Source organism: Tenebrio molitor, chromosome 7 (genome assembly GCF_963966145.1).
Source record: "Tenebrio molitor chromosome 7, icTenMoli1.1, whole genome shotgun sequence".
NCBI classification, from domain to species: Eukaryota; Metazoa; Arthropoda; class Insecta; order Coleoptera; family Tenebrionidae; genus Tenebrio; species Tenebrio molitor.
The window spans coordinates 21,145,162-21,198,294 of NC_091052.1; the positions used below are offsets into that span (position 1 = coordinate 21,145,162).

General features: G+C 35.5%; 2 protein-coding genes and 2 long non-coding RNA genes across 6 annotated transcripts; 2 read left to right on the plus strand and 2 right to left on the minus strand.

The window, feature by feature from the left end:
• The first annotated feature begins 5,744 nt into the window (after window positions 1-5,744).
• Window positions 5,745-23,090, plus strand: LOC138134939 (serine protease snake-like). Of its 2 annotated transcripts, none has more exons than XM_069053543.1 (5): window positions 5,745-6,017; window positions 20,141-20,295; window positions 20,347-20,462; window positions 22,413-22,666; window positions 22,720-23,090. In XM_069053543.1, exons 1-5 carry the CDS (start codon window positions 5,897-5,899, stop codon window positions 23,034-23,036), a joined length of 963 nt encoding a protein of 320 aa, XP_068909644.1. In that variant the 5' UTR covers window positions 5,745-5,896; the 3' UTR covers window positions 23,037-23,090. The 2 variants fall into 2 exon arrangements, with proteins under 2 accessions (XP_068909644.1, XP_068909645.1); XM_069053544.1 differs by lacking the exon at window positions 5,745-6,017 and adding an exon at window positions 19,401-20,083.
• On the minus strand, window positions 6,248-12,290 carry LOC138134940 (serine protease snake-like). The gene is made up of 5 exons (XM_069053545.1): window positions 12,140-12,290; window positions 11,087-11,184; window positions 8,057-8,166; window positions 7,542-7,968; window positions 6,248-7,484 (listed from the first exon to the last, which is right to left on the minus strand). The coding sequence occupies exons 1-5, from the start codon at window positions 12,222-12,224 to the stop codon at window positions 7,326-7,328; spliced, it is 879 nt and encodes a 292-aa protein (XP_068909646.1). The 5' UTR covers window positions 12,225-12,290; the 3' UTR covers window positions 6,248-7,325.
• A 9,139-nt stretch (window positions 23,091-32,229) lies between the features above and the next one.
• On the minus strand, window positions 32,230-38,475 carry LOC138135347 (uncharacterized). 2 transcript variants are annotated; one of them, XR_011160938.1, is made up of 2 exons: window positions 38,211-38,475; window positions 32,230-34,588 (listed from the first exon to the last, which is right to left on the minus strand). It is a non-coding gene; the product is annotated as an uncharacterized lncRNA (long non-coding RNA). The 2 variants fall into 2 exon arrangements; XR_011160939.1 differs by lacking the exon at window positions 38,211-38,475 and adding an exon at window positions 36,344-38,204.
• A 2,424-nt stretch (window positions 38,476-40,899) lies between these two features.
• LOC138135574 (uncharacterized) lies at window positions 40,900-41,667 on the plus strand. Its single transcript, XR_011161019.1, has 3 exons — window positions 40,900-41,034; window positions 41,090-41,473; window positions 41,531-41,667. It is a non-coding gene; the product is annotated as an uncharacterized lncRNA (long non-coding RNA).
• Window positions 41,668-53,133: the final 11,466 nt, after the last annotated feature.

Here is a 53,133-nt window from a genome sequence, read left to right on the forward strand (position 1 = left end):
GGCTCATTCCAACAAGATAACGTTTTGACAATTGTTTATTAAAAAAATTCAACTATAAGTCCGTATCCGTTGGCCAATTTCAATTATTATGTTATGTACAGTCGCGGCCGTTGAAATCTCAGACAAGAAAGATTTAAACACTCTGTATAAAGTCCGAAATTTTATTAGCGTAAACAGGATTTTCATCAAGGATTATAAAGTCAGTGTCAGTTTTTGACATATTAGGTCAGAATACAGCGTAACTTTTGAAATGCCGCAATTATCTGATTTGCAAAAATTTGTTAGACTGAGGGAGGGTGTGAGTATAAGAGCCATTCCGAAAGAAATTAATGTGGATAATGTTTGAGTGACATTTTGAGAAACGTCACTTTCCACACCATTTACAAAGCCAAAAGTTTCGCGTTGTCAAAGTGTCTGAGTTTTCAACGGCCGCGACTGTACCATGAAAGTTAAGGAATTTTAATATTTTTCCATAGAAACGGTTACGTGTAGGTATGCTGTCAATAAATTCATTTTAAAAACATTATTGAAAAGGTGGAAAATATAAAGGAAATTCTAATCGTACAGTGTTTTGAAAGGTTCAAAGCTCTATACGATAAGTCTTCCAAAGACTTTGAGGACGGTGTGAAGAAGGAAATGATTTGGAGAAGCTGATTTATCCGTGTTTTTGTAACTCGTTTTTTTCGTGGCTTCTTCCTTTTTTCTTTATTACGACCTATGTATCTCGTGTAAGACCACAGCACAAGCAGCAGCTTCTAAAACCTCGTCTTCACAAAACGTATATTGGACAATTGTTTGACACTTAAAAAATCAACAATCCTATCACGTTTTGTTATGAACTATAAATTGAATTTAAAAAGTTATGTTATGTTTATGATTTTTGACTGTTATGCATATGCTATATCTATACGGAACTATAAATCGTGTTTATATTCGATTGTGAAGTTAAGTTTTTTTATTTCATCCTGTGTCAAATTTCAATACTTTACGTCATCAGTTTGAATCCGGGAAAACGCAAAAAACGGCCGGACGCCGGTTAAGTGTTGCTATTGGAAACACAAAAGTAACAATAACAATTATTCAGGTTTAAGAAATGTTTTATTCAAAACTACATCTAAATACAAATTAACAATTTAACTATTTCGGCCACAAAGAAGTTGCACTTACTTTCTCAGACTAAAAACGTTAGCTCACAAATAAAATAATACAACCATTTAAACCAAATCTAAAAATGAGGCCAGCCAGCATAACCTCTTCCGTTATTTTCTTCACATTATTTTCTGATTTTCATTTACAAAAATGGCTGAATTGTTTTTGATACCTTTCACCTGACTTGCTAGGTATTAATTCAGCACAGGCTTCTGCAGATTTTCTTACAATTTCTGGAGGATTTGCTTTACAAGTCATTTTGACGCACCAAATTATTTCAACAAAATAAACAATTGCCAAACAGCCGTTGCTAATCATGTTCCAAAAATATGACTAGATGGGGAGCATTTGTTGAATTATTTTGAAATTAATTTCAATGTTTCTTTCAAACGAAATTTGAGGCAGGATGAAATAAAATACATAACGACATTCGTCCGTGAACTCTTTTTACAGTACTCGTTTCGAGTTTCAAGACTCGGCTCCTTCGTCGCCTCGTCCTTAAACGTCTAACTCGTACTGTAAACTATGAGTTCCCGGACTTATAACGTTAATTACTATTTAGATACAAAATTAATAGATTCTAAAAATTCCGATAATTCCGAAGTGAACTGTTTTTGTTGCTGTGGTTACGACGAAGTTGTGTTTGAAATACGAGCTGAAATCGTCTTTATTTCTGGTTATAATAATGAGCAAAGTAAGTGAAATTGCAGCAAAAGTCAAAGAATCTTTACTGTAAAGTTTTCCATTAATTCTATTCTTTCTTGATTTAAATAAAATTATGAAATTTAGTTATATACTCCATTCTTTATCTTGGTCTTTGGGAAATTTTCAGCCGTCAAGTTGAATTTAGGGATTTTTGAAAGTTCCAATGGAAAAGAGCGTTGGTAGTTGTTGAAAAGTATTCAAATATTACAATAATGTACTTACAGAGACGCTGCAAAGTCTTTCTATTTATTATTTTCCTGGGTAATCTTGTAGTTTACGTCGCCCAAACTGCGCATCTCATACGCGCAGCCCCATAGACTCTGCATTGTTGCCAGATGTCAATTAGAAATGAGGGCGTCTTTTAGTTGGATGTGTACGACTCCTATACGTTTATTAATTAATGTGTTTTCCTCGTTTAGTGTGCTTTTTTTAACTTTGTTTCGAAACAATGGGTGGTAGAGGGGCTCCTGCACAGAGTATAATTGTATAATTAAAATCACCGTCACGTGATCTTCATTGTGAATTTTCTCTTATTCGATACAAATAAATAAGTCTGGCAACGCTGTACACATTTAGCATGGTGCGCGAAGCGATGCACAGTTTGGGCGACGTAAACTACAAGATTACCTTTTCCTGGTTAAATTGCTCATAATTCATATGGACCGAGACCACCGACACATAACCTCAAACGTGTCATCTTCATATCGCATCGTTTTCTAAAATTTTAATAACTTGCTTGAGAATTTCAAAATGTTCCAGACCGCCCACACACTTTCCGGTCAAATTTGGTCCGGTTTATGGTTTAAGAATTCGGTTAATTTCTCACACCCAAACTTCTTTGCAATATTGCCCGGCACGGGACGGGAATAATGTTCGGTCGACGGTCGGATTGACCGACGACGGACGCCGATAATTTTCATATCTGGAACGGTTAAATTTAAGAATCGATGTGTACGGCTTATACAGGCTGGTCCCGATATAACCTGCCAGAAGAAATCCAGTAATTGGTGACGATGAGTAGAACTCATACACAAAAAAAGTTTCTAATAAAAGTCTTTTCGTTTCCGAGATAAAAATAATTGAAAATTTGGTCAAAATTTGCTGTACGCTAATGAGTTAATCGGTTTTAAAAAGGTAATTCTGGTTACTTGGCTGCGATTTCTTTAGCAACGGTACCTGCAACACCTATGACATTTGTCAAGTTTAATTTTAAATTTGCGAATCCTTCAAAAAGTTATGAAATTCACGAAACAAGAATACGCCGATTTGCATTTACTCTATGGCGAAACACGTGGTAATTTAAGACCGGCAAGGCTACCATACGGAGTGCGTTTTCCTGAAGGAGTCCTTCCGTCTCGTTGTACTTTTGTGGAGCTACATCTGCATTTATGTGAGGTTGGTTCTGACTGATTCCAATACGATGGCGTCCCCGATCCTCCATTTAACCCCTCTGGATTTTAATTTTTGGGGCCACACGAAAGATTTGGTATACGAAGTTGAAATAAATACAAAAAGCCAACTCCAGAAACGCGTAACAGACGCCGCGAACCAGATTCGTAAAAACTCAGAAATGCTGAATTCTGTTTATGAAAATTGGTACCAGCGTACTCAATGTGCTTAAATGCCAACGGAAGGCACACAGAACATTTATTATTAAATAATGTTTCTAGTCTAGTTTACCTTTCATTAGTTAGTAGATATTCTTAATTAAAAGTTGAAAGTACGAATATGTAAAGTGTAAATAAATTTATTCAATACATTATTTTGGCTATTTAACCACAATTAAGACGATACTCTTATTACACAGTTCTTCCACAATTTTGCACACACTACCTCTACATTTATTTACACATTGAGGAACACCACTTTATTATTTTATTACTCATTCATCTCAGTCTACAAAATCAGCTTTTGTACCTAAATATGCTGGTGAATTAACGCACGCAGTGTACAGCGTTTTCAATAAATGTCATTAATTTGATTTAGTTTGTCAGATTTGAGATTTGTCATAAACGATACAGGTACCTATGTTGCTTAGATACTGTCATCCTTACGAACACCAACAATTAATTCCTGAGTAGGTACGTACATATTTTTGTGGTCAGCAGCGTCGAATGGGTGTGGATAGGGGTTAATTTATCCCCATTATTTTGGACCTAACGAAGAGGGGTTTTTTGGACTTGTTAGATCCTTCTAATGGCCCAGAATTTTTTTGGCAGGTTATATCGGGACCACCCTGTATATTTACATTTCGCGACATAAGATTGTCGGATTTGGCGATGAATGCTTGGCGAAGATTCTGAATTCGCATGACAGCGATGACAGTTAATATTTGATTTACACGACACACAAATTTGGTGGAAAAAGTAAAACTTACAAAGCTACCCATGGCTTGCTTGATCGCATCGACCACTCACCAAGATAAAGAATGGAGTATATTGACGTTCATTTTGAAGTACAAGATGATCAAAAAGAACTGTTTGAGTTGGCAGTACCTAGGAATACTGATTTTTACTTTTAAATGGTATAACTGGAGTAATTTCCAGTTGTTGATGACTTCACAGTGACATCCCTCGTGTGACATTTGACATTCAAATTCAAAGTAAAACGCTGGAAATTTCAAATTTATTTATTTAACATGGTTTTCACATTGCAACACAACATTTTTATTGGAATGGCTTATTTTCGAAATGGGATTTATAATCCAATTACAGGTTCTGTATTTCAAGTTGTTTCTTTGTTTGATTTTTATACATACTATTGGGGACACGGAAAACTGGGCAGATGTGTCATTCAGTTGTCAAAATTTCTAAACCATACCTTAGCTACTCATAAACAAGCTTAAATTAATTTGACAGTTTTTTTGAAAATATCAATCATAACGACAGTAAAGGTGCATTTACATTGACACTTTTTGAAATGACAATAGCAGACTGCCCAGGATTCCATGTCCCTCATTGTACATAATCTACAATTTTGTCGCTGTTGGTTTCACGTCAAATATCTATCAAAAGATCAAATATCTATCAAAAGACGTATCCGGTTGCAGTATTGCAAACTGCCGAATAACAAAATGCTATTAATTGTATTGCCAACTTAAACAGTCCTTTTTGATCACCCGGTATTACCCAAAATTGACATGCGTCTGTTTTACTTTGCATTATGGACGCTGTCCGGAAAGAGCTAGTTTATGGACGATAAACGATATTATAAATGTATAAATCATGAATTATAATACAATCGAACATAATAGTGTTTATTTGTGGCAAGTTGGTCAAGTTTGAAATGACATCTTTATAAATAAATTGCAAATGTATTGGCATTGGCCTATCAAAAATTATCTTGGTCAAAGGTAGTCATGGATTGGAAAACGTCCGTCTCAACTTATTCGTGTGACGATTTCTTCGGTACGAACGATTGGCCTACCATCACCTTTTTTATGAGTCACAGTGCCAGTTTCGCGAAACACACCAACACAATTTATAAGGCATGCATAAAAATGCTTCGGCATTACTGCAAAGTGTGGGAAGTACTCTCGAAAATTAATTTTGACATTCAAAAAATTATTGACACAAATGCTTCGACAATTATTTGAAAATCCATGACCACCTTTGACCAAGATAATTTTTGATATGCCGATATTTCGAGATCAAGAGAAATACATATACAGGGTTATTCACCGTTCCCGCGAAAATTTAATGCTATGCAACACAAAATTCCAAAAGCTCAAATTGCTAGATCCCATGTTTAACGTTTTACAAATAAAGAATCAAAGTATTTATAGTCAAAATAATGTAATAAGAAGTCCCGCGGCAAAAATGCGAACTAATGAATGTTTCTATGGTAATTATCAAAAATAATAAATCTACGTTTAAGACGTTGTCATTCATTTGAACAATTCAAACAAATTCAATGGCCCGGTTTTATAAAGCGATGTCATGTCGTTGTTAAAGTTAACATAATGTCAAGCGATCTAATTAGAGGATATTTTAACATTGGATTTCAATCAGCTAAGCTTTATACAACCGGGCCATAGAACATCATGAGTTTGAAGTTATTCAGTTCAATGGTAAGTTGTAAATCCAACAAAGTGCGACCTCGCGGTAGGCAGATAACGCTGGAAGTTGTGATAAAACGTTATTCACAGTCTATTTTTCAAGTAGGTAGGTAACCAATTAATTATGCAATTAAATAACAGGTCTTGTATCATTATTTAATTTGACCTTGTGGAGTAGGATTTGTTGGATCCGGAACAATGGAACACTTCGATGTGGTTTTTTGTTTGTTTATTTTAACAACCTTATCTACCATTGTATTTTATTTATACATTTTTCAGCATTCTAATTTTGTGTCAAACGCCTTTTTATAGAACTAATGATTTAAGACAGTGAAGTATCTAATATTAACATTTATTATAATATATTACATATTAAAATTTAACATGTTTAAAATGTACTTGTACTTTACGTTGTCTTATTTTTGATAAATAATAAATCAATACAAATCTCCTCGTAGGTACACTTCTGTGCAATAAAATTAAGCACAGCAATTATTTTATAGTTTAAACCGGACAACGAAATTCCTAGTAAATAGTAGTTTGTTTAACGAGTTTGTGTGTAATTTGGGCTTTTTTTGGCATGAGTGGGCCAGTTTAAAACTCGAGTGAGACGAGAGTTTTAAAGGTCCACGAGTGCCAAAAAAAGCCCAAATTACACAAGAACAAGTTGAATACAACGTTTTTTTGTTCGACGAGCCCCCCAAAGGCTTCAAATCGCTGAAAACCTTTAAATTTAGCTTGACGTTTCGTTTTGACAAGTTGTCAAATTTATCAAAATCCGTTCACACAGGAGAAAATTCTGAAATTCTGACAGTGTCGAACAAAAAAAACTATTTTTCTATAATTGATTCAAAAAATTGAAATTCACGCATAGTTATCTGTGCCTGAAGTGGGTCATTTTCTGACGTGTATTTTTTTTTGCATTGTTTGCATTGTTTTTCATTTCACGCACTGTTTTTTATTAGTTACCTAGCAACATGGTCACTGAATTGAAACTTCAGAGTTCCTTCAAAAATTTGAATTTTTAATTTCAATTTTTTGAATCAATTATAGAAAAAATATTGTTTATATTTCGTGGGCGAAGATGTTTTTGTGCATTCAAAGGCTTATACTGCCTCGACCTTCGTCTCGGCGTAAAAGACCTTTTCATGCACAAAAAACACTCTCTTCGGGCACTTAATATAAAAATAACTATTATGTAAATCAGTAAATTTTTTTTGGAATATCGTGTCATTTAGACAACAATTCAAAAATGTTTTCAAATGTTAAATGTATTATATGTACAACTAAAATATTGTGAAAATTAGTTATAAGACTTGTGCTTAATTTTATTGCACAGAAGTAGGTACATAAGAAAAGTAAAATTTTGTAGAGTCAAACTGTAAATTGTATTCCTGAAATCTCACTGTTTTCATCATGCCCAAACATTTTTTTCTATCCAAGAAATATACGGTGAAACTCTTGTGTAAACCCCTGGGACGTTGGCAATCCCACAAGCTTTACCGAAAGCAGTAATTCCAACGACAGTATGTAAGACACCCGTTTTCATTGCCAATGGTCCACCAGAATCACCCTACATATAACATTATAATATAGTGACCACATTTGTTCAAAGGTATCTAAATAATACCTGGCACGTATCTTTTTCTTCTTTACCTCTTCCACCTGCGCAGATTTGTGTAGAATCGTCAATACCTTTCAATAATTTTCTTTTGGACACGTTACGATAGTGTGATCGACACTGTCGGTTTGGATATAAACTTAAGTCGACTTTCATTAGGTTATCTGAAGAAGATCCAGCAAAAGCCAAAAGTCCCCAACCAGTAGCTGTTAATTTACTTGTCCTCGGTTTAACATCAAATACGGTGTTGAGACACGCTGGCAACATTGATTTAGAAAACTGGATGTTACTTTTTAGTTTTAGTAAGGCTATGTCGTTGTACTGGGAAGGAGGTTTGTAGTTTGGATGTTTTATAATTTTGGATACTCCAATGTCAGTTGCGCTTCTATCATCCTTTAAATTTCTTACACCCATGCGGATCATTTTCACAGTACCGCTACAAAATAATATCTAATTAATAAATATGGCAATATTTTTATTTAGTTTATCTATTCTAAATTGTGAAAATAAAAAAGAAAACGTACTACTCCTGATGACTAGTGCAATGAGCGGCTGTAAGAATATAATTTTCACTTATTATCGTCCCTCCACACAACCATTTAAAATTAGGGTTTGATCCATATCCCAAGGCTACCTGAAATTAAATGAATTATTTGCAGTTATACAAAAAACTAAAAACCCAAATAAAATTTTATTTACTCAATTATTTACACATTAGTGAAATATCTTTTTTCCGAGGTGTTTGAGGTTATAAATAGCGTCAATGTGTAGTGCATTGTTTCGGTTTTACTAGTTTGGAATAGAAGAATAACTATTTAGATATCACGGGAAATTTAGCAACATATTATATTCATTTTGATAGGTCCGCATGTCAGGCACTCAGTCACGGAAATCAAACAGCGTGTCCAACATTAGAAAAAATAATTATGGCCTCCTATTATGCCAAAATAACGTAAACGGTGTTTAAACATAAAATTCGAAACTGATAAACATCAATTGACAAGTGACAACTAACTTGATTTTGAGTGTCACATGATTTTTGCAATTAAAAAACTAGAGCTAATTTTAGCCCGTGACTAAAAACCCCGTTGCTGACTTCATCTTGTGACTGAAGCGCACAAAGTCAGAGGCTGTCAAGGTGTATTTAAAAGATCACTTTGCGTCATAGAAACATATGCGATAAATGGCGTTTTAAACATTGCAGTAGAAAACATGTTTTTTTGTTCGACACTGTCAGAATTTGAGAATTTTCTTATGTGTGAACGGATTTTGATAAATGTCACAACATGTCAAAATGAAAGTCAAGCTAATTTTAAAAATTTTAAGCGATTTGGAGCCTTTAAAGGGTTCGCCGAACAAAAAAACTTTATTAATATTTTTCGAAACGTTTATTTTAAATTTTCACGGTGATAGTGGTGAAATGAAAGCTTAACAATAAGTAGGTAGTTGATATTTTTTAGGTTAACGGGTTTGTTAATGTTTTCTGCATTAAAGTGATGTGACATAGGTAGAAATGAATTGCGTAGATAATTTCAGTAATGCCTTGTTTGGTAAATAATCGCCTAAAAATATATCCTCAAAAATAATATCTACTTTTTGATACATTGTTAAGGGAAACAAAAGGAAACGAGTTAAGTGAACAGTAAACAATTAAGAATAATAAGTTATTGAATTTGAATAAGAAAGAGAATTTGATAAAAAAAAACAATAAACCTGATTTAATATTATTTTGATATGGGAATAGTTTCATAATTTTGAATTGAATTAAATGCATTAGATAATAATTATAACTTGAAGTTTTGAACTATTATTTAACAATTTAAGATTATTTATAACGGGTGACTATTAAAATTTTCACTTAGGGTTGGCTATGGATCATTCTTTGTTTTCCGTTGCACCTTAGACACTGACAAGTTTGACATTTCAATAAATGTTTTTCTCTTAATTTGGTTATGTTTCAATTGTACTGACTGACATTTGTCGTTCGTTCTTCCGTGTGTCTAAAGTAACAGAAAAAATAAAAACTCGTTCAAAGCCAACTCCAAGTGAAAATTTTAATAGTCACCCGTTATATTATTTATTCACATAAGATGACGAGCTTGACCAGGTGAAAATGCAACCCAAAATACACTTTACAAAACATTCATCGTGTTTTGGTATTTAAAAATTAAATGAGGAATCCAAGTAGGTACCTATTCTATTAATGTGAAAGGTATATCTGTCATTGCATTTTTCGTTCATATTTAGTATTTGAAAAGGTTTTCGAACGGTGACAGAACCGATATGATTCTACTTACCCATCACTTTTGTGATTTTAATTGCTTATTATTCCTTATTAAATCATATTTTGTTGAGAGAGGTATTTTTCTGTCAGAACTTGACATTCATTTGGCTGACGTTAAAAACTGTCTATGTTTTATGTGCATTATGATAACCACTGGAACGGCCCGTGCTTACGCACTAAAATCAATAAAATATTAAAATTTTACGCTCATTTTCGATATCTCTTTCTTCTTGGATTCTGTGTTCCCGCCTACGTCTTTGTCGTTCTCTATTTTCTGCTCTTTGTTGCTCAAGTTCGTCTAAATTAACTATTATTGTAATATTTTTCTTATAAAATTAATGACAGGTTTTGCTGTCAAAAGGGAGGTGTCATAGCAATACAGTTTCGTGGATACCGCCATATTGTGACACGAAACGGACACCTATTTGCTTTATATCATTATAAATGATTGTCCCATCGCAGTTGGCGTTGAAAACCCACACAAATTTGGGATGTGCCGCTAGTTTCGCAACGTTAGACAAACTAGTAGACAAATTTACGCTGCCGCCAGCAGCGCTACCTATTGGCGATGCTGGTCTCACTCATGTTATAAAGCTTGCGGCACATTCAACTACGTCACTAACGCCTACTGCGATGAGACAATCATTTATAAAGTCATTATAAATGGACCCCGTAGTATTAAAGATGCTGGATAATGTAATAGGGATCGATATTGCTTTGTGAATTGCCTTTTGGGTTACATTTTTACCTGGTCAGGCTCGTCATCTTACGTGAATAACTCTGTATATCAGTACAAAAGATCATTTGCAGCGTATTCCAAACGCTTCAACACATTTCGCTTCATAAATGAAATCAAAAAGACAGATTTTGACAGATTTGACAGATTTTCGACCGTATTCACCAACGCCAGTTAACGTTAACTGTAGGTTAAAATACTTCGTTACTTTAGTTACCTATTGTTATAACAATGTTTTCGTATATTTTAACCTACAGTTAACTTTAACTGGCGTTGGTGAATACGAGCCTAACGGCCGTATTCACCAACGCGAGTTAACGTTAACTGTAGGTTAAAATACTTCGTTACTTTAGTTACCTATTGTTATAACAATGTTTTCGTATATTTTAACCTACAGTTAACTTTAACTGGCGTTGGTGAATACGGGCCTAAGGCCCAAGCAATTTTTAGTAAAGTCGAATAATTAAGAGCCGTTTATTTTCAGTGTAACCCATTTTTCGCAATCTATTTTATTTTAATTAAAACACTACTTACCATATGCGGAAATTCATTGTTAAAACTTAAAGAACCTCCAATGATACCTAATCCAATTTTCTGGAAATTGTTAGGAATCTTGAGGTACTCGGCACATTCTGAAAATATATAAAAAAAATCAATTTATTTTACAAATCTTGTGTCCTCACTTTAAACTCGGTACAGGTTGCAAAGACACACTTGTCATTTGCAACAGCATTTTTTTCATATTTCTGAACCAAATGAAGGCAGAAAGAGACAAGAAAATCATAGTTTGGGTTGAATATTTTCCATATAAGTACAGTTTTAAAGTAATTTCAAATGACTAATGCCATAAAAGTGCTGTTGCAAATGACAAGTGTGTCTTTGCAACCTGTACCGAGTTTACATAAAATTAAGTTTGTACGCCCTTCGATTTTTTACTAAATCAATGTTATTTTGTTGAAGTCTGATTCTGAAATGTATTTATTTATAATGTACCGGGATATCAAAAATTATCTTGGTCAAAGGTGGTCATGGATTTTCAAATAATTTTTGCTATCCCGGTATAAGGTAAATTCAGTTTTGTCCTTTTCTAGTTAGTTGTCAGTTTGTGAATTAGTGTAATGTCCCATTTGAACGAAACAGGTACGACCAGAGTAGCCACCTACCTTGAATGTGGTGGTAGTAAAGTTTTTTGGACCCTGGTAAATCGACAACCTCATTTTAACACTAATCTCTTTACAAATAAGCTACCGTAAGAGCAAAAAAAATGCCATCAAGTATAGCTATGAAAAGAAAATGCCATGTCTTTGATTAAGAAATTTGTCATGCATTTGTGGAATCCTGAAATGGGTTATTTAATTTTAAATAAACTAACTAAAACTAACTAACTAACTAACTAGTAACTAACTAAACTAAAATTTAAATAAACAAACAACTTACAGTGCACAAGCGCATTATGGATTGTGTCATAGCTATCCTTGACGGCATTTTTTTGCTCATGGTATATTTAAACTATAAAAATATGTCATTTTTTTCTGACAGTTCCCTTAGCTTACGTTAATTAGGATATAAAGAATAAAGGTCACTTACTTTTATTAGCTTTTTGTTGAGCTAAACTCGAACAAATAACGAAAGACAGCAACAAACTAAAAATAATTCTATTATGGGAACTCATTTTTGACAAACTGGTGGTTTCGAGCTACAGGAATATTTATTTATAAGAGACAACCGCTGACTCAGTTAACATTTCACAAGAAATATACCAATCGGCTCAGGGTAAATCCCGTAAAAGTACATAACCGTTCTCTATTTTATGTAAATAAAATACCTTTTCCCGACAGGAAAAATAATATTTTCCCAGAATCAACAGACAAATCCGCGTATACAAATATAACACAAAAAGCGAGAATGACGTCATTGTTGTTATAATAGGAATTAACGCTTCTTTTATTTTAACAAGTTCAGTGCATGTAAAATTCAGTTATTTTTTTATTCGACACTGTCAGAATTTGAGAATTTTCTCCTGTGTGAACGGATTTTGATAAATGTCACAACTTGTCAAAACGAAACGTCAAGCTAATTTTAAAGATTTTAAACGATTTGGAGCGTTTAAGGGGCTCGTCGAACAAAAAAACGTTGTATTCAACTCGTTCGTGTGTAAATTGGGCCTTTTTAGGCACTCGTGGGCCTTTAAAACGCGAGTGAAACGAGGTAAGGTATATACAGGTTGAGTCAATTGTGGTTTATCTCTGAAATTTTCTTAGATGCAACCAAAAATACTAATTCCACTTACCACTTGATACTGCGTTTAATTTAAATAATAAATTGAATCAAAATTGCGTTTTTGGCTACAAACGTCAAAATGACAATGTAGGAAATTTAATCAGCAACATGACAACGTAAAAAGAAAACTATCGGTTGTAATTCCACGAGAGCTCTGAAATAGTTCAGTCAATATAAACATAAAAAAGGGTCCGACCTTGCAAAAGGTCATGTAGTTCTGATTTTTTAATATGTTGTTTGGACCTCAGCCAAGAGTGAAAAACCAAATTTGCAACTTCGAAAGACTTGTGCGCGTTGCGTGGTAGCCAAAGAACAGCAAAATTTTCTCACTATTTTCAGTTTTTGCTCAATAGCTCCTAAGATATGAGTCTCATACAAAACATTGAAGTTACCTTTTTTAAACTAGATTAAATTCACTACAGTTTGAGGCCTAAGCGAACTTTGTGAATCCCGCAGTTTCCGAGAGAGAGCTTTTCAAAAATTGGGTATTTTTTCCAAGAAATGAAAAAAATTTGTTTATGTCTCTTATTTTATTAAATATCGTCAAAAATACTCGCCCCATGAGAAAAGTCATGGGCAATGAACTTGAAGTATATTTATTTAGCTTTAAATTGAGATGTGACGGGTAGCTGCAGGTCCAATGCTTCTCTCAAAAGTGAATATAACCGAAAAAAGTTTTCAGCGCATCAAACATCACGTATAGGGTGTAAACCGATCAAATAAGTTATTTTATTTTTTACTTTAGTATAATTGCATGATAACTCCTAGGATACGAAATACGTAAACATGTCCATAACAACCGGGGCATAATACAGGGCGTAATGAATTCATAACGCCCTCATCAATTCATAATTGCAAAGATGCCCATTTTTTTTTAAGAACACGTATAGTGAAAAATAAAATCTTGTATGCACCACGGCGTCACCGAATGATTACGCCCATCGAACGATATCCATCTCTCGGGCTAAAGCCCTCGAGCTGGATTCATCGTTCTCCGGGCGTAATCATCGTTGTAACGCCCTTGGTGCATAAATAGCTATTAACGTAATTTAGTATGTGTGGTTAACAACTTAAAGGGAGTCTGTGAAGTTGGTGGAGAAATACTGCCGTCAGCACCAGACTTGTTGGGTCCATCCGCTGTTCTGGAGCCACCATATCTGGCAAATATAAGTGGGCACTCTTTGCGTAAAAATAGTGACCAGCTGAATGAAAAAAAGGTAGCACTTTATCGATAGTACACAGGTGAAGGTTCTAATCACCCTGACGCTCTGCCTGGATGAATAGTTTTACGGGAGTACACGTGTGAAAATATTGGACCCACAGCTTTGATGTGGGACCATTACCTTCCAAATTATTTTATGTAGTTTTGAATTTGGCTCTTAAGATTTGGTAAGAGTTATTTTCCTTTACAAATAAGATGAGAGACCTTTCGCTCTCACGTAGCTTATTCTCCGTTTCGGCTCTTTCCTTCCCAGTCAAGTCTACCTCATCCAAAATAATGCCAGCCAATATCAGATTAGTCAAAATGTGTTCTCGTAGAGCCAGTGAATAGGCATGACCATTCAGCATTTTGTCCACGCCTGAAATCTGTATAAATAGTCATAAGTAGCGCCTTCAAGTCACTCCCTGCCATTATTGCACTGATACAACCCAGGAATGACATGAGGAGATGGAACCCTCCAAGCCTCACAACCACGCAGCTTAACTCAGAATGTTGACCACCCTCAACAATATCTCTGACTTTAAGGAACAGTGGTTGATCAAAAGTAAATGACCTTTACTTCTCTCACTGGCTTCAAAATGTGATATGAACATTATATCGTAATCGGTAGGTGGGGCGCGGATGAATGAGAGGAAAATAATTCTTGAGCGAAAAAAATCAAGACCATTTGTCACCTGCTCCATGAACCCGTTCCAAAGGAGCATACTTAGAGTGTTCGAGGAACACACATACTAAATTAAGTTAAAATAAGTTATTTGATTGGTATAGGCCTCATACGTGATGTTTGATGCCCTGAAATATTGTACTCAATAATTTTTCCCAAATTCCATTTTCGAGGTTTTCGGTTATATGCCACTTTTGAGAGAAGCATTGGACCTGCAGCTGCCCCTCAAATCTCAATTTAAAGCTAAATATATATACTTCAAGTTCATTATCAATGACTTTTCTCGTGGGAGGAGTATTTTTGACGATATTTAATAAAATAAGAGACGTAAACAAATTGTTTTCACTTCTTGGAAAAAATTCCCAATTTTTTAAAAGCTCAAACTATACTGAATTTAATCTAGTCTAAGAAACGTAACTTCAACTTTTTCTGTGAGACTCATATCTTAAGAGATATTGAGCAAAAACTGAAAATAGTGCGAACATTTTGCTGTTCTTTGGCTACCACGCAGCGCGCACAAGTCTTTCGAAGTTGCAAATTTGGTTTTTTACTCTTGGCTGAGGTCCAAACAACATATTAAAAAATCATTACTACATGACCTTTTACAAGGTTAATGTTTATATTGACTGGACTAAAATGATCGATTTTTAACATGAAAGCTCACCTAGATAACAACGAGTGACACTTTGACAGTCTTAAATTATGTCAAAGTGACACGAGTGGTTACCTTTTGAGAGTTTGAGTATTAAAACAGACCATTTCAAGAGCTAGAGCGTATTTCGGTTGATGATTTCATGAATTAAATAGTACCATTTGACAACAGTATTTATTTTATTACTTTAGCAATAGGATTGAAAACATCTGAGAAACCTACTTGACGAATTATCGAATTATCACTATAATCCAAAAAATAAAGCCTTACGATTGGTCGAAAACGATGATGAATGAAATAATCGTAAAAATTGTTCAACATGCATTCCATTTTCGAGTAAACACGCGCCAACCCTGTTTAAAAAGGACATTTGAACGTGTCGTAATGTCTCTGGCGATATGGCGATATACGGCAGTGGCGGCTCGTGGGTTTTATTGTTGAGGAGGCAAACTTGAACAAACATAGTAATAATAAATACACCATAATAATAATTTTTTTAAATACACTATACCGGGTGCCCCAAAATGCTTACCAGTACGTTGTTAAGTAAAAATATCAGGTAAAAATATTCAATCTTCTTTTTTGTAGAAGATATGAACCTACTGTCGCGAGCAATAAATTTTGGTCGTCAATGTCATTTCAAAATTTGGTTAGATTATCACAAATTTAAAAAAATTCCCTGCCTGATTATGCCCATGTCAAAAAAATGAGAACAAAATGACAATTAATGTCATACAACATGATGATAGGTTATGACATTTACGACTGTTTTACAATTGAGCATTTTCAATTGCGTCAAAAAATGACCTTGGCGACCAAAATTTATTGCGCGCGACTGTACATAATATTTGTTTTATTTTGATTTTTGGTGTCGTTCGATACAAAGGGCAATATTTTTAAGATCATTAAATCTTAAACGCGACTAAACCGTGTTTTCTGTTTCAACAGCAAATAGCATGCAAGGCTAACAAAACAACAAATTTTTGTTCACACTTCGGACTAGTCGTGTGCATTTCTGATACCACGTAACCATGTAGTGTTAAATTACCGTTTCTGATTTCAACTTACGCATATAAGGCAGGTTAAATTTAGTTGTGGCTGATCTTGACTTTTTACAATTTGTCGTAAGACAATGAATTAAATGGATGATTTAATAATTAATCAATAACATCTTCGCAATTTCTTTAATTTCCATATCTTTCTTCCTTTTATTAAACAATATAAAAATAAATTCTAAAACACGGACTTTTGACCAGGGACCAATAATACCACTCCAAATCCAAAACAAAAACAAACGAGCACCTACAATCTACACTTGTAAACGACCACCGGTGCGTGGTCAAGAGTCAAGACTCGTAAGAGCTCGGATACAGTTCGAGACCCAACAGCGTTCGTTCCCGCGATGGTCATATGTACATGAATCGTGACGTCTGTAAACAAGGCAAGCCTCCGGCCGAAGTCATTTCTCGGGCACAAAACGATTTATTCCGAGAGCCTCGATGCTACTTAGGAGCATTTCCATGCATTTTCGTCCGCTTAGCGGCGAACAATGCTGCGCTAAATTAAACTCTGCCTCCGGCCGACAAAAGCAACAAATGCTAACATGCTGGTGAATCGTTCGAGAGAAGAGTTAATTTATCTTTACAGCAAAATGGAGAGCATTTCGAGAATTTTCTTTAGTTAATTTTTAGATTATTATTCCGAATTCCAACTTTGATTTCTTTTTGCCGTTAATTTTTACTCTCATAACCTACCATTTTGTCGTTATTAATGCTACGTCAGATATCTGTTAAATAAACCCACAAAACATATCCGGTTGCAGTGTTGTAAATAGCCGAATAAAAAAATGTTCTTAATTGTATTGCCAACTTAAACAGTCCTTCTTGATCACCCGGTACTCACGAATTCTTTGAGTTTTTCAATCGTATGTACTATGGCGGACAAAAAAATTTGGCCGTCACTTTCTTGACATTCAAGTAAAGTGTAAATAAACCTTTAGGAACCGTAACCCCACTTTCGATTCTTGTCATTTTGACAATCAATGTAAACTGTTTGAAGCTCAGATATTCCAAAAATCCGACATGAATGAACAAAATTAGAGCAATCGTACATAGATAACCTGAGGTAAACGTTCTGTGTAGTAGAAATGACCAAATAATTTTGAGTTTTGAAATTTACCACCCAAAAAATAACGTTCATAGTAATCATGATGACAATTAAGTACGAATTACAATTCGTTTTTTTTTTAATTGACAGACAATGACGGCCAAAATTTTTTGGCCGGCATAATACAGGTGTGTGGTGGCCTCTTTCTTTTAATACGCCCCACAAGAAAAAATCTAAAGGCGTTATTAGAACCACATACGTTGTTGTCTTCTTCATACAGACTGATCACAAAAAAACGCCCCAGCTTATATCTTTCTTATTAGAAATCGGATTTCAACGAGCCATACATCAAATTAAAGCGTTCAAAAAGTACTATAAGCTGGATGTAAAATGTTACCCTTAGCAACGCTACCTTGCAAGGGTCAAGGGTCAACTTAATTTTTTTAAATGGCAATATACATATAATTTTTTTGGTACAGTTAGATTCATTATTTTTTTCTGAGTTCAAAAATATAGCACATCCTGTATATTTAAATGTTATTCTAAAACAATATCCCACCTCCACCCGGCGGCACGACAATTTTGCTGGAGTACGGATATTACTATCAAGTAATAGTGCAGTGCTTATCAACATAATTACCGGCGTCTCGCCTCCGCATTTTGACTTTGTTGTGTATTATGTTCTGTGTCAATGTTAAGGAACTTCATCACGATGTGACATGAGTATAATAATATACGTTTTTGAATTTCAACTACCAATGTGTTATCTAAATCCAGAATTTTTAAATTTTTAAAAAGAGATTGCGGAACTATTCCCGTTGCTGAAATTACAAGTGGTAAAATCGAAATTTTTTCTAAAATAATAAATAAATAAAATTATTAGGAATAAATAGAACTTTATTTGTAACAGGCCATGAATTACTTATGAAGACATTCTTGTAGCCATGGAAACACAAATAACTAAAAATGTATTGTAAAAATAAACTTTATTTGTCGTAATATTATATAACGGTATTAGGCCGATATGGGTTATATAACAGATGAGGTTGAGATATTGTAAAATCGAGGCGGAGCCGAGATTTTATAATCAACCGAGTCTGTTATATCCATATCGGCCGTATGTTGTTTTATAGTTTTCTTTATACCAATAATACTTAACATTTAACGATGATTTATTTGTAAGACTGACATTTCTCTTTACTTCAAAAATTAAATTTAGTTGTCATTTGTGCCGTAACCGTAGCAACGGCAGCAAAAATAACGGCCTCGGTCTGATAATTTTGAATAACGGCCTAATCTGTTATAGGTGTCATATCAATCAAGCATTGAGTACTGATAAATCCTAATAACAGTATGGTATAAAGAAAATGAATACGATCGAACTTATGGATATGTTACAAGCATATTTCGAAAATAATAAAATATAGTATCTTTTTCAATGCCACCTGAAATCGTTCTGAATGCCGTGCGAAGTGTGATACGTAGATGCCAACAATGTCTCGAACAAAATGGTGCTCAATTTGAACAGTTCCGTCGAAAAAATTATACTGTTATTTTTATTGTTCGTATTAATCAATAAATATTGTTTCCATGGCTACAAGAATGTCTTCATAAGTAATTCATGGCCTGTTACGAATAAAGTTTTACTTATTCCTAATAATTTTATTTATTTTTTATTTTAGAATAACATTTAAATATACAGAGTGTGCTATATCTTTGAACTCAGAAAAACATAGTGAATCTAACTGTATCAAAAAAATTATACGTTGCTATTTAAAAAAATAAAATTGACCCTTCACCCTTGCAAAATAGGGTTGCTAAGGGCAACATTTTATATTCAGGTTGTAGTACTTTTGGAACCCTTTATTTTGATGTACTGCTCGTTGAAATCGGATATCAAATAGGAAAGATATAAGATGGGGCGTTTTTTTGTGATCAGTCTGTACACATATTCAGATCCAACTTTTCCAACAATAAGGGTTAACTCATTTTGTAAAAAATTTAAATAAATAAAAAATAAAAATATGCCTGCGATTTGGATACCGCTGTAGATACATATCCGCAGCGAACATGGCATTTTTACGACATAGGTACCCCATTCATGAGAAACATGTCCACTTTCTCATCGTTTGAGTCATACCTAATAGTTCATTAAAAAAAAGTTGACAATTCTCAGAGTAATGGAATCGTGGATTAGTATTTTAATTTTTTTAACTTACAGATCTAGTGAATGCTGGAATTAGTATTTTTGGTTGCATCAAAGACCATTTCAGAAATAAACCACAATTGACTCATACTGTACTTATAGACCAATGAAATACTGACATAATGACTACTGATTAATTTGTCATATTAAATACACACACGCATGCACATAATTTCATCACATTATAGCAAATCCAATTTCACTTTTTAATTCAATTTTAAAATAAAGTTTATTGATTCGCATTCTTTATACACTAACTTATTTGTCGCCCACTTTAATCTACTCAAATCTGAACTTGAATTGTGTCGAACGTAGTTAGTGAAATATGATCATACTTTTCAGTTTTTGTCTAATTATATTACTACAATTAAAAAATTACCATTGTGGAATTGCTTCATCAAGTAGGTATAATCAAATTTTTCTTAAATGCAATCTAATAAATAAATGTTGTTATCTAGAATGTTTAGAATATGGAAAAGCGGTTTATTCTGAACAAGACAGCCCACTACTGACGCGTAAGCATAAGAAAGTTTCGGTTTCTGAGTGTGGGATAGTGTCCGTACCTTTAATCATCGGTGGAACTGCTGCATCGGATAAAGAATTTCCTCATATGGTTACTTTGATATATTTTAATTTCTCAAACAGTATACGTAAAACATTTTAGGCTGTTATTGGATTTGGAGGGTCACCACATGCAGAGTTGTCCTGGGATTGTGGAGGTAGTTTGATAAGCGACCTGTATATCTTAACAGCTGCCCATTGTCTAGAAAGTCGACATTTGTAAGTATTTTCGCACTGCTGACTGCTGCTGAATTGCTTTTAAACAAATTACTCCTATTAGAAAAATCACAAACCAAAAGTTGTCACATATGATAAAACTGAAATATTATTTGTTTCAAAATCAAAAATCCACCAATATTGCATTCTACCTCGAAAATACAACCGACAACGTCGCCAACTTTTGTTTTTAGTGTTTGGAAGTGTCAGAAAAACGTGGGGTTATGAAATAAAACTGTTGACAGTCGTTTTGGTCGTAGTTCATCGTGTTTTTTAAATTTTTAAATCGAGGCATTTTTATAATTTGATATTTGTGACAAACTGAAGGTCAAATTTTGGCGGCAGGTTGGGCCAACCCAAAAAAAAAGAACTTATTCTAGGGATTTCTTTTTTTCTGCCAACATAATTCAACAGGTGGTGGATTTTTGATTTTAAAACATACTATAGGTAGTTAAAAATGCTGTTACGAGCACATAAAAAAATATATATAAATCTTTTATATATACCGGGACATTTTTTTAACATTGAACATAGCCCATACTTATTCCCTATGTTCAGTTTTAAAAAACACAGGTCAATGCATGAATGTAATCACGTAACCTAGGTAACGAAAATAAGTACTTGACAGTTTAACAAAATGGTCAAGTTGTTTGAAGAAGAAATACACATAATGCAGTTATTCTATGCCAATCAGAGTATTAGAAATGTGCGTGACATTTCCAATGCAACACATGATAGACGAATTCCATCAATCGGAACAATTTTTAACATTATTTCAAAATCTCTGGTGTTCGGTATAGTTGGTTGCATAGCAACTCACAATGCATTGATCTGTGTTTTTTTAAATTGAACATAGGGAATATGTATGGACTATGTTAAGAGTTAAAAAAAAGTCCCGATATAAATATATAAATCCGGTAGGATACTTTTGATATTCACAATAATTCTGAACGATGATTGTGGTTGGGTTTGCAATTATTTTCTTCATTATTTCCAGCATTTCCAAGTAGTAATTTTATGTCCGTTTTACCTCAAATAACGTATGGCAACATGACTTTGATTTTTCTCTCTCATTTCCATGGATACAACAAAAATGAAATATTTGCAGACTATTGGGATACATACCGGGTATCAACCACCAAACCTGGCCATACGCACATTACACATATTAAAATAATATATGAGTTGCTATGAAACATATTATTATTTCGTCAAATTTGCCCAATAATTGAGCATAATACTGCTCTGTGATCGTACTTCCCTTTTCCAAATTTCAAAAGTATTTCTACTTTCTATGATGATAATTATAGCTGTCAATATGACATTACCCAATAATATATTTCAAGCAACTTTTATATTATTTTAATATGTGTAATGTGCATATGGCCAGGTTTGGTGGTTGATATCCGGTAGAGGCCCGGTTGTACTATGGCGGACAATAAATTTAGGCCGGCAAATTTCTGACATTTCAAAAAAGTAAATGCAAGCGACCATTTATTGTCATTATGACTGATGTGTCAGTTTGTCAAACTGAAGGTTTTCAAGCTGTTTGGCGTTTCCTTCGCCTTTTTCGCAACTTACAGATCATGACGCACTAGCATAACTGATTTGTAGCAGCACTTCTCTCTGGTGCACGCTTCTTTTCCCAATTTTAATTTTGTTTATCGCTGTCGGAAATCCGCCCATTTGATTGATTGATTGATTCAAATGAAATGTTAAATATCCTCCAATCAGATCGCTTGACATTATGTTAACTTTAACAACGATTTGACATCGCTTTATACAACCGGGCCAGAATGTTTTTAAATGTTGCCACATTTAATGTAACGAATACAAAAAAGAAGATTCATTTTTACCTGATATTTTAATGACTACCTAATTAAAAACGTACTGCTAATTTGTTTTTGGGGCACCCAGTACATGTTGTTAATTTCTGAAAAATAATTTTTACAGAGGGCCGTCTCAAAAGGTAAGGCTGGGTATTATTGATTTAGATTCTCCTGATCACGAGTTGCAAGAACGTCTAATTAGTGGAAGAATTCCTCATCCTGACTATAAAGCACCCTCCAAGGCAAATGACATTGCTTTAATTAAAATGAATAATCCTGTAGAATTTACGCCGTATGTACGACCTGCTTGTTTAAATAGTAAGAAACTTGTACCAGGAGCCAAAGCACTAGCGACAGGTTTTGGAAAACTCTCATACGGTATTCTTTTTTTTTTAGATCAAGAATTTTATTTTTCTAATCTTTAATTTTAGATTCTGAAAGCGGTAGTAAGAACTTGATGAAAGTAACCTTAAATATTTATTCAAATGACGAGTGTGCTAAAGTTATGGCACCAAGAGAGAAAGTTTTAAATTCGATGTTATGTGCTGGTCTACTAGAAGGAGGAAAAGACACCTGCCAGGGAGATTCAGGAGGTCCTTTACAAGTTGTTCTGGAAGAACCATATTGTATGTATAGTATAATTGGAGTTACTTCATTTGGAAAATTTTGCGGATTTGCCAATTCACCTGCTATATACACAACGATTTCTAGTTTTATCCCTTGGATTGAAAATATTGTATGGTCATAAAATTATATTTTAAGGTTTCTGTAATTATGTAATAAATATATAATGTGACCAGCATTTAATACAGTTTTTATTGTTGTGAAAAGTGAAATTAAGCTTCGTTTAATTGAGTTGAATGTTTCGTTTACCTTTTTATTTGTAGGTATTGAAAATTGTCTTCTTCAAACTAACTAGTTAATTTAAAATGGAAAATATATAATTACTTTTTAACTTTGTCACAGACTTCACGGATTAAAATGTATACTAACATTTGTGATTAAAAATTAGCTTATTAATTAACAATTAAACGTCCGTAAATTATGACATTATCCTGCTGCATTGATAATGCTAAAGTGTCACTTCATTGTCATGGCATCTAACGAGCTGATGAGCGGCAGATAAAGTTATTATCTCCGCTGAGAGCGGCAGATAAAGTTATTATCTCCGCTGAGGGCGTCCGTGAAGTTATTATCTCCGCTGATGAGCGGCAGTAAAGTAAACTAGCTAAATCATTTGAAATTCCTACCTGGTTTCTTAACATGTCTTAAATAATTTGTTATGAAGGTTTGAAGAAAAAATTTTTGCTCCTCATAACATAATATACTATTAAAAGCATTTAATAGCTATTTATGCAACCAGTTAGGAAATGCGTTATTTTGTGTAACGAGTGGAATATTTGCGGGACGAGCGCAGCGAGATCCCGCAAAATCACACGAGTTACACAAAATTGCATTTCCTAAAGTGTTACATACAAGATTTTTTCTAATTTTGACCAAAAAAAGTTTCTTCAAACGTTAAACGAAGTAATGAATTTCATTAATAATAAATTATTATTGTGTTAAAATATCAAGTAGGTAAGTAGGCACGGTTATTTTGCTTAAAAACAAAAAATATGACAGTGTCAAATTGATGATACAATAAATTTTTCCTAACCAGTTAGGAAAGATTTTACTTTTCGTAACCAGTTACGAAAAGTGTGACGTTTCCCAACCTCAATTAATTTTGAAAAGTGTCACTTTATATGTCAAAATTAGAAAAAAATATTTATTATAAGAGATCGCAACTTAGTATAAATTTTGCAGTAGGTACTGTTACGTTTAAAAATGTTCTTATTTCACCAAATTGAACGGTCCGCGCAAATCCAAGCATTTCCCCCGACAACTCCTTGCGGAAAGCGCTCGCGCGTTCCAAGTGAAATTTTTTTGCGGTACTACCGAGGTACACCATGTTCTTTTTCGAATCCAGAAGCCGTAGGAGCAACAAGTGAAGGTTTTGTTTGCAAAAACGATGAGAAAGATAATTTTGTGAATTTTCTACATTGTTAAGCGTTGTACACAAAAAGATCTACTTGTTGAATCAGAAAAGTCTGTTGTTGATGATAGATGCAGCTGATAATAACAATGTGATGGAGTAAAATTTGAGCGATTGTCACATCTCATTTCTTTATGTGAAAGTTTAAAGAAGAAAGTAAAGTAAAACATTTAAATAAAACATTGTTGTCTTACAATTAGTGGTCCATTTAGATTGAAGAAGAAGACCTTGAGAATAATTCTGGAACAGGACAAAGAATGGCAAAGCGACGTAAAAATTGGATTCATCGACTTCACAAACGCCTTTGACACTGTCAATAGATCACAGATGTGGAGAATTCTAAAATTATATGGAATACCAGCAAATATGATCCGCATCATAAAACTAATTTTACAACGACTACAAAACGATGGCAGACCGCGGAGGAAAGTACAGAGACCCGATAAACATAGAAAGCGGAGTAAAACAAGGTTGCGGCTTGTCACCCACTCTGTTCCTTATTATGATAGTAGATTGAATAATCAAAAAGCTAACAGACAACACAACCGGAATAACATGGAAATTGCAGAACAAACTGGAAGATATCGAGTTTCCCGACGATGTGTGTTTACTAACTGAAAAAAGAAATCATTTTGCAGAGGAAATTACAAAAACTGGAGGCAGAGGCCCGAAAAACAGGTTTGAAAATAAACGTCACGAAAACCAAGACATTGAGAAATAGAAACAAAGCACAACAGGCGTTCAATCAATTGGGAGGCATATGGAAAACAAATGTGGTCTCAACCGACATAAAGGTCAAAATGTTTAACTGCACAATTGATAGCTTATTGTTCTACGGTGCTGAAACCTGGAAAGTTGGCAAAGAGACAACGTATACATTGTAAAGTTTCATAAACAAATCAGTAAGGAAGATACTAAAGATAAACTGGCAAGACAAAAGAAGCAACATCGAATTGTGAAACAAATCAAAGCAAGAACCAGAGGGAACCACAGTAAACCGAAGGAAATTGAATTAGATTGGACATACGTTAAGAAACGCTAATGACAACATTGTAAGACAAATACTAGAACATCAACCGGTAGGAAAAAAGTTAAAGGGGCAAACGCCTCAACAGCTGGAGAAGAAGCAAAACGATAGCGAAGAATAGAGAAGAATGGAAAGACACAGCAACCAAAATCTGCAAAGAATAGAGGGATAGAGGTTACTCCCATGCTGCTCCAAAAGATCAACAGCGATGTCAGGAAGACTGAGGAGCAACGTCTCTTTGGAGAATCGAATGCAGGTTTTCACGGCTGTTATCAATAGGGTTATTGTTTTCCGGGTTGTGCCGCGGTCGTCTGGATTTCTGGGTAGCTGACGTTTCAATAGCCTTGCTGCTATCTTCTTCGGAGCTTCTAAGTAAACTGGTCAGGTCTATAAAGGAAAAAAGGAAACGGTACATCTTTCATTCCCCCCCGAAGGGGGGCGGGCTGCTGAGGCTTTCAGCCTTTTCAGCCACACTGACGGGAAGATTCGGGATGGGTACGGTGAGGATGGGTGCGGAAGGAAGGTGGTAGGTACTGAGAGGTTGATACTGACCCAGCATTCGCCTTATCTGTGATATGAGACATACCACGATGTGATGGTGTGGGGAAACCTCTGAAAAAAACCCACACCTGGTCAGGCGGCACCGGGGTTAGAACCCGGGACCTCCCGAATGTAAAGTGGCGCGCTAGGCGCTTGGCCACAGTACTCGGTTGGTCAGGTCTATTCCGTGTTGGACTATTTATATGGTTAGTGGTAGGAGTGGTCCCTGTGGGATTGGTGGTGGCGGTGGTAGGCGTGGCTCGGTGAGTAAAGTTAGTGGGGGGTGCGTACATGGTCGAATAACGGAATTCCACGTGTTAGAAAGCTCAACACCTTGGTCTCTGTTGAAATTATTTGGATTTTTTCTAATCTCGATTGCTTCCCTTATTAATCTTTGATGGTGTTTAGTTGTTTTAACCAGAACTACTGTTTTTTCAAGGTCGAACGTATAGTCTCCATCTTCGAATTTGTGTTCCGCCAATGCTGATTTCTCCTTGTCATACTGCTTGATGGCCCTACTGTGTTCTTTTAATCGACATTCTATTGAACGTCCAGTTTGTCCGATGTAGCATTTCCCGCAAAGGCATTCTACTTTGTAAATCCCTTCAGATTGGAACAGGGGGAGTTTATCCTTAGGTGTTGGAAGGTTCTGAGAGATTTTCTTTTCCGTGGTAAACCTGGTTCCAATGTTTCTCTTCCCCAAAATTTTTCTAATACGATCCGTTACTCCTTGTACATATGGGAGGCAAGCAAATTTCTGGTAACTTTGTTGTTCGGTGTGATGTCTAACTTTTCTTGCAAATCGAATGTCTCTGTCCGAGAAACCATTGCATTTCAGCGCCCACTTAATATGTTTCAATTCCCGTTCTTTACTGTCTTCATCACAGATGGTTTCAGCGCGATGGAATAAAGTTTTCATCAAGGCTCTTTTCTGTTGTGGGTGATGGTGAGATTGCGCATTGAGGTATCTGTCAGAATGTGTTTTCTTTCTATAGACTGTGTGACGAATTTGGTCTTTGTCCCGTGTCACCAACACATCCAAAAAAGGAATCTGGTTGTTCTCTTCTATTTCCATCGTGAATTTTATGGATGAATGGAGGCTGTTAAGGTGGTTCAAGAATTGATCTAATGATTCACGTCCATGTGGCCATACAACAAATGTGTCATCGACGTACCGTTTCCAAAGTTTCGGCTTAAGTGGAGCTAACTCAAGGGCTTCTTGTTCGAAAGTTTCCATGAATAAGTTGGCTATGACAGGAGATAGTGGGGATCCCATTACTGCTCCTTCCTTCTGTTCGTAGTAATTTCCTTCGTTGAATCAATCAGGGATGTGAGATATCTTGGTCAGCTTCGATGTAGTTTCCTTGTTCACCAACGTACCCGTCGAAGACTCAGTCGAGACAATCAAACAGAATTTGATATCACAAGGACTACGGGAAGATATTCTAGAATTGGTACGGTTCTGCTTAACATCAACATACTTCCTATGGAAAAGAAATTACTACGAACAGAAGGAAGGAGCAGCAATGGGATCCCCACTATATTTGGAGACGTGTAAGGATTATAAAAAGACAAAAACATTCAATGAATTGGCTTCAGAAAGTTTAAATATTTGCCCAGGTAGGGATTTCAAAAATCTTTTAATCAGTAGTAGACTTGCAATAATTTAAAAATATTCGTCACTAACATAATGTTGTAGCCAAGCCTTTCCAATAGTGCTGCTAATGTACCGATCCCGACTGAAACATTCTCTGTCACCGCAAACAGTCTTTTGCCTGCTTAAATCTTCATTTTCTTTTCCTTCGTCTACTTCCAATGTTGTGGGTATTATAACAAGTACTGAATTCCGTGAAATAATTAAATTCATACTCACATCTCCATAAATTTCGTTGTATTTAAGAATATGTATATTGGGAACGATTATCTATGCAATTAATATGCTTAACTAACCGAAAATTTCGATTAAAATGTAGTAATCATGTCTTTATCCGACAAAGTGACAACACAATGACAGAAAGCCAAGTTTCAAACCGCGTGGTTCCGAACTCAAATCGCCCGTTCGCTAGCGCCAAACGGCTTACAAGTGCATAATGGTATTTTGCTCAAATGAACAGGCCGGAGAGAGTCAAGCGTTTGCGTCTCGACTATTTAGAAGGTCGTGATATAAATAATCCAACACGGAATAGACATAACCAGTTTACTTAAAAGCTCCGAAGAAAATAGCAGCATGGCTATTGAAACGTCAGCTACCCAGCAATCCAGACGACCGCGGCACAACCCGGAAAACAATAACCCTACTGTCTCCTTGGAGAGCGTACTAGTAAAACCATGCAATGGGTGTTCATCTAGCACGTCAAGGGAACATGACCTGTTAATCAACCTAATGTATGCCTTTCTGAAATTCTGAAAAAAAAAAGTTGGTGGGGTGTGTGCGGTTACGATAAAGTTGTCTGCACAAATTTGTGCTGCTAGATACTCGATTTCTTGGTTGTGGAAGGAGGGATGTCTGAAAATCCTGATGAAGAACCTTTCTGGGAACTCGAGCGATAGGAAAACACTTCGAGAGGATCATCAGGAAACGCCTCTTCGCGGCGGTTGGGGTTTTTTACTCATCGAGGCAGCATGGCTTCATACCGGGTCGCTCTGCTGTGAGTGCTCTCCTGAAGTACAAAAAAAACATTGAGGAAACGAGAAATAAATACGCAGCGACAATATTCGTCGACAATAATTAAAATCATGCAGCAGAAGGCATCCTTCCACAATATCTGAAGGCGACGCTGAAAAGCTACAAGACTGCCCACAGGGCTCCGTCCTAGAACCCACTCTCTGGAACATGTTTCTCAATTTGGACCTGGTCAGACCTGGTGCTTAATACAGAGACCATCACTGACACGGACGACATCGCGATAATTGTCAAAGCTAACACCAGACAATAACTGAAAAACAGCATCCAGGGGAGCATGGACTGACTGAGGGAGTGGGCCTGGAGGCAGAGACTCACCATCTCCGGAACGAAGACCATGATAAACCCTGCCTCGCGTAGATCACCGAGACATGAGGGTGAGTCCAGGAGGCTCAACAATCGGTCTCGTCAGCGATATGAAGTACCTGTGCATCATCGTGGACAAGAATCTGAAATTTCACACGCACGTGCGTGCGGTCTGCGAGCGAGTAAAGAAAATGATCGTAGCCTTTAGGAAGAATATCCACGTCACATGAGATGTTCTAGTCACTCTGCACGTGATATACAAGTGCGGAGTCCTCCCCATCGTCGCCCGTGCATCTATCTCGAGTGAGGCGGCAGGAGGAATCTCCGGTATACCCTGAGATACCCGCTTTTGAATTCAAACTATCCGCCAATAAAAGCTATGGTAGTACCGGTGTCGGTACCATCAGCGACCGCTAGGGGCGGGGGTGAAAGTCAACAGGGGATGAACGGCCATGTTTTTTTTTTGAGACACTTTTATCTTGACTGCAGAGTAGTGCAGAAGTACGATGTATTTTTCTGTGTTCAAATTGTGCGATTTTAGTTGTTTTTTTATTGAACTGTGCTAAATGTTGCTTTCCAGCTTCTGTTTTTGAACTAGGTATGTGTTTGGGGTACTAAAATTATTTCTGTTTCGCGCGAAATATAGTTTAACAATAATAAGACACAAATGGGTCGCACGTGGGTTTGTGGTGTTTCCACCATGTTTTACAAAATCCACAATTATCTCGACCATCCCCATGTATTACGCTTTTAACATTTATAAGCTTGCGAAGGAGCGTAAGGCAGCTTGGTTCTAGCTTTGAAAATTTTATAAAATTGTACGGATCACGGTTTCTTTTGTTGTCAAATCAGGTTTTACAATTCACTAACTTTCCTAAAAGAAAAGGACACCAAGTTTTAGCGTAGATATTGCAGATGTATCTACGCCCTTGGTGGCTTTCACTTTTTATATATATTTTTAATCTCCTTTTTAATTATTCCGAGTGACGCTTTTGGTGTAACAAGTATCTATTTTTTATTGCTTAACACTTTAATCAAAATTTTAAAGTTTCCACTTTCCATCCCGGTAGCAACCAATTGGGTTTATATTTCAGGTATCTGCGCGGGCTTTTCCTTATCCAGGGATCTTCTACATTTAGCTATTTCCATCGTTTAGTCCCGGGGCGCCCTCCATATTATTCAGGGCCCCCCCTTGTCGATAAACCGGCTCAACTAAGCTAGGGTCGACCGGACTGTGGTTTTAAATTTTTATGTATGTGTTATTGGTTGTTACCACTTTTCCATCCCAAACTGAAAGTGTTCTTAGATTACTCCGTCAACAAAGCTTTGTCGCGGTTTCGTTTGCATTTTCCAGTTGCTGTAAATGTCAATTCTTCCTTATCGCGAGGGTTTCTCTCTGTTTGCGGGGTTTAGTTTCTCCTAACATCCCATCGTTGAACGCGACCCCGCGGCCCCTCGTTTAACATGTTGTGCCCCAAGAGAGACCCGAAAACCATAAGGTTTGGCGGGGCTTGCTGAATGCTGGTGCGCAACGTCGCTCATGGTGTAAGTTGAATCCGAGTTCCTTGGCACAGAACTTCCGGAATGGTAATCTGTTCCCGAAGTTTGTGGTACTTGACAAGCGTCGTTTGTTTTTGCTTTGAAATAGTCACATTCAACTCAACCGGTGAACTTAGAGTACCTCAATTTGTTGACTTAACGTAAAGCAGTTAGGACTTTTCCCTTATCACTAAATCATGGGTAGGCGGGAAATGTTAAAGTCGTAAGGATAGGTGCCACAGACCACCGGACCACACAAAGCCACTCGCTCCTTCTATGGTGTATCTGCCGCACATTGTAAATTAACTTAAAATAACTGTCCCGTCCACGTTGTCACTTCGGACTTGTTCGTATTTTCAGGAGATGTTTTAGCGGAGCCTCATTCGGGGGTCTAGGAGAATGGCCAGAGCTCACCATTTTCCTAGAGTTCTAAATGAGTAGTCTTGTCACATTTGGAGAGACTTGGGTGCCCTCTCCCGAGACGTTTTATTATTCATTAATCCCGGCGTTAACAAAAAGCATAACATTGAATAAATAGCTGGTTATAATTATTGTGTTGTTTTATTTGCACTCTTCTTTGTGGTTCACAAACAACCCTGTTGGAACGAATCTGGTAATGTTTAATTTGTATTAAAAAAAAAACACAACGTAGGGAAATTAACGAGGTACGATCACGCGCTCTTGGCCATTTTTGAATTTCGCGGGTTTTAATTTCATTGCGTATGTTGGTAGAAAAAAAAGTGAGATGGCCGCTTGGTGAAATTTTTGAATTACCCACTTGGTTAATCACAACCCCCCTTAGACCTGACCGTGGCGGAGGCAAACTACACAAAGCTGCTTCAGATAGTATAATCGGCGGCCTACCGGGACGTGATAGTTCACAGGGAAGAATTCGAATTGAGGAGGTATCTTGCCTTATTATGCTGGATCGGTAGCAGAGCAGATCGGAGACTGCCTCGAGGCTGTTCATTCATTCTTCCCAAACGTTCCTGAGGCACCCAGAACGGAGTTCACGAGACTCAGCACATAGTTCTCTCCGGTCATAGTCCGTTTGTCACCCACTTGCACCGACTGGGTAAATCTAAGTGCTTGTTCACAATTACAAAACTAAAGAAACATAAAATTACAATAAATACTCAAATAAATCCCCCGTTGTCAAATAAACAACCCAATCTGTTGTAAAAAGTATTTTTTACACTGGCCAACTACCTCTCAATAATTAACGCACACTCGGCAGTTATTGCTTCTCTCAAAGAATTAATATCTGGGTGGCTGGTGGCGTCTTTCGTAAATTTGCGCGGGACAGCCATCTTGTTGGCAGTCTGTTGATGACACTGTTTTGTAGGGATGATATTTGTACTTTATTCTTTGTACTTTGTAACATTGTGTTGGTGTAAACTTTTCTCTCATTTTGACCCATCAACAACGGGAAAATAGTTTCTATGCTATTCTATACTGCATGCTTAAATGGAATAGCCTGCAGAAAGTGTCGTTTACGGTCCTAGCAACAGACTTGTAAACGAAAGTGAAACCTATCTTGTGCGTGGTTGCTAGCCACGTAAGTATTGGGTGTTTTTTTAAATTTCAATTTTCAATTCGTAATAGGCGTTGAAGAGTCGATTGTGAACGCACCATTCGTGTAAAACATGTGATCCTTAACCTGTATAGTGCGTTCACATTCGACTCTTCAACGCCTACTATGAGGTGAAATAAAAAAAATAACACCCGATACAATACTTACGTGACTAGGAGATTGCTTACGGGACGAGGAGAATTTATTTTATTTTGTGACAATTTTGAATGAGGTACTGTTACGTTAATACATTTCTTTATTAACTTCGGGTTTACATTTCCCTCGTCGAGAGTTATTTACTAAACTTAAACCTAAACTTAAAAGTAAAACTTACCCGAACTTAAGACTAAACCTTAACCTACACTGCACCTCACGGTGGTCCTGTAACACACGGCTCTACACTGCTCACCCCTTGTCCTCGTCTTCGACCGTCGTCGCAGCACTGTCCAAGAAAGGGGGACCACCACCGCACCACCTGCTGAACTGGATCCTGCACCCTGCCCGTCGGCTCTCACAATTACCGCGGCCGCAATCTGCGGAGGACCCAACTGGACTACTCCGGGAGAACTTCTTCAGGCTCCAACCCTCTCCACCGTCGTCCTGTCACAAAAACCGAAAACACCAGAGGCCAAGCAAGATAAGGAGGACACAAAAAGTTGTCCGCCCCGATAACGACTCGTTTTCTGACGAGGTCACGTTGTCATCGGGACGAACAATCCGTGGTAAAAAAATGAAACCAAAACGAAATTACCTTCTTCCGCTGGAAGGCGGGGGAAGAAGATTCTCCCTTCGGTGCGGGGGTTGTGAAGGCGCTCTCTTGTGGAGTGGGGACGGCGTCCCAGTGATCCGGGGAAGAAGCAAACCCGCTTTCCCGGCGTCGGCCACTCCAAACCTAGACCTTTCCCGTGAGGGGCCCCCTAATCCGCCGCTTCGCTAAGCGTCGGTCCACCCTGGACACACGACCCTACTTCCGGGACCTTATCACGCCTTCGCACCTTCATACTGGAACGGCCCGTCCACCACTGATTCTTTCCTTTTTTCCCCCAAGACGGGCGTGCCATCATAAAGACCTCGGTCCGGAAGGCGCGAGTGTCTTCCGTGAGATGGTGTTGGCGGGAAAGTTTTGAGATGTAACAGTACCCAAATCATCAAATGGAAAACAGCAACGCATTTTATAATATTTTAATTAGTCAAATTGGAAACATTCAAATACAACAAAGGAAAATTAATCTACTTATTCACATTTATTGTGATTTATGAATTGTTGGAAAGTTAGGTTATATCGTTCACCCGACTTGACAAGCAACAATGGGCCGTATGATTTCCCTTTCATTAAAGTTAAAGAACGTCGTTAAATTGTTTTGTCAATGTCTAACATAGTGCTTGGCACATACTCTCACTTTGTCTAATCAGTTATTTAATTAATGAAAGGCTTAACGAATGGGAAATCATACGGCCCATTGAGCCTAACACAATTCCAGCGGCTCTTTCAATTCCGTCACATTCCATATTTTGCGGGAAAGTTTGTTTGCTTGTTGCAAAATACCAATAACCACAAATTATTATCAAACTACGAATATTACGAATTACACGCACCACGCACTTACACAGTTCACACTGTTTGAAGACGAAAAATAAAATGTTTGTAAAACCTGTTGCTATGGTTGTTGCTTCCAAGATCCAAAGCACGCTCGTGACACGGTACGATTTTTGCTATTCTTTTAACATTATAAAATGTTGGTGCTTCGTAGTAGGAAAAATTTCCTCTTTAACCTCGGAGGTTTCACGGACCTCGGCTGCCGCCTCGTCTCTTGAACTACCCCCTCGCCAAAAAAAGTTTACTTACGTATCTGGTAATGTAAATAACTAATTTTAAATAACTTACATATGAGGAAAATATCATCCATCCCACTTTGTGTACAAAACTGCAGTTTGGGGTCTCAAAATTGGTTACAATCATGTCTATCTACACTGTGGGAACATTAAATTTGGACATGTATGATCTGGATCGTTAAATTTAGATAAAATTCCCTTTAACTTCAAATTATTGCTTATGCAACCCAAAGTGTTTCTGTGTACATGCGTTTATACAGAATTATTTATGAATGATAATGATAGGGCAGGTCATGGCGCGTTTATTGTTTATCGAATCGTGTAAAATTTGCGAAAAAATAATTCACGTTTGAAAAATGAAAATTAATGAATCTATCCAACAGAAATCACTGAAAACACTCAAAAGCGATTTTATAGGTATTTGTTGTGGTTAAAGTCTAAAGTGCTTACAAAAAAAAAAATCGTCGAATTCAAAAGGCTGGAAAGGAAAAAGGGGTGTAACAGCAGTAACTGAAGATATCTGGCTGGCATATTTTTTTTATGTTAAAAAGAGTCTCGTATGTGAAGAGCGAATCCCGAACGTACTTACAAACCAGAAAAGGCAAATATTCTGGAGGGGGCACCCGATGATCAATATTTGATGATGAAGGTAATAGGTAGTTTCCTTTTGTCGTGTGATTGGATATTCATTTCGAATCTTTGGGCGTTACGTTGACGAATCTAAATACTTACTGAGGATGTAGATACAAGATGAAGGGTCATGCCTATAACAGTAATAAGTACATATATTACTTTTAACTGGTAATAAAACTCATCAAGAGTAACAACTTTTCTAGATATTTTTTTTTGTAAACGTTCTCGTTAATGAGTTAAATTTGTTTCCGACAAATGTCATTAGTTTTGAAATTACTGAATTTATTCCATAAGTAGTTTCCACACTGTATATTTAATACTTAATTTATTATATAGGTACATTATAATTACTCAGTTGTTTAGCTGCATTGTATTTATACGCATCAATAATTATCTATTCAATATAATTTTAATTAAAACTTAAAAGCTATATTCAGGGTCATAAGGTTAGCTTAGGTTAGAGTAGATCATTAATAAGCAAAAACAAAGTAGAAAACTTCTTTTACTTTCAAAGTCATGTTGAATTTTGACCTCACGTTTCTTACTTTTGTTACGTAGAGTTTCGTATGCACCATATCATATTTACTGCATCCTCAAATTTTTTTTGTAGATAAAATTGAATAATTAACTGTAAGTATGTACATCATAAACTGAAAAATAATTTAGATTTGTATTTTTAAAATGTTTCACTGTTTTGAATACATTTAACAAGAACGTGATTTAAGCTGCAAAAAACATATTACTGTTGTCCTTACAAGCTCTTGTTGCTATGATTAAATAACACGAACGTGGTATATCTTCAAAGTAAGAGCGGAAAAATCCTTCATTAGGGATACAAATTTTGTTCGAAGTATCTAATAAAGTTTCTACGAATAAAGAAGATATATTTTAGTGAACGAATTATGTTATATTTTTATATTCGTTTTGGCTCAAAGCGAATATAAAAAACGTCATGATATATTCGCAAAAATTATACACATGAATTTAGCAGTTAAATTCAATTTATTAAAGGATACACAACCACATTATATTTATAAACCCGAAAGTTGTTTGGAAAATGACAATTACAAATTATATTTTGATCGTACAGTTTTAACCGACATTCATATTCAGCATAACAGACCAGACATTATTATTTTAAATAAACAACAAAAGCAAGCATATCTTTTAGATATAGCTGTTCCAAATTCACACAATATAACACAGACATATAATACAAAAATTAATAAATATTTAGAACTCTCCGTTGCTATGAGAAATCTTTGGTGTTTAGAAAAAATTTCGATTTTACCATTTATAATTTCAGCAACAGGATAGCACCGCAATCTCTTTTTAAAAATTTAAAAATTTTGGACTTGGACAACAAATTGGTGGTTGAAATTCAAAAAGGTATATTATTATACTCATGTCACATCGTGAGGAAATTCCTTAACATTGACACAGAACATAAAACACAAAAAAGTCAAAATGCGGAGGCGAGACGCCGGTAATTATGTTGATAAGCACTGCACTATTACTTGATAGTATTATCCGTAATAGTGTATGTACTCCGGCAAAATTGCCGTGCCGCCGGGTGGAGGTGGGATAGTATATACTGGGTGACTGACGAAAAATCTTTGAGGCTGTATTTTGCTTATTTTTTATCCGATTTGAACAAATGGCACATCAAATGAAATAGTTCGATATTTTTTTCGACATCTACTTTTTGACAAACGATAGTAAACTTTTTTTTCAAATTACACTGTATATATTTTTCTACTCGTTCTTATAGAGAATTTTCTTCTGAATATCTCTACATTAAAAGATAGAACAACAAATTTATTTTAATTGAAAAAAAATTAAAAGCAAAAAACAGTAAAAAATCTGATTTAGTTGCTCAAAATTACCTCCAAACACTGTCGATACTTTCTGGAAACGCCCATCGTTGCATTCAGTAAAAAATTTGGGGGCGATTCCTCACTGACTTGCACTATACTTCTTCTCGGGTGAGAAGAGTATATGATTATGATTTTTCGTGTGAGCTTTCTTGAAACTAAAATACCTAATAAAATCGAGAATTTAAATGTATACAATAAACCATTAAAAGGTAAAATATTATAATTTATATAACATAACACAACACGAGCCTGATTGGAAAATGATCTTAAGGGTGATTGCCAAGAAAGAATTAATCTATATTTCATCTATACATCTTATTAATAATATATACAATAATCAGTGTAGTTCCTTGTGGTTCATATTTTAACCCCGGCGCCTCCACCACTAATAATATGAGTTTTTAAAAATTACGAATAAGTACATTTCAAACCTTTCAAATTTAGTATAGTCCAATTTTTACCCCTTTGCGATGACGTCATTATCTAGTAACTTCACGTATGTTTGAGCTAGGATCAATGTTTCAAATTTGTTGACAATTGCTTCGAAAGGTTATGTTTGTAATCAACGTAATAAGTGAAAGAAATTAAGAAGTGTCAAATTGACAGGAGCATAAAATAACCTCAAAGTGACCATCAATAAATAAACGTGCCGTTTTTTCTGTTTCTGTCGTTTTAATAAAGAGAAAGCGAGGAAGGAAATCGTGACGTCACCTCAAAAGGGTAAAAATTGGACTATACCAAGGCGGTCTCAAGTTACAGGCCAGGACACTGGCTGTGTTGCCACATTCCCTGGTAGGCCATTCCATGACTTACGATGTTCCTAAAATTTTGAAACTAATTGGACATTTAAAATAAATTTTGACAAGTCCTTGGTCAAATTCGTCAAATTGAATTAAAAATGTCATTTAAGTGTTGCGTACCAAATTGCAACTCAAATTATGCGTCTTCTTCTTCAAATTAGGTACCTGTATTTAAGTTTCCATTAAATGAGGAAACGAAGCCAATTTGGAAAAGATTTTAAAAATCGAAGAGTGAAGAATTCGCAAAAACAGCCATTTTAGGGAAACAGATATCAATGGGGACAAAATGAAGCGACACGTGTCAAACGTGGTGCCAATAACTTCTAATTTCGAGGAAATAATCAAAATTAGTAATGACGACACAATCTCTGGGGAAAATCTTTTGGCTTAAAAACGAATATTGAAATGAGACTGGGAAGCAAGTTACAAGAAATGGGGTGAGATTTAGGCAATAGGGAGAACAAAATTGTTATATTTAAGTTGGAAATGCGCACCTCGCGTTACTTTATAATTAAAGAAGTTCAATGGGCCGGAACACAGCAGAGCACCCAAAATATATACTATCAGTAATGAGCACCGTTATTTTTCTGTCTCCAAGGTGGTTTTAAACTATGTACTACAATCTGATATTTTGAACTGTCGTAAAATTAGATAACTGATATTTAACAAATGCAAATACAATGACAGGTTTAGTGGATTTCGAAATTTTTCACTAAATGTTGGTGAAGCAATGTTGCCAGACTGTGGTAGGCCATTCCGCCATTCCATAGCACACTGTCTCTGGTCAGTGTCATGGCCTGGTAAATGAAGATCGCCTTGACTGTACTATAGTTCCATTTATACATATCAGTCGGTTGTTAAATTAAAAAGAAAACAATTAAAGACTGGGCAGTGCCATCTTGTGCATTTTTTTTATAGAAAAAATTAATACGTCACTCTTAACATTTTAAGTTATTATTCGGTCCTTAGACCGCATAATTTGATTATAAACGAGATTATAAAGGAGTGAATGAACCACAATTATATGGCAGCGATCAAGTAATTTGCAATGCAATCATCATACAACGAAAACTCACCAGTAAAGTCTGGTGCAAAGGCGCGCCGACCTGTTGGTCTAAAAATAGCTTTCAGTCGCTGAAGAATCGTCTGCTTCAGGTGTGTAAAAATAGTCTTCACGCAGCGCTCTCACATCTAACACTGCACTAACATTATTAAGTACTCAGATTTACGTACTGTTTGTCAATATTAATACAGACAGATGTTCAAGTCATTTATTATGACCTCTCTTGAGTACCTACTTATTTACAGGCACCTGTATTAATTAGTGCCGACGGCGTCATTTTTGACGGAACGTCTAGGGAATTTAGAAAGTTTGCAGGAATTTATTGTTAGAGGCCAGAGGAATGTGCCTACCTGGAATGGTAGTCTAAATATCAACAATTAAACAACAAAACAAAAATTGTTTTTATTTAATAATTTCACACGTTCTGTCTTTAATATAGGGTACTACTTTGAACGGTGATTTTTTGTATCAACCATCAACCAGCTTCTAAAAATTCTATTTTGCACAGAATTAATTGTTAAATAGTTATACAGGGTGTCCCAAAATTGGCGTACAAACTACTTACTACCTTATCGAGGATGCTTAAATGTACATGACAAAAATATGGAAAAAATGTTTCCGACAAAAAAATCAATTATTTTTATTATTATTATTAACGGTAATACAATGTAAACAAAGATATAGTCTATTTTTTAATCAAAGAACCACGACCTGTTGATTTAGGTTTGCAAATATAAAATTTTACTAAATTTAGGGAATTTAATGATATTTATTGGCTATACCAGCCAACGTCTGTCATTTTTAAAGTCGTTGAAAGTACGCAAACTTGCAGCTAAAATTTGAACGTGTTATTAAAATGCCTCGCCAAGTAAGACATTTATTAAAATCTCAAATTAGTTGTTATTAGTTATTATAAACTTTATTAACATGCTGCGCTACTAATATCTCTAATAACCTCAATTTTTATATGATGAGATTTTTCACCCTATGTCAAAAGTGTACAATGTTGTCAGCTCTATTTTGGTTGTAAATTGCGGTGTTGTGGTTCTTTGATTAAAAAATAGACTATATTCGTACATCGTTACCTTCCAATGTTACCGTAGTGGATTTAAAATATTTTTTTCAATTTCCAAAGCTTCTAAATTCTCTATTACGCAGGATTAAATATTGGTAGTGAGTGATCTTGTACTTTGTGATAATATGTACGATCAGAGGTAACTGTCATGACAATTTCATACATATATTTCAAATTAATTGACGTGTTAAGTGCCACTTTCAAAGACCGCCAAATCAGCAAAGAAGTCCAATAGAATTTTTTAAACATTTTTCTGACGTTTACGGTAATTTTTGGGACATCCTGTATGTACATTCATGTGAATTCAGTATGTCAGACCTAAGTTAGGATTGTTGTTTATTTTAAATTGGTGAAAGCAGCTAACGATGTTTCGATTATTATTATTAGTGATCGTAATTTACAATTCGGATAAAATAATTATTTGGAGGTATGAAGGGAAGGAACTGTATCATTTATTCCCGCGGGTCAAATTTAATGCCCAAAGCGTGACTAAGGGTAGTAATCACTGAAGAGAGGAAATGAGACTACATTTGTTTTTTACTACGCCCTTTTTATTAAAAAAACTCAAATTTACATTAAACTTTGCCGTGCTCAGGATTGTATTTTATAAACAATTTATGTTATCTTAGCCAAAGAAAATCCTTCCTCAAGGTATTACAAATTATTTTTACTTGATGAAAATATAGGTTTCGGTCCCAAAACGAGAAACGAAATGACAACTACTGAGGTAAAGATAAAATGTTTTTCTTCTATTGTTACTGCCATTGTTAAATTCTTCTATTTCCCTGTCAATTTGAGGCTAATAAATCAACGTTTGTCAAAAAGCATACCCTTCATTCGATTATTTTGTTTAGCATTTTCCCCTTGAAAAAAATGTAGGTATACTGCAGCAGAATACTGTGACGTGCAATAATTTATGCCGAGTGTGGAAGGAGTGCTACAGCTGCGAAGGCTGAATATGCCCGTTAGCATCCTGATAGAGAACAACCTAGTAAAAACACTTTCTTGCGATCGATCAACAGAGCCAGGAAAAAAATACCTGTATAGCAACTGATGCGAGTTGGCACAACTGTAATGGCAGTTTAATATTGTCAAATTGACGTCCTTTAAGAGAAATTGTTGTGTTGGTAATGATGAAAAGAATCTTGGTCATTTTTCGTAGTCACTTTCCTAATACAGAGTGATCAACAAGAATCCAAATCAGAGCAAGCGTTGCAAATTATCGGTCACGTCGTAGCAAAATCATATGCACATAAGCGGTCAAAACATGGGCGTAGACAATTTATGGTCTCAAACGCTACTTAATAAAAATGATACTTTATGAATTTTAGACGTTGGAATTATAATTGTGCATTTTATTATTATTATAAGATAAGGGAAACAATTTATAAGATTAACAAGAGCAACATTTTACATTTGTAAGAGTAAGTAAATTATCATCTTTATTGCCAAACGCGACGCTACTGGTACGGAGATGCTTCCTTGAAATGTCACATTTCAAAATTCAAGGTTGTTGTTGTTGACAATTTAAGTGATTTAACCTAGAAAACAAATCTTCGATTTCGGCAAAGTTTACAGACGTTTACTGAAGTTGTAAGCAATAATTATCCCAGAATAAGTTGTAAAAGGGGTTTTGTCATTAAAGAGAAGGCATTTTTATTAGATTATTTTCGAAAGAGGGTGAAACAAGAAAATGAAGACTGGCCTTACTTTGTACCCCCTTACACCGAAGAATTTTTAAGCCAGATGTCCAAACCTGATGGTATTGGTTATCAACAAGTTTATCAATGTCTTAAAATTATAGTGCCTAATTTTAGCAAATCATAACCCATCATTAAGAAGAAGTCAGGTCAGTCCTTAGTTCAAATTTTAGAAATGGTGCAAAATGTTCAACAAATTATCAAGGAACATCCCTCAACTTCCATAAGGCGTTTAAGACAACAAGTTAAATTGTGTTATGGCACTTATCAGAAATTTTTTAAGAAGGATATTAATTTGTTTCCCTTTGTGTGTTGCAAGAAATAAAACCCACACATTACCCTAAACAAATTGACAGCTTCATAAGGGTTTTTGAAATTATGAGAGGCGAGTTTGATTCTGTCTGGACCACAATGGAGAACATTTTGAGCAGTTTTTGTGAAAACTTATTTTTTGACCTTGGAGTAATTTAAATGTTTTAAACACTGCTAGAAAAGATACGAGTAAGTTCTCAATTACCCAAAAATTAGAGAATAATAACTTTTACACTTTTCTTACAGAAAACAACAAAACAAAGAATTGTGAAAAATAATTATGTATTTTTAAAATTTTGTAACTCAAGATTGTGCCTTATGAAGGAATTTTGTGTAACTGTGTGTTTTTTCCTTAATCAATAATAAATAATAATTAATTATAACTTGCTTTTAAATCTATTATTCATGAATTACAAAAAATTTATAAAGGCAATTAATGATAGATTTTTGAGAGGTAGGCAACCAACAAAACGAGTGTCCACAGCAAGTAAATAAAAGCGGCTGATCCATGATAGAAATACGTTTCGATAAAACAAAAGATGAGGTAGCACTCTTGATTTGGTTTCTTGTTGATCGCTCTGTATAGGTATACTTCGTCCAGCGACAGATTGTAACCCAACACTTCAAAATGCACTAAAATATATTAATTAGAGCATAATTTGAAGGCAAAAATGTTACTGCTCGAAGGATATACATATTTCAAATCTCACGTGCGCTAGGTACTACTTTCTCTACATAGAATTTAGTGATTTTATGTCAACCAATCTCTCGCTGGACAAACTTTACATAGATATTTGATAATACAGGGTGAACAACAATAACTGTTTCAGTTGGCAATAAAAAATTTTACATAAAATTTTCAAGACTGTGAATTGTACCTATTTCGGTTTGTTTTATTGACATTATTGACAGCTGGTATACATTTCAAATTTAAACGTCTTGGTTTTTGTAATCTTTTATTAACAAAATGGTTTTCTCGTTGGAACATGACATAAAAGTCACCAAAAATCACCAGAATTTATTGCCAACTCAATCAGTACTTGTTGCTCACACGGTACTTTTTTTAGTCACGGAACCAATAGGTAAATTAGGGGGTAAAGTTTGGCAAAAATTATTCTGAACGCTGGCAATTATCCCTATTTAACTTAGTTTACAACAATATAAACAACCCTCGCTATACAAGCAATAGAGCCCGACAAAGCTGTGCAGGCCCAGCAGCGCATTGTAAAGGCCCCAAAAAGTTAAATATGGATCATTGCGAGCGTTCAGAATATCTATTTTCTATTTTGCACCTATAACACAGTCATTATAACACTCAAACGGGTTTCGAAAAGGAGTTATTTTCGATACGCGTTTCAGGAACATTTACTTAAATTTTTAATGTTGGAGTTGTTGCTACGTGATCACTGCACTTCACGACACTTTAAATTCAAAATTTACAATTGTTCGTCTATTTACCAGTGTTACCAACTCTTATATTTGCCAAATATAATTTTCCCAGCATTATGTTTTGAACTTTTTTTAAATTTAAGGGACAAAATAGAAAAAATATTGCATTATACTCGTTTTATAAGCCATTTTGTCGCACTTATTTGTTTATAGCACTCGTCGCTGCCGTCCTCGTGCTCTAAAAAACACGTGCGACAAAATAGTGTCTTATAAAACTCGTATAATAAATTACAATTTCGGCCTCCCAATTTGGGAAATATAACGTTACCTTACACTTTAGGTCAAGGGAGCTGCGATTTCCCGAACAAATTTCTAGTGGAGTGTGGGAAAAATCTGGTGGAGTACGGGAAAAATGTGCGGACACCGTTAATTTATTCTTTTTATAGTTACTTTAATTTAGTGTAAAAAACACATTTCCCTGTATAATTTTTCCGATAAATGTGTTTGTTTAATTTATATCGACCAATAAATAATCATAATCGTAAGAGGGAAAATGCAACCTATTGGGTTGGCAGCTGCATATGTCAAAAAGTTTGACAATTGTTATTTCATATACCGCGTGTATTATGAAAAACCTTTGGTGCTATAACTTCCTTATTTTTTATCCAATTTTAACAAATGATACGTCAAACAAAATCGTTTTTAAAACACTATAGCCCGACATACAATGATTTTTTTAACATTATATTTTTTGACAGACCGGAGCTAACTTGGTTTTTTTAAGTTGCACTGTATATTTTTTTATCTTTATTCTGACAGATGTTTATCTTCTGAATACACAAACATTAAAATAAAAAATAAAAAATTAGTTTTTAATAAAAAAAATAGAATTTCCAAAAATCAAGTAACCATAACTTTACTATAGCAAATGTTTGAAATTACCTCCATTCTCTCTAAGGCACATTCGACACCTTCCACTGACGCCCATTGCGGCGTTTAATAAAAATTCTGGTGGTATTTGTTCACATACTGCTACGATTCTTTTTATTAAATCATCTCTGTTATCGGCCGGAGTCAAATAGACACTGTCTTGAATGTCCATTGCTGCCTTAGTCACTTTGCAAAATTAGAATGCACTTTTATTACTGTTTAATGTGACTGCTTGATTTAAAAAAAATACATCATTTTTTAATTTCTTCTTTTTGTTTCTATGCATGAGCATTGTTGTTTACATTTTCATATTTAAAATAAAAATGTCTATAAAACTGAGCAAAAAAAGTTAATAGTGCCATTTGAAAAAAAAAAGTTGACTATCATTTGTCAAAAACATAACTCAAGAACAAATATTGGATGAATTCAAATTGTAGCCCATTTAAAACGATTTTGTTTGACATATTATTTATTAAAATCGGATAAAAATAAGAAAGTTATAGCACCAAAGGTTTTTCATAATACACCCGGTATCTGAAAAGGAGAACGCACACTTTATATGTAATTCTAAAGACCACTCAAATGGGGATATTATGATATCAATCGACGCGTCTTGAAATGACAAATATTTGATACCATTGCGCCAAAACGCTAACTCTATAAATAAAGCCGCAATCTATAATTGAAAATCAAAAACTTCCATTTACTTTGTATGAATGTGAAAGAGAGCGGTAGATACCATTTTCAGGTTAGTTTTGGGGACTCCATAAATAAAGATAGTTATTTACGGGGGCAATTGACTTCTTAAGAGGGTTCACAGTAGGATGTTGTAGTGACCCAGTTTAAAATTTAAAATTTTAAAATTCCCGGTACCGCCACGAGAGCGCGCCAAATGGGAAGGTACTAGCGGCTAGACTAGGAACTAAGGGATGGGGTTGGTAATCTTGGCGAGTTGGCGACGCTGTTGAAAAGCGAAAAGATAGCGGGGATGAAACGGGCTCGCGCGGACGGTTGAAGGGGGTAGGTCACTTTTGTTTAGTTTTTCGAAACGAACACACCTTGCGAAGAGCGATCCAATATTCCAAAACTCTGTAAGTTACATCTGAACCGATTACACTACCGTTCCGAGTAGATATTTTGTGTCCCGGGGAAGAATCCGGCGTTTTTTTTTTATCCACACGGGTAATAATTTATTCCACGTTCGTTGGCTTTTTGTTTTTGTTGTTGGGACCAGGACCACGTGGTAAGGGTATGTTGTAGATTTCATTTTGTTGCGTGCTGTTTCTTTATGAAGTGCCCATTTGTTAAATTTAAGCGTTATCCCTAAGTTTCTCCCGGAAGGTTCATTTTTTTTGACAATCTGTTAATTTCGAAAATTAGTAGCCGTCGTCCGGACCGCGGGCGTCCATTTTGTTTTTCTTTCACTAACATTTTCTAACGGGACTCGACCCGCCATATTTTTGTTGAGTATTGTCAGCGAGTATTGTATTCCTTTTTTAAAGCGTTTTATTTTATCGTTATTTACCTTCGCGTTTTGTTCTCTTTTATTTCCTCATTGTTTAATGTTGCGTTTTGTTTTGCTTATGTTATCCTTGTTTAATGTTGCGTTTTTGTTTTGCTTATTTTATCATTGTTTAATGTTGCGCTTTGTTTTGTTGGGTTTTCTCACCGTTTAATGTTACGCTTTGTTCGATAGAATTAAATTATTTTTTTTCCTTCGTGTTGTTGCTAGATTTCGGAAAAGTTAAAGTAAAATGTTGTAAGTGCGCCCCTATGGGAGCTAGGTCACAATCAGGAAGTCGTGGGGTTTGTTTAGTAAATTTCTGTGGAAGCTACGGTTATTTAAAGCCGTTAGCGGAGGCGGACCTAGATCTTCGCATATGCGGCGGCGGGATGTTTTCGTGAAGCTTCCGTCGAGGTTATAGAGATTTCGGGGGCTTGTCGGGAAACGGTTGGTCGGGGACGGTGGAGCTAAATATTCGCTGATGCTGTTTAGTGATGCTAATCGTACGACCCCGAGGCGCTCTGTCACTCTTGCTTGGTCGACGAAATAGTCTGACGTTCATTAATACCCCGAATATCTATAAACGTCGCTTGATTTCAAAATGATTCAGATTATTCTTCTGAGTCCCCTCGCGGCCGAAAGTTTGTTACCTCCAGCTCTAAGCTCCCGTTGGCGTACCTTGACCACGTAGTTCCAAATTAAACATTGTTTTGTCATTAATCGAATTGTAAAATATGAGTAATACCTGGGATACGGTTTTTGAAGAGGGTTTTTCATCCGTCCCTGTCTGTAATAACTGCACCATAATTCGTTTACTTGTTTTGCAAGCTTTAACTGTCATTTTGTCTGTCATGTGCCCGTTTTTCTGTTATGTTAAATATTGTTGCATTCATCTTGTCGTTTATCTTTGTGATGTAATCAACTAGTTAATTTCTTGTACTTCGTTAAACTTAATTTCTGTCCTTTGTATTCGTTTCAATTTCTTTTCATCAAAGTTATTACAGACATTTTTAATAAAAGGTATTTTGCGTCCCTCACATGTGTGTTTTATTTGCGGCACTCTTCCAACTGGAACCCTCACCGTTTGCATTCCGAACCTTTTCCGCCAAAAGAAAATCACAACGTAGGGCTCCTCCGATTCGATGACGATCACGACCACATTTGTTACCGTTTTGCGCAGGTTCAAATATTTGGCGGAAAAAGTAATGTATTCAAATCATTACAATGTATAATTGCAAAGATGACACTGAACCAGTACAATGCCTTTAAAAGGGAATAGCCGAATCCGTAATCCCCCGTAAACTACAAATGACAGTTTTATGAAGTGTTCTGACAGAAATCAGTTGGAAAATATTTCAAGTTTTATCGATTTTGTTGCTTTATTAATCGAGTTACACATTTGGCGCAATGATATCAAATATTCGTCATTTCAAGACGCGTCGATTGATATCAAAATATCCCCATTTGAGTGGTCTTTAGAATTACATATAAAGTCTGCGTTCTCCATTGCACAATAAAACAAAACCACAGAAGTTGATATATGGTTTTGTGTACCTACTTTATCCAGTACTAGCTGTTAGTGCTAAAGTGCAACTGAAAAATAAAAATTTACTAAACATTCTAACCTCAAAATCTTGTATTCACCTGAAGAAAGATGATTCGTTTTTACCAGGAAGCAGTGGTTAAGTACAAGACATTTTAATAATTTGCAACATTATTAACATAATTTACACTCACCGGCACAAAATTCGATCCATGTGCCTTATTTGAATTAACTCTTTTAATAAAGTTTGATTTTATTTACCATATTTTAATTTTGACTAATTGATGACTTTAAAAGGATTTTAAATCAATTTTAACTTAATCAAACCAAAACTCACATTTTGTTTCTCTAATAACAAAAATTAAACAAAATCTCTTAAAAGTTTAACGCGAAATGTAATCAATTAAAAACTCAATATCGTATATTGCCTCCTCGAGCTTGAATTACAGCTTCCATTCGTCTCGGCATTCCCTCAAAAAGGTGCTGAATGACATCTTGGTCTATTTCTTCCCATTCTTGAATGACTGCTGCACTTAAATCTCTCAAGTTTGCAGGAGCAGAAATTCTGGCTTTAACTCGTCTTCCGACCATGTCCCAAACATGTTCGATCGGATTAAGATCGGGACTTCTTGCAGGCCAAATTATACGGTGGATTTCAATTGTGTCCAAGTACTCATTTACGATTTGAGCAACGTGTGGACGGGCATTATCGTGCATTAGCATGAAGTCATTACCAATAAATGGGGCAAAGGGCACAACATGTGGTTCCAGGATGTCCCTAATGTACCTGTCTGCTGTCATTGCCCCTCCATTTACCACCACTAATTCGGTGGGAGCTTCCATACTAATGCCACCCCATACCATGATTGAGCCACCACCAAAACTGATCTTTGGCACAATATTGCACTGAGCAAACCTTTCGCCAGTTCTACGCCATACTTTTTGACGGGCCATCTGGAGATCTGAGGCAAAATCTTGATTCGTCAGTGAAAAGAATTCGACCCCATTCTTCAATTCCCCAGTTTCGATATTCGTGAGCAAAAAGAAGCCTCGCTACACAATGCTCCCTGGTCAACAGTGGGCCATGTGCGGGCCTTCTTGCACTTAAACCGTGTTCCTCTAACCTTTTCCTTACGGTTCGTTCACTTACTGCAACACCCCGTACCTCCTGCAGTTCGTTCCGTGCTCTAACTGCAGTAGTGTCCCTGTTTCTCAGAATACTTAAAGTAAGAAAGTGATCGTCCCGAGCAGTTGTAGACCTTCTTCTTCCTGACCCAACTCTCCTGGTATAGCCTCCGGTTTCTCGAAACCGTTTGACAGCTCTTTGGATACTACATCTTGAAACATCAAGAACCCGAGCCACGTAATACTGCGACCGTCCATCTTGAATTAAAGCAATGGCTCTGGCAGTATCGCACGGATTTAAAACCATATTTTATTTTCCGAATGCTAATTTAATTGTTTTCAACACGGTTGCGAACACTTCTGCACAAATAGTAGAAAAAAATACGAAGGAACGATAAATAGAAAATCCATATAAAACGGTTAAAATTCAATCAGACTTGGAATATAACCATCTTTAGCTTATTTTAAATAAAAAAGTAGTTTAGCACTGTTTACACTTGACATGTCAAATATACAACGTATATTTGACATGATGTGTCTCATAAAAAAAAAAGATTTGATAAAAATATTAGATGGATCGAATTTTATGCCGGTCAGTGTATTTTGTAAAATTACAGTTATTGTAAACATTATTGTTACAATTGGTAATTGTTCACTTTAACTACTTCTGGAATTTTCGCGTTTTTTCTGGCTAGACAGCCTCAGGACGTCCTCCTACATCGTTTCCCACCAGTCAAACCTTGTGCAAATGAAAATTTTCCTTACCCTTTAGTTATACTAAGACTTGGCGCGATCTTGAAACACAACAAGAGAGAAAAAAAAAGGCATTTGCACAAGGTTTGAATGGTGGGACACGATCTAGGAGGACGCCCTGAGGCTGTCTAGCCAGAAAAAACGCGAACATTCCAGAAGTAGTTAAAGTGAACAATTACCTTACAATTCTCCACTTTAGAGAACGATGCAGAAATTGTTCAGCTTTCAGCTTTATTACTTCTGTGTTGAATGTCAATATGTTGTACTGGTGCTTCTCTTACGGTACTGGTGATGGAATTGTCAATGTTGGTCGTTATATTGGAAGCAACTGCTAAAAATTCAAGTAGATTAAAGCACTGTATCGAAGTTTGTGACACAACTTACCAATGTCTGAGCTGTAGCTGCAACACAGTACATTTTGTTTTTGATGTTAAAGGAAGTCCATCAGTCATCACGAATCGTTTTAGAAACTTCAATCTTGTGTCCATAGGACAATCAAGGTTCAAGTATTTGGCAATTTTATTTGAAATTGTTTTAATTGTATTCATACCAATTTAACCTGACTTCCATATATTTCTTTACAGTTTTAACCCAGTTTGGATTGGTAATGGTAAATGATCTACAAATATTGGTTTTTGTGGCAGTTATCAATATAATATCTTCTCTTGACATTTTCCATTTTCAGAGTATGTATTGTATATAACTCCTTTCGGAGACAGGCACCACAAACACGTATTAATAAAACTGTCTGTAATAAAATATGGTTTATTAAAAATTTGTGAAGTAAAGAATAGTTATTACATACTTTCATGAGAAGAAATTGTCTTATGTAAAGTTCTTTCGATTTTGTGGTAATAATTCAGAATTTAGTTCTGCCACTAATCGTGCTGCTTCTGGTGTCACATTTAACTCACTTTATGAACTAGACATTTTTTCAGTCAATTAACACACGAGAATTAAATTTTCAAGCACTAACAATGAAAATTTAACCTAATAAACACAGCAAAAAATTTGTTAGGAAAAAAACAAAGGAGCGGTTACCGTCGTCAAGAAATTGATTCCACAGCATTCGATTCTTTATTGACGATGTCAAATTCTACAATAGAATTAGTCTTGATTTTTAAAAAATTTAATATTTTGGTCAGCCGAAAAGTCTAATACAAATGTCGTACGGGAGGTATTTTCCGGCGCTCCAACTAATCAGCCACTCGGCCATCGTGGCCGAAACCAGTTGTCGCGCCGGAAAATTCACCTATTTTGACACTTCTGGTGCGCTGTAAATTTTTGTCGTACGAATGATTGATGAGTACTTTGGATATATTATTTATAACTTCTAAATGAAAATATACCGTATGTCTCCGGATTGAGTTTACAAGAGGAAATATATTTTTTTTATTTTACGCAAAAACTTCAGAGGAATAACATTTTTTGCTTCATTTGAAACCTCCATTTTCCTTTACAATTAGGGCCGGATTCACCAACGCCAGTTAAAGTTAACTGTAGGTTAAAATACTGGGTGCCCCAAAATTCGTCGAACAACTTAGCAGTAGGTAGGTACAGTCGATGGACAAATAAAACTGGGACAAAAATGACAATCACATAAGTCAAAATTTACAAATTTGCATCGTTTAATTACGACTTTATCACAAATAGGTTAACTTTGGTATGACATATTATACAGCGTGTTATTGAAATGCGTTAAGAAAATTTAAACCGTGATAGAACTCATCAAAACAAATGACTTTTCTATTTACCATTTTTTCGAAAACTCAAATTAAGGCTAGGGCCACACTACAGACTTTTCATCGGCCGACAATTTAGTTGGTTCTTAATAAGTATGAGGACTTATGTGAGTGCGCACACTAAAGCGATTGTAGTCGGCCGACAGATTGATCGAAAAATAGTTGGAATTCCCTTTCAACAAGAAAGTTGGCCAACTATTGATAGAGCATGGTGTACAATACGAGTGCGCACATTCACCGACTATCCAGTCGGTGATCCACACATATTAGGCGTTCAGTGGCTCCCTGCAGTGCAAAAATTTTGATTTTTAATTTATGATTATGAAAGTAATAAAATATATTGAACCAAAGGATATTTTAAACCTATGTCAAATCTCATATGTATTTAATTAATATCGCGTAAGATTTATTAAGATACCAACAAAAGTAGGAAATATTCCAGCAAAAAATGAGACGTGCTTTATTATTTAAATATCTATAATTCAAAATTAAACTAGATTCCTTCACACATATTTTTATGCGTTAATACTAAGGTAAAGACGCAGTCGGAACGCGCCACTATGAACTATCTATGACAATAACAGTTAATAATTATTCGTTATTTTTGTTCATTACCAAAAGTGAAAAAAGACCATGAATTCGAATGAACTTTCAAATTCTATTAGGACCCCTCATAAAGTTTAAATTTTTGTTTGTTTTTTTACTTTCTCCTTTATTGCTCCGACACGTTTTTTTAAACCACCTTTGCAATCCCTTTTTTATTGCTGTCTTCTCCGCCTTCACATTACCCTTATTCCTTAATTAATGACTCGTTATTAGAATTGAAGAAATTGAAAAAAGACCAAGACAATAAATTTAGGCCGGCCTGTCATTGGCTTGACATGAAAATGTGAAGCTGGCATTATGTTCAACTAACCCCATTTTCGATTTTTTTCATTCTTGTCATCGTGACAGCGATAATCAAAATTAAAATTGGGAATAGAAGCGTGCACCAGAGCGAAATGCGTACTACGTATACAAATCAGTTATGGTAGTGTGTCATGATCTGTAAGTTACGAAAAGGGCGAAGAAAACGCCGAATAGCTTGAAAACCTTCAGTTTGACAAACTAACACATCAGTCATAATGACAATAAATGGTCGCTTGCATTTACTTTTTTGAAATGTCCGAAATTTGCCGACCTAAATTTTTTGTCCGCCATAGTACAAGATCCGGTTTAAGGGAGAATGTTTAGTTGTGACTGGACCTTCATATCTTATTTTTCAACATAATCTCTGAAAAAGAAAATTTATAATTTGGAATTCATATTTCGACAAATTTGCCTCAGTCCCACTCTGAACGAAACAACCAACCGGGTTTACCTGCTGTTTACAATCAGAAAATAATTTCTATTGTAGACAAATCAACTTTTACACAATGGGATAATTCTACGACCCCAATATAACCTTAGGGGCGTATCCGAGTTGGGCCCGGTACCTGAGATAATCCTCGCTCAAATTTGGGATATGGTAAATTGCGCACACTGGTCAAATTTAACATTCAGGAACCCAGGTAAATTGCGTACCAGTAGTGACGACGGGCGTTCAGTCTTCAGTCATAATAATTCTCGTTCAGGACTAGATAATGATCTTCTTTTAACCACTTGGGCTTTAACACTCGGAAATAAATATACCGGACTTAAAGAAAAAAAAATTTTTTTTTACATTATTCTGTACTTGTTAGAGTTCTGTAGGTAAATTGCCGTAACTTACAATTTTTACATACCTAATTGAATCTATGTGATTCAGAAGTAGAATTATTCTTATATAAATTAATTAATTAAGAACAACTGCTTGTTTATTATTTTGCCACGTAGTTTTTTTCTCAACATTGGCGCTTCTAATTTTTATTTAGACGGTAGTCTGAAATGTAATAAGAACATTTACAAAATTAAAGATATTTGGATGCGCCGAGTAAAAGTTTTTACTGAAGTGATAGAATAAAATGACTCACATACGTTGGAAATGCTAATCCCTTGGTTGCAGCTACCTGGTCAAAACCCCTGCACAATTTTAACCATGTGCGCAATTTACCTGGGTCCTCAAATTTATCGGCCCCTAAGTATCCCCAATCCGGGCACCGCCTAATCCTATAAGAAGTAGGGCCACGCGGCCAACAACTAATTATAAAAATGAATCTTAATTTTAGTTCCATTTGAATACTTCCTAGTGAATCTGTAAATACCTACCTAGTCTCAGAAATGAAAGTGAAATCAATTTTGAGTGAAGAAGGGAAACAGTTGCTTGTAGTGAATAATTTTAAGTTTTGTGTGGCAAGGACGATGAAATTCGGTGGGGTTGTGTCAACAAAAAATCAAACTGCCTTGCAAAAGTGTGAACCTTCGGTTCCGAACCAACGAATGTGATCAGCAGTGATCTTATTCATAATCACCCGGAAAAAGAAAATATAGAGAGGCAAGCACTGAGTAATGGCGTCAAAAGAAAAGCTCTAGACAATTTAACACACAAACCTGCAAAACTATTGCGTCAAGAATTGCGACAAAATGGTTTTCTGGATCAGATTTTCACTTATGACGTGGATCGTGCGCGGAAGAATCTGTGGCAAGCCAGAAGATCTGCCCAACTTCCTGTCCCAAAAACTCAACTTGAAGCGAATAGTTCTATATCCTGGTTAGATTTCGTTATGCTGTTTGTTATAATACGCTCTAACAGTAATTAAGAAATAATAATTGACTTGTTTGTTTGTATCTATGAGTATCTATCTAATGTTTTTTGTACATTCTTATGTAAAATAATGTAAATATTGCTGAAATAAAAATGTTAATTTTGAAACATTCTTTTGCCCTGGTATAACCGTAAATGGAT

Bases quoted from the DNA above. Each gene is read 5' to 3' on its own strand.
- LOC138134939 (XM_069053543.1), top strand. From the start codon at position 5,897: ATGAGTTTGAAGTTATTCAGTTCAATGGTAAGTTGTAAATCCAACAAA. The intron at 20,296-20,346 runs GTTACTTTGATA...AAAACATTTTAG, and splicing joins ATAAAGAATTTCCTCATATG to GCTGTTATTGGATTTGGAGG. The intron at 22,667-22,719 runs GTATTCTTTTTT...CTTTAATTTTAG, and splicing joins TTTTGGAAAACTCTCATACG to ATTCTGAAAGCGGTAGTAAG.
- LOC138134940 (XM_069053545.1), bottom strand. From the start codon at position 12,224: ATGAGTTCCCATAATAGAATTATTTTTAGTTTGTTGCTGTCTTTCGTT. The intron at 11,185-12,139 runs GTAAGTGACCTT...ATATATTTTCAG, and splicing joins TCAACAAAAAGCTAATAAAA to AATGTGCCGAGTACCTCAAG. The intron at 7,969-8,056 runs GTACGTTTTCTT...ATTATTTTGTAG, and splicing joins TGCACTAGTCATCAGGAGTA to CGGTACTGTGAAAATGATCC.